General features: G+C 38.7%; 4 protein-coding genes across 5 annotated transcripts; 1 reads left to right on the top strand and 3 right to left on the bottom strand.

Moving 5' to 3' along the window:
- Positions 1 to 24,093: 24,093 nt before the first annotated feature.
- Positions 24,094 to 26,582, bottom strand: LOC124280082 (D-aminoacyl-tRNA deacylase 2-like). 2 transcript variants are annotated; one of them, XM_046715960.1, is made up of 3 exons: positions 26,347 to 26,582; positions 25,184 to 25,253; positions 24,094 to 24,689 (listed from the first exon to the last, which is right to left on the bottom strand). In XM_046715960.1, exons 1-3 carry the CDS (start codon positions 26,452 to 26,454, stop codon positions 24,364 to 24,366), a joined length of 504 nt encoding a protein of 167 aa, XP_046571916.1. In that variant the 5' UTR covers positions 26,455 to 26,582; the 3' UTR covers positions 24,094 to 24,363. The 2 variants fall into 2 exon arrangements, with proteins under 2 accessions (XP_046571916.1, XP_046571917.1); XM_046715961.1 differs by having other exon boundaries at positions 24,094 to 24,626.
- A 98-nt stretch (positions 26,583 to 26,680) lies between these two features.
- LOC124280085 (cytochrome c oxidase assembly factor 4 homolog, mitochondrial-like) lies at positions 26,681 to 28,006 on the top strand. Its single transcript, XM_046715963.1, has 2 exons — positions 26,681 to 26,838; positions 27,558 to 28,006. Exons 1-2 carry the CDS (start codon positions 26,719 to 26,721, stop codon positions 27,660 to 27,662), a joined length of 225 nt encoding a protein of 74 aa, XP_046571919.1. The 5' UTR covers positions 26,681 to 26,718; the 3' UTR covers positions 27,663 to 28,006.
- Positions 28,007 to 36,736: 8,730 nt separating this feature from the next.
- LOC124280084 lies at positions 36,737 to 41,215 on the bottom strand. The gene is made up of 3 exons (XM_046715962.1): positions 41,010 to 41,215; positions 39,664 to 39,789; positions 36,737 to 37,751 (listed from the first exon to the last, which is right to left on the bottom strand). Exons 1-3 carry the CDS (start codon positions 41,182 to 41,184, stop codon positions 37,570 to 37,572), a joined length of 483 nt encoding a protein of 160 aa, XP_046571918.1. The 5' UTR covers positions 41,185 to 41,215; the 3' UTR covers positions 36,737 to 37,569.
- Positions 41,208 to 56,348, bottom strand: LOC124280006. The gene is made up of 3 exons (XM_046715886.1): positions 55,763 to 56,348; positions 41,688 to 42,237; positions 41,208 to 41,291 (listed from the first exon to the last, which is right to left on the bottom strand). The coding sequence occupies exons 1-3, from the start codon at positions 56,233 to 56,235 to the stop codon at positions 41,208 to 41,210; spliced, it is 1,107 nt and encodes a 368-aa protein (XP_046571842.1). The 5' UTR covers positions 56,236 to 56,348.
- Between the last annotated feature and the right edge of the window lie 5,696 nt (positions 56,349 to 62,044).

Genomic DNA, 62,044 nt, shown 5'->3' with positions numbered 1-62,044 from the left:
AACATTGGTATGTTGCATATTTCTCAAGTAGGACAGTACAGGTGTTTTATCTTATTAGATCTTTACGCTACACATTAATTGCCTAAACCTCCTATCAACTGAATGTAAAGTCCCCATGTTATTGGAACAATAAACATATCTGGGGTATGCCGGAAATTACTTTTCCTGTGATCCGCAGAGTCGATGAAGTGTTTTGTCATGTGTGTGTAACGGGTTGAAACTGGGGGTGTTATAGGATACACTGATCTGCAGATTGGCGAGTTGCAGCCAGAAAATCGATGTGGCTGACGGACGTGAAGTTACGTAAATCGTTGATATGATGGCTCTAAGTACAGACTTCAGCACACGCTCGCCGTTGGTAATTAGTTGCTATTGTGTAAACCCAGGATTCACAAAGATTTGAATTATCGACGTCACAGCTATGTTCATGCATTCTTGGGATAATCAACGCGAACAATCTTTAGTTCTGTTTCCTTATCCTGTTTGACCACATATACACTCGCTTTCATATCCGTGTGTAAGGAAGTGTCATGCCACCAGATTTTCGTAATCCTGAGGTCTAATTTACTTTGAAAGCAGATGTTTTTTGTGTTATTAAGAAATGTTTTTGTTATAAAGATCATGTTTGAAAACTTTTCGGCTATTTAACAGTCACGATGTGGATGAAGGCTTAGCTACACACACTTCACCTTTATATCATACAAGTCTGCTCCCAAACTTTCTCTGTCTTCGTTTAGGTCTTTCATCCGTTTTATCGTTTTGTTTGTTTCTTTGTTTAACGCCAGGGAGCTTTCTGTTTGCTTTTGTTGGTTTGTTTGTTTAATATAAAAAAACTCAGTATTCCAGCTATATCACAACGTTCTGTAAATAATCGAGTCTGGACCAAACGGACCAGTGACTGACATTTTGAGCATAGATCGGCGCTATTGGGATACGATCCGATCCCGTGAGTCGCCTTTTTACAAGAATCATTGGCTGGGAAGACTGCCCCTATCGATTCCAATCCACGCTCATAGAGTGTGGCACCAAATCGCCAGCACGTAGTCAGCAGATATAGGTAACAAATGATGGCTATTAAATGTGAGCGTTTACAGCTGGAAGGCATATACTTTGTCTGCGTCTCCCTAACGCCCACTATGCGTGGTGGAGTATTGTTATAGACAAATGTCAATGTCATGGCGGTGCTTCAGTTAAAACCTGTGTTCATGATTGCGTGGTATTTATCTACATGCTGCCGTATGCAACACGAGGCTCCGTGTCCGTTACGATACTGATTATCCTCAAAGCGCCTCAGAGCGCCTGGCGTCCCATTAACAATGACGGGTGACTGGACAAACATGGTCTGTCAGTATCCTTCGTTACAGACTAAACACATGAACCTGTATTGGTATTTAACATGGCGTTACATATTTACAGTCAGTCAATACCATAAGCTATCATTACAGTGTAGAGTTACGTAACCTACACGTGTACAGGATACAGTGATGGAACAACCCGCTCAGATAACACTATGGCGAGGTATAGATAAATTATTGCATTGCATTAACCAATATCTCTATGGCGATTCCACGTAACAGTATGTCCTCAGTAACCCATGCTTATCTTGAGAGTCGCTTGAAAGGGTATCGGGTGGACAGGGTATATGGTTTAGCTGATAGTGATTAATCTGATTACTTAAAAATAATCCCGATAAAGCAGGAATATTGCTGATTGTAGTCGATAAAAGTACAACAAACAACAAAGTACACATACATTAGATAGAGTCTCAATATCGTCCAATCTGTCAGGACACTCTCTACACTGACGTACAAAACAAAGTATACACACTTTTTGTGGCAGCTAAAAATGAAACAAAGAAGCGGTTATTTGATGTGGATTTATACTGGTGTCACAGCTGTATTTGGACCAAGAGTGTGCAGTGTTTCGGCGACTGTTTTCAACCTAGTAACGTTCTGTAAACATTAATGTATTTTAGATCAAATCATGTTTTTTTAGTGTAAATAGCACACACTGTTCACACACACACGGATTACGGTGACTGATCACTGGGTCATCATACGTGTTACTGTTTGTCTGTTTGAAATTAACAAGATGTTTCACTGTTCAGTGCAGTTCAATGATTATATTGGCACAATTAAATGCTTACATGGTGTTGGCGTTGACTCTTGTAAACAGATTATAGAGGTACAAATAGAGCCTGGACATAAAAATACTGTGACTGCCATCATGAGCATCGATCTTGTCAGCTGAGACAAGACCCATGCAGTCAACCAAGTTAACATTTACAAAGATGGTTTGCTGAAGACCAGTTGTAAGCCAGATCTCAACCTGGGGTGAACTGTTAATGTGTCTGCTCAAAGATGGCATAGGAGGGTCTCACCTACAGCAAAAAGACACACCTGAAATCTATTGATGGTTGGTCAATTGCAGTAGGCTTTGTGTGTTTAGAATGACCGACAAAATTTCAACCAGAAATTGCGCAGCATGAACGTCAGTGATATGTGACATTCAGAGGGTCCAAACTCCTCTCCCCAACGTCCTCAACGTCACACCTGGGGACATCTTTTGGCAACCCTGACATCTGTTTACATACGCTATCAACATTATGTTTCATTCACTTCACAACATCCTTATCTAATATACCTAGTGACCAAATAAAGGTTCCTGAAACGGTCATTTACATGAAAGAATCGACCTAGGGTAGTTTCACTGCTACTAAAGATGACGTGGGTGCCACCCATTGAGTTGGAGGTGGTAAGACACTCGTTATAACAAACAGAGAGTTTAACGTAAGTCAACAGAAAGGTTGTGTTGTCCATATAATGTAAACAAATATGAAAATGATGTCTGTCTCAGTGGCTGTTTTGTTTCAGTGAAAAACCAAGTTGTGTATATTAAACTAGCCGATGCGAAACAAGAAATAATTATAGTTGGTAGCCTGAATTTGATTCCTGAATCTTGCTCTCACTACTCTAAGCAGTCTTTATAACAATTGGACCGACAATAGTTCATTAATGTCTCACCTCTGTACATACATGAAAGTTCCTTGTACAAATAAACACTCATAAAATGTACAGATCCATTCAATAGAAAGACGAAGAACAAATTATCGCTACACTCTTTAAAATGTGTTTCCTCGATATCGTCACATAATACTAGTGATAAAAACATAAGCCTCATCCTTTAACGCTGTCATTACAGTGGTTATACTTTCTACTGTGGACAGATATACCGACCAGTTTCAACTCGAATAGGAGCCATACAACACGGCTACTCTAACCTCTAACCCCTTTTTAGGGATGTGACGTGACTCTACTCTAACCTCTACTGGAACTGTAACAGGAGTTTACCCTAACCTCTAACCCAGTCAGAACAGTAACACGATTACTCTAACCTCTAACCCGTTTTAGAACTGTAACGTGACTATACCCTAACCTCTAACCCATTTAGAACAGTCACCAGACATTCATGACGTCATTAAGTCCACATACCATCTGCAAGTATTATTCAATTAAGTATTTAGCGAGGCCACAATTGGCAGCCTTATTAAGTCGAGGAAGGGGAAGCAATTTGGGCGTGCTGCAATTAAGCGTGAATTGGGCTATAAACATCGCCTTCAGGCTGATTACTACCCTGTGTCCTCCATTCCGTCTTGGAAGTGGCATCTCGTCTGAACAGTCTCTCGTGGTGAAACAGACCACGATCACCAAACAACAACTTTTGATCACGTTTGGTTATTAGTGTTCACAGCGGAATTCACTCAACAAACGCTTCCCATTAGATTCAAAATAGACTAACGAACAAGCTTTACGTCATTCTTCTATTGTGAATTGTAGTGAGTAAATAGTGAAACATGTTTTACGCTGACGTCAGCAATGTTACAGGTTTATCGACGCGGCAAAGGATAACAGCCACAGAAAAAATAGAAACTCATCAAGTCAAAAGGAAAAATCAAACATGCTACAAATAGTCAAGTATGCTTTCTGAATTCTGTAGTTTACTGATGTGTAAAGTACAAACCGCCGTGACATCACAGCACACTAAAGAAGCTCCTGGAAAGCCTTGCTTTGATCAGAGGAAACACTGGCATACACCAAAGGAGTTCCAACATGCACAGGGGAAAAACGAGACGATCGATCTTCCTTGAAAAATAGCACGTCTATCTCAAAAGTGATATAGCATATATTATATATACAGCCCTCTCTGATTACAAAAAACACCTTTCGTCCAGTGGAAAATATGGCATTATAACCAGGGTGGGGCTGGGAGTGGAGGTGAGTAGGTTATAACTAGGGAGGCTAGTTCAGGACTTACTGGTTTATTCTCAGAGGTGCACGTGAGTCCATGAAGTTGTGAAAAGGGAATTTATTTAAACTTACAAAACGAATATTGTCATCAACAGCAAATTAATGTGAAAGTTTCAAGTTTCAAGAATTCGACACAGAATGATGTTCTCGTTAAATTAATAAATGACATGCATTGTGCTATGAAACAAATTGGCGTTAACATAAGAAGTATGCAAGGACATGTTAGTGATTCACGCAAGATGATTTAAACGTTAATATGATCAGGAAACCACATTGCCTGTCAAACCGACTGAAAGTCATTTCACTGGTAAGTTTGAAAGGGATTTGATGTTTGTATATAAATACAGTACTTCATCTCTAAACCCATCAAATCCACACGTATCACGATTGTCATTTAGCAGATGTCATCTTTGATGGTTTAATGTTATACGACGTTACAACGTTATTACGCTACAGTCATGTCTCACATTGATTACCATCACAATGTCACCTTCCTGGCAGTCTTCAATATGTTAACATGAGATCTTCATGAAGAATGGCATGTTTCATCACAACTTCAGAAAAAGACAATGTTTAAGTAAAGAAACGCATATGCTATCTTCTAGAAACATTCGATTGTGACATGTAGTAATAAGCGAAACACGCATTGTTCTGACACGACACACATAACGTACGCCCACGGGAAGGGCCCACAGGTCAGTCTGAAGTGACCACTGTGTGATTCTATTACTGCTCTTCACGTCGTCGGTGTAGACAGAATAAGTCTACGGATTCTGTCCAATGGAATTCTAATCCTTTCTTCCAGCAACAAGTTGGCCAGTTGTGAAAGTGCCTGTGGCGTGTGTTGACGTTGACCTAGACGTCTATCCGGGGAACTAGAAGGTCACTACATGCTCGGAGGCGTCCAGATCCAGAGACTTGGAAGGTCACGGCTTGTCCTAGAAGTAGACACACGTATCACAAAATGGTGACTTGTGTTTGACCTTTCATAGCCATTGTCACTATACATGATTTCCACAACTTGCATGTGCTTTCTTCTTTAATTTCCTTTCCTTGACGTTTTCGTGCAGTCTTGTACAAAATGATGAATAAAGCTACAAAACCTTGTAACGGATGCGTTTCTGGATTACAGTACTTAACGAATATCTGGCTAACAACGTCCAGTCATTAATACTACCTTTGTATCTTATGTTTCAGGAATAAACAAAATCAACATTCTCATTATCTGTCTTTCTGAAGAGTGCACCTGATGGTAACCATTTATACCACCTGATGCCAAGCCTTGCAAAGTGGTACTCCAGATGCCACAGTTCAGTATGTTGGATGCCACAGTTCAGTATGTTGGATGCCACAAAATGTTTATTTAATTTTATCTAATACGCGGGTGCCAGTAGTTTGGTACTTCATTCATTTCATAATGCTTGTTTAATTCGTGCAAAAGCCGACTAATCTATAAAATATATTGCCCTACGCCTATGATCACCAACTGTCAAACATTCTGTGTGAAAGTCCCAGAGTGATTTACTGATACCAGCTGGGTACACTGATACGACTCACGACGTAAATTGGATGCCAAGACAAGTTAAGTGGTATTCGCGATTCCTCGATTACTGTCTGTATATCCGCCAGTTACAAAATAGTGAATGTGTTTATGTAATTGGCAGTATTCTGGCAATCAAGAAAATCGTTTTAAAATATATTGGTATATTATATTCTTTGTATGCAGTTAGTAATGAAAACAGCTCGCCTAATAATTATTATGTGAAAGATCACTTCTCCGTTCTTCGAGAATGACGCCATACTCTTAAACATTACGTTTTTGTCATTAATTCACACATTCGTGTTCGTGTACATGAGATATTATAACACTGTGCTTATAACAGTTTACTGTACTGGGGGTTCATCAGCTTTGTTCGGAGAATTGAATCAACATATTCAATCAGCAAATCAGTAATGGGTGACACACCATGTGGATATCACCGACTTTAACAACGGCGTGTCTGTTCAGTGCAGGAGGGAAAACCGAAATAATGGAAGTTTCATTCGTGAAAACCATAGAAACATGAGCGGGGTGATCCGAGATTCGAACTCACGATCACAGATTTCTTTCATGTCTAAAGGACGCAACCGTGCACAAGGAAGTGTAGCGTTTTCGACCACGGCGCCAACCGTGCCAAGTGAGAATATTACAAGCTGTCATTTCGGCTCCAATGCCTGGGAAATCCACTTCCAAGATAAATGGACGTGATGCCTAAAGAGAAACTACACTTCCACGAAGACTCGACTGAATAGATACACAAGTACAATTCAAGTGCCCTTAGCTCACAATTAATTTGGAAATAGTTTCGTGGTTTATCAGACGAAACGCTAACCCTCACATACATCCACAATCAGATTGTGTGAACCTTGCACTTGGTATACAGTATAGAATTCCCCAGTTTCCTCAATTGGACTCTTGTTATATCCCCTGCAAGCGCTTGATTACAGAGGACTGGTTTCATGTAATCCTTTGGAACATTTAAAGTCCGAGTAAGATTGGTTGTGTTTTCCTAACTGTAATAGCGCCTAGACTCCATTATAGTCTTCCAGGGGATGCCGGCCTGCTGGGGATTACGGCCCCGCACGTTCTACCTACAAAATACACTTCGCCTGCAATTCTACAAATTGATGAATTCTTTGCACGGAGCAAGTTCTGATAGAATTACGTACACACCTTACTTCCCTCGAGCAACGCCAACATGCAGTTTTCTGAAGGAAATACATTTCAAATGATGTCTACTCTTGGTGGCATAGAGCTGTGAGGCAGAAGCCAGACATGACAGTTAATAACTTTTACACATCTCTGATCAGCTCGTCACGAAGATGCTGGTAAATGTATCACTTACTTCGGGCAGTCGCTGACGCACTCAGTACATTAACCTCTGACAATACAACTTTAGAAACTGAGCACCGATACTGTTGAACAACCTTTATCAGACCCAACAGGAGACTGTCGATGATTTGCGCATGATCAGGATTCAACTTGAGTGTTCACTCTTGGTGGGGAGTGATTGAGTCAAGATTATTCGACGATTCGACATTATTTAAGTCAAATAGCGACAGGCATCAGGTGGTGAAGTTGGCCGCCTCATATAACCAGCCTCCATCATCCATTGGACGTAAAGGGGAAATTAGCGGTAACGAATATTTGAATGGATCACTGAAAACAAGACTTAGTGATGACTCCAGGTGGTCACAATAGTTGCAGTATGCCCTAACCTACCGGTAGCACTCGTCACTCACAATTTACATAAAAAGTCAGTATTTGTTTCTTGCATGACGCCACACAGCAGTACTCCTGTCACGGTTGAAGTGTTCCAAGGGGTTGGTTTTCTCTGGCCGTAAATAGGCAGATGCTATAAACCCGGCTGAATGATGACAGTTCCCAGCCTGCTGTACCTGGCCTTGAATGTCTCACCATGATGACTGCTGGGCCGGAAATGACCTGTCAGCTGCTTGATGGTACTTCCGGTACTTTGCGCCACCGGCTGAGGGTCTAATAAAGAAAAGAGGTACGATAAGTCATCAGTTTAAGGTTAAAGATGCACTTAAAGAAAACGCGAGAATCTTCTTACACATAATCGTCGTTAACATAATGCCCAAAACCAGGAGTATGCAATGAGTGGAATGGCTGCGTATTATGCTAAATATTGGATATCTGTACAGTCAACAATATGTATCCCAAACAGACGTTTCAAGCATGCATGCCCTCCACTGCAACGGACATTGTTATTTATGTGTAAGTACTTTACGTCCCTGCATACGTCTTTATGTACACGGGTGTGAGTGAGTGAGTAAGGTTTTACGCCACTTTTAGCAATATTCCAGTAATGTCACTACGGGGTACACCAGAAATGGACTTCACACATGGGACTCGAACCCTGATCTTTATCGTGACGAGCGAATGCTTTAAACACAAGGCTATCCCTCCGCCACTTTGTATCACATATAATCTCAATAACTCAGCACTCATACTGTTGAACTAAGTATTGGATAGCTTGGAACGGCGTGTGTGGGTCTATTGGTAAATGTCAACTCATGGTTTGTGATACTTTTATGGTGCATATTTCTCTAAGTAGTAAGGTACAGGTGTTTCAATTTATTAGATCTTTACGCTACACAACACTTGACTAATCATCCTATGAACTTAATGTAAAGTCAAATTGGAACTGCATGCAGGTTTGGCTATTATAAAACGTTCATCAGCAACTGGAAAAAGGTAGTGGATATCAGGTTTATCTAAAGCATTCTTAACAATACATTCTTTGAAATATGTTGCCTTAATATCTTCACATAATATCAGAGATACAAAACTTGCGCCTCATCTTCTAACACTGCCATTACAGTGGTAATACTTTCTACTGTGGACAGATATACTCTCATAGTGACCGGTTTCAACTCGAATAGGAGCCTCTGACCCGTTTTAGAACTGTAACATGACTGTACCCTAACCTCTAACCCAACTGGATCTGTAACAGGCGTTTACCCTAATCTCTAACCTTTTCAGAACTGTAACACGACTGGACTCTAGCCTCTAACCCATTTAGAGCTGTGACAACACATTCATGACGTCATTAGGTCCACATGCTATCTGCAAGTATTATTCAATTAAGTATTTAGCGAGGCTATAATTGGCAGTCTTATTAAGTCGAGGAAGGGGAAGCAATTTGGGCGTGCTGCAATTAAGCGTGAATTGGGCTATAAACATCGCCTTCAGGCTGATTACTATCCTGTGTCCTCCATTCCGTCTTGGGAGTAGCATCTCGTCTGAACAGTCTCTCGTGGTGACATACACAACAATCACCAAAAAACAGCTTTGATCACGTTTGGTTATTTGTGTTCACAGCGGAATTCACTCAACAAACGCTTCCCATTAGATTCAAAATAGACTAACGAACAAGCTTAACGACATTCTTCTATTGTGAATTGTAGTGAGTAAATAGTGAAACATGTTTTACGCTGACGTCAGCAATGTTACAGGTTTATCGACGCGGCAAAGGATAACAGCCACAGAAAAAATAGAAACTCATCAAGTCAAAAGGAAAACTCAAACATGCTACAAATAGTCAAGTATGCTTTCTGAATTCTGTAGTTTACTGATGTGTAAAGTACAAACCGCGGTGACATCACAGCACACTAAAGAAGCTCCTGGAAAGCCTTGCTGTAATCAGAGGAAACACTGGCATACAACAAAGGAGTTCCAACATGCACAGGGGAAAAAACTAGATGATCGATATTCCTTGAAAAATAGCACGTCTATCTCAAAGAGTGATATAGCATATATTATATATACAGCCCTCTCTGATTACAAAAAACACCTTTCGTCCAGTGGAAATTATGGCATCATAACCAGGGTTGGGCTGGGAGTGGAGGTGAGTAGGTTATAACTAGGGAGGCTAGTTTCAGGACTTACTGGTTTATTCTCAGAGGTGAGTCAGTGAAGTTGTGAAAAGGGAATCTATTTAAACTTACAAAACAAATATTATCATCAACAGCAAATTAATGTGAAAGTTTCAAGTTTCAAGTTTCGACACAGAATGATGATCTCATTAAATTAACAAATGACATGTATTGTGCTATGAAACAAATTGGCGTTAACATAAGAAGTATGCAAGGACATATTGGTGATTCACGCAAGATGATTCAAACGTTAATATGATCAGGAAACCACATTGCCTGTCAAACAGACTGAAAGTCATTTCAGTGGTAAGTTAGAAATCGATTTGATATTTGTATATAAATATAGCTACTTCATCTCTACACCCATCAAATCCACACTTATCACGATTGTAATTTGATAGATGTCATCTTAGGCGTCATCTTTGATGGCTTAATGTTATACGACGTTACAACGTTATTACTACAGTCATGTCTCACATTTATTACCATCACAATGTCACCTTCCTGGCAGTCTTCAATTTGTTAACATGAGATCGTCATGAACAATGGCATGTTTCACCACAACTTCAGAAAAAGACAATGTTTAAGTAAAGAAACGCATATGCTATCTTCAAGAAACATTCGATTGTGACATGTAGTAATAAGGGAAATACGCATTGTTCTGACACGACACACAAACGTACGTCCACGGGAAGGGCCCACAGGTCAGTCTGAAGTGACCACTGTGTGATTCTATTACTGCTCTTCACGTCGTCGGTGTAGACAGAATAAGTCTACGGATTCTGTCCAATGGAATTCTCCTCCTTTCTCCCAGCAACAAGTTGGCCAGTTGTGAAAGTGCCTGTGGCGTGTGTTGACGTTGACCTAGACGTCTTTCCGGGGAACTAGAAGGTCACTACATGCTCGGAGGCGTCCAGATCCAGAGACCTGGAAGGTCACGGATGATCCTAGAAGTCGACACGCGTATGACAAAATGGTGACTTGTGTTTGACCTTTCATAGCCATTATCACTATACATGATTTCCACAACTTGCTTCTGCTTTCTTCTTTTATTTCCTTTCCTTGACGTTTTCGTGCAGTCTTGTACAAAATGATGAATAAAGCTACAAAACCTTGTAACGGATGCGTTTCTGGACAACAGTACTTAACGAATATCTGGCTAACAACGTTCAGGAATAAACAAAAACAACATTCTCTTTATCTGTCTTTGTGAAGAGTGCACCTGATCGTAACCCTTTATACCACCGGATGCCAAGCCTTGCAAAGTCGTATTCTAGATACCATAGAAAGCCGACAAATCGATCAAATATATTGCTCTACGCCTATGATCACCCACTGTTAAACATTCTGTGTGAAAGTCCCAGTGTGATTTACGTATACCAGCTGGGTGCACTGATAAAACTCACGAGGTACACTGGATGCAAAGACAAGTTAAGTGGTATCCGGGATTACTGGGGAGTTGTGGATGGCACTCTCAACATTCTCACTGTCTGTATGTACGCCAGTTATATCTTGGCGAATGTGTTCATGTAACTGACAGTATTCTGGAAATACAAGAAATCTTTATTCGGGATTCCTCGATTACTGTCTGTATATCCGCCAGTTACAAAATAGTTTAATGTGTTTATGTAATTGACAGTATTCTGGAAATCAAGGAAATGTTTTAAAATATATTGGTATATTATATTCTTTGTGTGCAGTTAGTAATGAAAGTAGCTCGCCTAATAATTATTATGTGAAAGATCACTTCCCCGTTCTTCGAGAATGACGCCATACTCTTAAACATTACGTTTTTTTTCCAATAATTCACACATTCATGTTCGTGTACATGAGATATTGTTAACACTGTGCTTATAGTTTTGTTCGAGTAAACATATGTAAAGAATATGTTGATTCAATCAGCAAATCAGTAATGGGTGACAAAGCATGAGGATATCACCGACTTTAACATCGCTTTGGAAAGAATTCTAGTGGTACCACGGCGTGTCTGTTCAATGTGGGAGGGAAAACCGAAGTAATGGAAGTTTCTTTCGTGAAAACCATAGAAAAATGAGCGGGCTCAACCGGGATTCGAACTCACGATCACAGGTTGCTTTCATGTCTAAAGGACGCAACCCTGCACAAGGAAGTGTAGCGTTTTCGACCACGGCGCCAACCGTGCCAAGTGAGAATATTACAAGCCGTAATTTCTGCTCATGTGCCGGGAAATCCACTTCCAAGATAAATGGACGTGATGCCTAAAGAGGAACTACACTTCCACGAAGACGCGACTGAATAGATACATAAGTACAATTCGAGTGCCATTAGCTTACAATTAATTTTGAAATAGGATCGTGGTTTATCAGACCCAACGCTAACCCTCACTTACATCCACAATCAGATTGTGTGAAACTTGCATTTGGTATACAGTTTAGAATTCCCCAGTTTCCTCAATTGGACTCTTGTTATATCCCCTGTGCAAGCGTTTGATTACAGAGGACTGGTTTAATGTAATCCTTGGAAAGATTTAAATTCCCAGTAAGATTGGATGTGTTTTCCCAACTGTAACAGCGCCTAGACTCCATTATAGTCTCCCACGGGATGCCGGTCTGCAGGAGATTACGGCCCCGCACGTTCAACTGGTAAATGTATCACTTACTTCGGGCACTGGCTGACGCACTCAGTATGTTAACTTCTGAGAATATAACTTTTAAAAATGAGCACCGATACTGTTGAACAACCTTTATCAGACCCAACAGGAGACTGTCGATGATTTGCGCATGATCAGGATTCAACTTGTGTGTTCGAGTTCACTCTTGGTGGGGAGTGATTGAGTCAAGCTTATACGACGTTTCGACATTATTTAAGTCAAATAGCGACAGGTATTAGGTGGTGAAGTTGGCTGCCTCATATAACCAGCCGCCATTATCCATTGGACGTAGAGGGGAAATTAGCGGTAACGAATATATGAATGGATCACTGAAAACAAGTGATGACTCCAGGTGGTCACAAGAGTTGCAGTATGCCCCACCCTACCGGTAGCACCCGTCACTCACAATTTACATAAAAAGTCAGTATTTGTTTCTTGCATGACGCCACACAGCAGTACTCCTGTCACGGTTGTAGTGTTCCAAGGGGTTGTTTTTCTCTGGTTGTAAATTGGCAAATGCTTAAACCCGGCTAAATGATGACAGTTCCCAGCCTCCAGTAGCTGGCCTTGAATGTCTCACCATGATGACTGCGGAGCCGGAAATAACCTGTTGTCTGCTTGATGGTACTTCCGGTACTTTGCGCCAGCTATTGAGGGTCTAATGAAGAAAAGAGGTCAGATAAGTCATCAGTTTACGGTTAAAGATGCACTTAAAAGAAGACTCGACCACCTTCCCACACCTTCGTTGACAAAATGTCCAAAACCAGGAGTATAAAATAAGCTGAATGGCTGCGTACTATGCCTAAATATTGGATATCTGTTCGACAATATGTATCACAGACAGTCGTTTCAAGCAAGCATGCCCCACCACCTCAGCGAACACGCTAGAAAAGACAAACCCAGGGCCACTTATGTGCAAGAACTTCACGTCCAAACACGTCTCTTTATGTACAAGGGTGTGGGTGAGTGAGTAAGTGAGCTTTGTTTTACGCCGCTTTTAGCAATATTCGAGGAATTACCACGGCGGGGGACAATAGAAATGGACTTCACACATTGTACCCATTTGTATACCTCCAAGCTTCCGGGGTGGTTTTTAATTTGGGAACCTTTTATTTGAATAGCTCTCTAATATACTCCCACTACGACAAGTAGTGTTGGGAATTGGTTAAAATCTCATTATTGATGATTGGTCCATTACAGCCGATCAATCATCGAAAATAATTGGTAAGCGTCATTTATCAAATGTTCCTGTTATCTTTGTTAATGCACACACACAAAATAAATAAAAATCATGTAATGACTTGCATTTCAAATTTCGCATATTTAAAGTATGATTAGTATGTTTGGAACATAGATTTCCTGGAGTCTTTAAGATGACTTGGAACGAGCTTGTAGTGCTTATGAAATGTAAATTTATGCCACAGACAAAACAAACCTTGTGAAAAATATTATTGATGCAAACAAGTGTTCTAAGATTGTTTGTGTTCGATTATGAGAAAACATGTTCGATTGCTTGGTCGTTTAGTTACTTCGAGCATTCTTCGATTATTTCAATTAATCGGACCACCACTAACGACCAGTGAATCGTTCACATTGAAGACAAGGAGCTAGAGAACATTTAACAACTAAACGATCATGACAACGTTCAGACATTTCGCGATCAACTATTGAATTTGAACACACAGCATTCTTACCTGTGTTTGAGTGCGTTCGCAAATAAAGCCTACGCTAGGATTCATCTTGCTGAAAATTACCAAATTCTATGGTACAAATAGGAATTGTCAGACATGCAAATATTCATCGAAACACAATATCATCTCTTTGGTGCATCTACGGAACTGTCACATTGAGACCAATTAGTGCTGGAACCGTCCGACACCGGTTGTTGGAGGAGCGCAACATCCGGCCCCGGCGTCAAGCGATACGCCCAGTTTGCTTCCACGTCACCCAGTCATGGGAGAACACAACTCATCGTTGTTAATGGCCATTCGAGAAGCGGACGCCTGGGGGACGACATCGTTTGAGATCATGTTCTGCACATGCAGGACGTAACACCCCATCATAGCAGAATAATGCCCGCCCACGTGTTGTACCAGATTGTTTTAGGCATCATAGCATTGCTTACTTACAAGACCTCGCCACCATGAAATATATCAAGGAATAAATGGTGCGAGACGCCTACGACAGGACCAGAACTATTCGATAGAGCAAACTGATGTCAACATTGTAATTTGAGTTGTTGCCCTCATAACAAATGCATTGACAAAACCAACCAGGCATTGGTTTACCAGTATCAGATAAGACTAAACAACAGTCTATAATGTCTAACCTCAACTCTTCTGTAATGAAGAAGGCAAAGTCTGGTCCATCATTTGGCAAGGCTATTTCAAATGAAACTCACAGGTGGGCCACCTCCCGACAGTTCACCGATGGCCAGTCTATGCTAATCAACCTACCTTACTGCGTGAACATCAAGGCTGAACGTGGAAAACTCCTTAAAGTTGTCGAGCTGCAATGTGTGAGTGCAGCTTTAAACTCATTGAACATCACCTTTTCACAAATCCAAAAGAGGTTCATTATAGACTGGGAGCAACTCACAAGAACCAGCAGTTCGGACTGATCCTTGTTCCAGTTCCTCGTTTTCTTCTCTGTCAGATTATAGTGTGTGTGTGTGTGTGTGTGTGTGTGTGTGCGTGTGCGTGCGTGCGTGTGTGTGTGTGTGTGTGTCTGTCTGTCTGTCCGTCTGTCTGCCTGTGTGTCTGTCTGTGTCTGTGTCTCTGCGTATGTACTGGCGTACTGACGTACGGACGTTTGTATCCAGGATGGAGTGAGGGAATTTCACACAGGACAAGAGTGAACTCGTACTTGTAATAAACTAGAATACAAAACGGAACCTGTTCATGCGTAAATCATCGACAGTTTCTTGATAACACTTTGCTTGACATTATCGGTGCTCGGTTTCTAAATAATGTTTTCAGAAGCTAATGCACTGAGTGCCTTGGGAATTAATTCCGAAAGCTCCCTGCAAAAACTAGAGAGTTGCAAAATTAAAACGTATTTCACTTGGGACGCATCAGTGTAGTCATTCTATAAGAGCGCAAATTCTCCTACAGCTATAAAACTTGAAAATCGTCACACATATGTGTTTTACGTTCTCTCGTTCTTTGGTCGTGTTTGACATTCAGAAATGATTTGGCCAACGAAAACAAAGAAGAGGAAATTCGTTTGTAAACATGCAATTCCGTCCTGTTTATTTTGGATAAAATAACTGAGCTCCTCGAAGACATATTGACGTATAGTATGTAGTCGCCCAGTGTGCGATTATGTGTTTGTTGGACAACAGAGATGCAGTTATTCAGTGTGACCTAATCCTCTTGAGTAGGCTACATGACATCTTTATCCTTTTTCTGGTTTCCCTCAACTATTGTTGGCCGTTTGTTTCGTTTATAATTAAAATGTCATTGAAAAACAGCCGTACAAATGAACGTCATTTAATGTTCACGCTCACTTTATAACTGTGGTCTGTAAATAATCGAGTCTGGACTAGACAATCTTTGACTGACTACCATCAACCAATTGGCCAAGCCTGGCAACCCTGTCCATTTGGCTGCCTCATTGGTTGCTGGGCGCCATTCCTAATCAGTACTCCCCTCTCTGGGACGCCTATTGAAGGCAACATACAGGGATATTGGCATACTATGGAATCGGTGAACCTTCAGACTGTTTTTGTAGTGAGGAGACCTGAAGGAAACAATCGTTACTCCCGGTTACCATGGAATTTCGCAGTTTTAACATTGGGGCAAAAGAAATCTCTCAGTTGATTTAACATATTCGATTTCCAAATAAAATATCTGAGCAATATTACATCCGATAATGTATTGGCGCTCAGCCAACACTCACAGAATACATCGACAATGTTTTGTATTGTAAGATACACTGTTATTTAGAACTATAAAAACTCATAATATACAACTGCTGATGGGTGTCTGAGACATCCTATATTTGAGAATCAATAGATTTGCTTTTTTCCGGAAAATTAAAATTAAAACTAGGTGGAAGTGGATGCAAATTCATTTCTTACTCTAACCTTCGTGGAACCAACATTTTTAAACGAAATTAACCAGCCACGGCCTACCTTTTAGAAACTCTCGCAAGAATGAGTGACAGTTAAATAAACGTAATCAAATTACACAACAGTTCTTTCAGTTTTCAATTGCATACAGAACAAACTGGTGTGCTTTCTTTGGCCTCTCAGTTGAGTGGCAGCAATTTCAAAACAGACGTCAGCGGTAAAATGTAGGGCTGAACAGAAAATGTCACATCGTTTCCAGTTTGCTTGTTTAGTTTTTATGGTGTTGGAGGTATACTTGGAGCTGCTAATGTCAAGAACTGGAGCTGTGACTGGTGGTGTTTTTTGGCCCAAGAAGAGTGCAAATTAAATACATGCTCTAAGGCATCAGCGCACTCATATTATTACCATAGAGATAGATAGTTTTTAGATATTCACTTCTCACTTCCTCACGCCATGATTTGGTAAGATTGGGTGGTCAGACTATTGTAATGTGACAGTGTTATTCATCGTGAAGCAATGTTCAATGTGTAATAGATTCGTCAGTAGATTGTACATGTTGATATTCTCTCTCTCTCTCTCTCTCTCTCTCTCTCTCTCTCTCTCTCTCTCTCTCTCTCTCTCTCTCTCTCTCTCTCTCTCTCTCTCTCTCTCTCTCTCTCTCTCTCTCTCTCTCTCTCTCTCTCTCCCTCCCTCTGGAAAGGGTATTAAAGAGAACTTTGTTGAAATTTCTAGCCTCATTCTCGGGTGTATGATGGGACGCAGCTCATGCCTCTTACCTCACATGCTATGGTCTATATATGTGTCCTGAATCGACAACAGCTGCCAAGTCTACATGTCTGCTTCTGAACGTCACCTCACCAAGCTTGATGGCATTTAATCCAGAGCTCTTAGAATTTGCACTGAAGCTTTTGTCACAACTCCAGTCTCGGCTCTTCAGGTTGAGTGTTCTGACATGCCCATGTTCCTCATGCGTCAACAGATAGCCCTTGAATACTTTATGACAATGAAGGCTATGGACAGTTACCATTCAGTCACTGATGTGTGGAGTATGTCATGTGTGACTGGTCTCATGGCAAGATCCCGTTTGGTTTAAATATTCAGAAATTGGCAACACAATGAGTTGTTCCCTTGAATCCAGTGGATCCATCTACACCTTCTGAAACTGGCCACTTGGCTTCTCCTTAAGCCATGATTGTGCTATGAACTGAGTTCCATTATTAAGAAGATTATGAATCCTAATGTGGTGAGAGCAATTTCTGAGGATTACATACAGAAACGTTATGCAGATTTTACACAAATTCATACTGAATCCTCCATGGATTCTTTCATGATCCGTACTGCTGGAGCTTTCAGGCTTCATAATTATATGTCAGTGTTGGCAGCACAACTTATAGCAATTCTGCAAGCACTGAGCTGGGTGGATAAACCATGAAGCAGTCATTTTTACCGATTCATTGGCAGCCATTAAGGCTTTTGAGTCTGGAGTTAATGGGTCCAGAAAGGATATTGTTTACGAGATTTGGAAACTAGACACAATTTTGAATACTAAATATATCTCATGTGCTGTTGAATGGGATCCATCTCAAGCCGGATTGCAGGGTAATGAAGCACCAGATAACCTTGCTAGGTAGGGTAGGCTAAAGAGTGAGTGATAATTTCGAATTTAGGCCAAGACAAAGATATTTTGAATGTGCCATTGTAAAGTTGGTCTCCATGAAATGACAAAACTTGTGGGATGTTGGATCTACTTGTTGGAAAGACATATATACAGACTATGTCTTTCAGTAACACAAATTCGTAAAATACGTCGTTGTAAGAGACGTGACGAAGTTGTTTTGATCAGACTTTGTCTTGGCCACTGTGCACTAAATGCCTTCATTAATGTTGTCGATAAGGACGTATCGCCCCTTTGTGACCAGTATAGTGACAAGATGCCTGAAACGGTTCAATATTATCTACTGGAATGTCCCCGTTGTGTTAACATCAGACAAAATCTCAGAAGTACCGCTGCTGTTGTACTAGAATACCTTTGAATTTGTACTGTCACTCTGTTTTGTGCTGACCCGTGAAGATCCGGGGTAGAATAGGTCTTCAGCAACCCATGCTTGCCACAAAAGGCGACTATGCTTGTCGTAAGAGGCGACTAACGGGATCGGGTGGTCAGGCTCGCTGACTTGGTTGACGCATGTCATCTGTTCCCAATTGCGCAGATCGAAGCTCATGACGTTGATCACTGTATTGTCTGTTCCAGACTCGATTATTTACAGACCGCCGCCATATAGCTGGAATATTGCTGAGTGCGGCGTAAAACTAAACTAAACTCACTCACTGTTTTGTGCTCGCACAGTGATACTTACGTATTGATTTGTGAGTTTATTTAAGTTAAACTTAGAATACACTTGTCAATTACAACATAATGATTTGTCGTTCGTTGGTTTCACATTTGGTTCTTTCACGGACGGATTCCCGGTCAACATTTAACTTGTTTATAGGAATCAACACTTAACAGCTGATTGCATATCATCCTATACATTTGGTCGCCTCTTACGGTCACTCACCGAAGATGCCTAATGGATTCTCCATTACACACAGAATATTCTATTAAATATTTTTGTATGGTTTTTTTGTGTGTGGTTTTGTTGGTTTCTTTTGGTTTTGTCTCTTCGGTGTGTGTGTGTTGGGCGGGGGGGGAGAGAGTGGTGGTGGTGGTGGTGTTTGGGGTGTGAATTTTATGTGAATAAACTTGAATTCATGCCACTTACACTTTTGCAAAATAAATTATAAAGTTGTTTTGAACAAATATCCCATTACCGATACCAGATTAGATCTTTTACATGAGTAAGTATCACATCCAATACAGGGCACCAGGGAGGTCATGATTTATGGAAATTAATTTCAAGATAACATGTCTATTCACACTTCACAGTCAACTGGCACAGCGAGGCTGTCCATAAAGAGACATATTGTTTCCCGACGCGACCATGTAATATGCACACTTAGTCTAGGTGTAGATAGAAACTGCTGTCAGATGTAAATATGGCAATGAGATAATCCATCAGATTGTTAGACCTCACGCCTGTGCCTTTTGGAAGCTAACTCCATCAGACCCTTCCGTCAAAAAGTGTGTAAGTTTGGTCTTATGACGCTTTAAGCAATATTCCAGCAATATCACGGCGGGGGGACACCAGAAATGGGCTTCACACATTGTACCCATGTGGGGAATCAAACCCGGGTATTCGGCGTGACGAGCGAATGCATGACCACAGGGCTTATCCAACGCCTTGCCTTAACAGGAAGAGTGAGTGAGTGAGTGAGTTTGGTTTTGCGCAGCTTTTAGCAATATTCCAGCAATATCAAGGCAGGGGACACCAGAAATGGGCTTCACACATTGTAATCATGTGGGGAATCGGACCCAGATTCGGCGTGACGAACGAACTCTTTAACCACTAGACTACCCCACCTTCTGCTTCCATCAAAGAGTGAGTGAGGGAGTATTTTTTGCGCTGCTTTTAGCAATATCACAGCGTGGGGACGCAAGAAATAGGCTTCATACATTTTCCTCATCGGAATCAAACCGCTTTACAGAGTAAACTACCCCACCATCCCCTAACATACAAGGACACTTCACTACATACCATCTTCCGGGGAAAACAAAGCAGTAAGGGGAACTGACAGCGTATTCCGGAATTGTACGTGATGTAACATAATCTGCAAGGCATCCCTCCAGACAACTTGCGCCAGCCATGGTGCAATGCTATACCTCTAGGGAAGGAATGGTTGTGTTTAATGTGTCTTCAGCGTTGGCAGCTGTCATTAAAGTCATTATATCACGTGATATTGTGTTTCAATGGCTTCAAAGTCGTTTCCAGACATTATTGTGTAAATAAAACAGTTGATCATCCATAAAGTTTTGTCATCTCTGTACCACCAACTTCTAGAATGCCACTCAAACAAATCATTGTAACTTCTCTCACTCAAAACATTTACTAATCTATAACACATTGACTGATATACTGGCAATGTCGAAGATCCCCAAGGCACGAGTTTGTCCACAGTATAGAGTATACATTCGGTTTATGGTCATGGAACCCAAACTGCACCAACATCGAACTTTTATGTGTATCTGCCAGGGACCAGTGAGTGCAGTCGACTATATTGTATAATATTTCATCACAGGGGCGGTGGGGTGGCCTCGTTGTTAAGGCGTTCGGTCGTAAGGCCCGGGTTCGATTACCAACATGGGTACAATGTGTGAAGCCCATTTCTGGTGCCTTCCGCCGTGACATTGCTTGAATATTGCTAAAAGCGGGGTAAAACTAAACGCACTCACTCACAATTCATCACAGCCTGTAGGTGAGAGAGTGAGTGAGTGACGCGACGAGCGAACGCCTTAACCACTAGGCTACCCCACCGTCCCCTGTAGGTAAGAGAGTTTGGACTGAAGGAACCAGTAGTCGATAGCATGAGAAACGATCATGATGGTCTGTATAGTGTACCAACTGGATCCTCACTTTTTCGGTTCTTACAATACATACGATGACCATTAATGCCAAGGGGTCATAATGTAGACCCCTTATTTTATTTTTTCTGTGAGTGAGGATGGTTTTATGCTGCTTTTAGAAATATTCCAGCAATATCACGGCGGGGTTCACACATTGTAGCCATGTGGGGAATCGAACCCGGTCTTCAGCATGACGCTTTAACCATTAGGCTGTCCCTTTTCTTCTGTGAAAATGACGCAATATTTCAGGAAAAATCATGAAAGGTTTGACACTAGAAAATAAACTCTGACCCTTGTTTAAACTTTTTGATTTGGACAAGAAAGATATAATATTTGATAAAATCAAAAACATTAAAGGCACCAGTTCAACAGTTGCCTGATGTACATACAAAGTTTTATCATTTTATCAGGGCCAAAATATTTGTTACAGAGTGAAACGCCCTGGGGTTGAGCAGGAACTCCGCTTACCTCATTTATGTCTGAGCCGGCAACCCAGCTCATTTCTGTGCTGTATACTTGTTTGCCATATCTTGTGTAACCAACTAAAGAAGTTTGAACTCACTCCATCACTTCGTCTTCGTCAATTCGTCTGAATTATGAGCTAGTTCCACTGTCGACGACATATCTACGCGTTGACATATTTTTCTCCGGGTGTTTTGAAACTATTGTACAAGTTAAGTACTAGTTCAGTATAATTATCCTAAATTCAACACAATGGCATCAATGTTGCACGGTGATCGACTCCACAACTAGAAAGTACTACAATATCCATAACGGGAGCCAGACAGATGGGACGTCCTTGATGGTCTGTTTAATGTTTGCTTGTTCTTTAATGCCCCACTCAGCAATATTCCAACTATACCATAGCAATCTCTGTCAATAAACAACTATACACCAGACATGACCATTGATCCAGGCTATTAGGACACAATGACATGCAACTACCAACTGATGAGCCTGACCACCCAATCCCGTTAGTTGACTTTTACGACAAGACTAAAGTCTAAGTCTGTTTTATGGGTATAGCAGGTTCATTTAAACCTAACTAATCAATGGCCTGTCTTGTTACTTGTAAGGGACGGTAGGAATAGCAGTATTCAACATGAAAGGAAACCCATAAATCCTTATAGTTAAAGGCACTAACTTTTTATGTCACACCACACTTCTCTAAAACTAGTGTGTGAGTGAGTTTAGTTTTACGCCGCACTCAGCAATATTCCAGCTATATGGCGGCGGTCTGTAAATAATCGAGTCTGGACCAGACAATCCAGTGATCAACAGCATGAGCATCAATCTGCGCAATCCTCTAAAACTAAATAATGCATTTCTCTCAATAATACTATCAACCCTCAGGGAAGCTACCATGCAATCTATTAAAAATGAATTACGTATTTATGACCCTCTCGATCCCCTCTGTCCCTTTGACACCTTATAGAGAGTGAGTGAGTTTAGTTTTACGCCGCACTCAGCAATATTCCAGCTATATGACGGCGGTCTGTAAATAATCGAGTCTGGATCAGACAAACCAGTGATGAACAGCATGAGCATCTATCTACGCAATTGGGAGACGAGGACATGTGTCAACCAAGTCAGCGAACCTGACCACCCAATCCTCTTAGCCGCCTCTTACAACATCAATATTCTTTCTAGCCCGGATCTTCACGGGTTTGACACCTAATAAGAAATTATCAGAACCTTACGCCTGCCTGCATGTGCATGCCTGTCTTCTTGTGCTGGTTCAATTTACCGCTGGCTAGCCCACTGAGATGCCATGCCACAGTTTAAAATGGATATTCCACACAGACACAGAATACCGATCCCATCAGTCCTTGGTTTACCCCTTTCATGCTGAACAGCCAGGGTAACAACAAGTACCATCTTTTAACATATTTAGTATCATGTGGACACTGGTCAATCCGACCTGCCCTTGTTTCATCCTTTTCATGCTGAACAACAGCCAGGGTAACAGTAAGTACCATCTTTTAACATATTTTTAGTATCATGTGGACACTGGTCAATCCGACCTGCCCTTGTTTCATACCTTCCATGCTGAACAACAGCCAGGGTAACATCTTTTAACGTTTTGGGTATGAAGTGATGATATAATCCCAGATTAACAAATTAAGAAGGATGAGTTGATATATGATACTTATCTAGAAACCTTCAAGCTTCTACTGGGGCGGTGGGGTAGCCTAGTGACTGAGATGTCGCTAGTCACCCGAAGACCCCGGTTCGATTCCCCACATGGGTACAATGTGTGAATCCCATTTCTGGCGTCCCCACCCTGATATTGCTGGAATATTGCTAAAAGCTGCTGAAAACCAAACTCACTCACTCACTCAAGATTCTACTGAGGTCACTTAATCCACCAATTAGCCACAATTGGTTTACGCATGACTATCTGCTCAAAACGGATGGAGATCGACCTCCTAAGTGTCTCTTGCGATGAGGTGTTCACCATCAATCATATTCTGCTTGACTGTGAACTTTTCAAATGCAAGGGATTCACATTTAATTATGAAGCAATAAATATGAAAGATCTGTTTTCCTGCTTTTCCTGTATCTCACTGTTAACTACTTGAGGGAAGTTGACCTGTATCATATTCTCAACAACAAAAAGTTAAAGACCACCCCAATATTCAATATTTAAGTATTATATGGATCATAATATAAACTATTAAATACTTTAATATTAAAAATTAGGGTGGTCCTTAACTTTTCTGTTGAGTATGTATTGTAATTTGTAATGTGAATGACGGATTGTTTGTTCATGAATTTGGTGACTTTTTCTGTTTGTAAATAATAGTGTAATGATTAAATATGTTTTTAAGAAACTCTTTTCAACTTTGTAACTTAAAATGTGTATGTGAGGTGAGGTGAAATTGGGTTTAACGTCGTGCTTGAGAATATTTCGCTCATATGACGAAAAATGTGTACGTACACAGATTTCGTCTCATCACTATATGGCTGAAATAATGCTCTTCAGGCAAAATTAACTCAACTCAACTAACCCACCAAAGGATCAGGAAAGTGATCATGCGACTGCATGAAACTTATATCTCAACATGAAGATATCGTACTGTTATATCTCCTCTTGAAACTACTGTTGAAACTAGAAATGGAACAGAGAATGACACAACAAAAACATGTTTCAATGGTGCCATTTATCTTAGGTGTCAAGAGTTATCTCCCATATACTAAAGCTCAACCTGACTTGATTGATCATTACTGATTAGATATTTAAAGCTTACATCTGCATACTTGACGTGATCATCAAGAATAGAAGTAATAATGTTGGTATTTGTTTGAAAATAGGAACAGTAATGAATAATATCTTATTCAACAGTTTATTTACTTTCCATAAAAAAAGACCAACAAGGTTTCTGTAAATCTTAAACCTGTCAGGCAATGATTGTCAAAACTCCAGTAAATGTGTATATGGCCCATTGGTATCACATGAAAAGACCTGTCTGTTCCCATAAGTACCGGCTTGGACAACACATCCAGCTTCTCTGGAACCTTCAGCCTCCTGTAAGGTAGTTCGACACAGAGATACGAAGTCTGCGTACAAGGATGCGCCTTCCTCTTTATCAATGTTTTTGTGATACTGCATTCTCTTGCCCTTCAGTGCTCCACCAAGTGTTGCCTGTGGAATGATGAGGATGTTCCCAGGGAGGTCTAATATAGAAACACGTTTCCCTGCAGCAGACTCACTTAACTTGGCCGACAGCGCACACTTCACTACAACCGACAACATTTACTGTTACTTCTCTTTTATAGAAAATTTTATTACAGGGATATCAGTATTATCTTTTCACCTTGTGTATATTGTGGACTAAAAATCAACACCAGCATCTAATGGAATGAACGAAATATGATGTCACCATAAGCAGAAATATGCCAAAATTCAGCCTCACTACAACAAACAGCATTTACAATTACATGTACTTCACTTTGAATTAAATATTATAACAGTGATATCACTTTTTTAATTTGATGATGTGTACATTTCACTGAAATTAATATGCTCACATTTAACACAATGGTTAAATACCAACAGTTCAGTTGATTCCCTGTCATAATACACTTTATCTAAGATTCATTATGAAAGCTTACGTCTGAATAATGGCAATAAATATGTTTTTAACATGACTTCAAATATTTGAACCTTTTGAAAAGATAAAACCATTATAGGTGAAAACAATGACGTTGTCTTCCAAGTTGAAAAATATTACCCATTTTATCAAGGATATCAGCTGTGGCTCCTTTCAGAAAACACACATACATGACAAGTCCTTTTCCAGTCTGAAATGTAACATATCCATGAATACCTGTTATGAATAGTAATGAATAGACAGACGATGCTGTATTACAAAAAGTAATGTATTTATTTTAATATTTGTTTGAGTGAGTGAGTAGTTTTTTCACCACTTTTAGCAATATTCCAGCAATATCATGGCAGGGGACAACCGAAAAGGGCTTCACACACTGTACCCAAGTGGGTTATCAAACAAGCCATTAGCCTACCCCAGTATTTATTTAATGTTTAATCAGTCAGCACAATTCTGTAGTTTGGACGTCAGACAACGCTGATAAGATTGGATGAAGAGTGGCAGGAAGCAGAATAGAACCATAAGCATGTTGCTTCCATACTAATGGATATATCGAAGGCTTTTGATAGTCTACCTCATTTCTTGTTAGTGGTGAACAAGCAGCCCTAGGTTTCCTGTGTGGCTATCTCAGGAAACAGCAACAGATTGCAACAGCTGGCTTTTTAGCATTAAGGACTGCATTTTAGGCATTGTTCTATTTAACATATATCCATATATATATGATGTATACATTCTCTGGTTGACACTTCAAATAATTATGCAGATTCAATGTCCTATTTTTCAAATTGAGCCTAAGAGACTAATTCCTTTTATCCAAGACTCCAAAGCAATGTTCTGTGGACAACATGGTCCTAAACAAGGCTAACTCACAGTAGCAAGCAACTGACTGAGCCATTAAATGTGTTGGCCTATATAGGCATATGATAATTGATCCTCTATTTCAGGCATTCTTGGACAATAATCAAGTCCCTAGTTGTTTTACTGAGACAAAATTTATAAACATGTGCCTCACAAAATATGAAAGAAAACTAATGCTGTTCTACCCTCTGAGTTCTGTTGACAATCATACAAAAAAAACTGACAATCAACATGTCCAAAGAATACACTGATATTTATTATCGTATTATGGGTTTTCAGACGTTTAAGAACATCAGATGTTGTCTCGATTATCACATGAACAATCGTAAAACATGTCACTATATTATTAACGACAACTTTATCTTAAACACAAGTCATCAGAAAATACAAGGACTGGCTTGATCTCTGCAATCACGTTTGTCATATACCTCAACATATTTTGCTTCAGTGTCCTCAGTGGCAGGCTGTACTTGTAAACGAGCGGATAAACATTGCTGTAAAACAATTCGAGCATTACTTCCCTGCCCACTCGCCATTACAGGTTATACCCAGCACACATAGATCTAATAAACCTTGGCAGATGTCCAGAAAGAGCGTCTGCATCCAAGGGAGATAACTTTATTATGCGTACATATACTATACATAGATAAACGTATTAGATTAAAACTACAGTTGAAATCCATTACCAATACATGCTAAAATTATTTAAACGATACTGTAATGCGAAGCATCCAAAAAGAGAGAAGTTTGTTGTTGAAGAAAAGCTCAGTCTCATTCGTCCACATCATAGGCGACTCAAGATGGCAGCTCCCACCGGGCATGACCGATCACGCCGTCCTAGCGAAGAAGAGGAAGAAGATGACCCAGTTGAGACAATGTTGAAGAAAACAGGCTGCGCGGAGTTGCATTATGCTGTTCAGGTGTGTGATGTGGAGTATTGCATTTCCAGGGCGCACATTTTCATTGTTCAGTCAGTCTCGTCAGGAGGATCCAACTTACTTTGCAAACTTGATTGCAAAGCTTTGCTGTTGAATGAGCAAATCTGATTAGCCATTTAACTTTTACCACTTCCTCTATCCCAACTTGGGTTTAGGAGAGCTGTGTGAGAATGATCAACTGTCCTTGAGTGCAGAGCATATCAGAAACCGTACAGTATTTCAACCCTATTTTGGTGTAGGACGAGTGGAAAGGTCATTCACACCAGTACGCAGGAGATCACGTAGCACTATAGCTGTTACCAGATGTTTTCAAACTTTATGTTTTGTCAACCATAAATTGGTTATTCACTCGGTGTAGTAATGTAAAACTGTTATCACGGTTGTCCTCTTTGGACATGTCAATTGAGAACATTATCACCGTCTCTATATATAAATTTAAAGTAAACCCATCATCTGTGTACATGTGCAGTATGGACCTCTAGACATCTCATGATGGTGCTGGCCTCTCGTGTTTTCTAAAAAACTGACAACAACCTGAAGGTACTGGTACAACATTGTATCATTTCACCACTCTAATGTTTAGCAGTATATCCACAAGTGAATGTCAGCCACATGTTTAAGTTAAAATGTGAAAATGTAATTTTGTTTTGTTTCATTATCATGGTCATATTGCACAAAAAAAACACTCTTGATTTTTTCAGGAATGTATGGCGGAAACAAAGGATTGGCGCCTGTGTCAGGATAAAGTGAAAGCTTTCCGCAAGTGCATCGAGAATAGCATGCTGAATCAGGTTCCTAAGAGCTGACCGCGACTGGGCATGCCCTGCTCAGAGATGTTGAACTATTCATCCATCTATTGCAGTTCAACGAAAGGACCTAGCATTCTACATTGTTCGAAGGACACACTTGTATCTGGAATATTGTTCTATTTAATATATCATGCATATTGTGTATGTTCAAAATAATGTTAGATGTTGATGGAGGTAGTTCTTTAACAGTTGAAGAGTCTCTCATCACCTAACAACAAATAGTGTTCTACATTGCCAAGTGATACTGTGAACTACTATCTTCAGAAACATGGTAACAGCACACACAATGAGGTTAATTGTATGAGGAATCAACAGATTTATTAAAGGTTTTCTATTTTTTTGTCCTGTCTTGATCAAGACTTTATTAATCGGTTTATTTACAAGACCTGTAAGGTTGGTAAACATGTCTTATACATCATACAGTTACTACCAAATCAAATCATTACAAAAATCAAATGGCAATCCCAGCGACCTTGGACTATTGTGTGATGCAGTATTGATTCATTAGGAAAACTGCTTCAATTTCCAGTTCATCATCTATTAAAAATGTCACAGGGTTGTACAGGATGTACAATGTTATGTCCAATAAGCATTAAAATCAGAAAGAACACCCATGATTTCTCCTACACATGCCAAGAAGTGAGTAGACTTTAAACATCACATTCAGCAATATCACAGTGGGAGAAATAGACCTCACAAGATGTGGACAATATATCAGTGTCTTTGGCATAGTTGCAGCAATGGTAGCATATCAGACAATCCAGTGATCAGTGTCATGAGCATTAATCTACCCAAATGGGATACGATGACCTGTGTCAACCAAGTCAGCAAGCCTGACCACCCGATCCCGTTAGTCGCCTCTTATGACAAACATGGGTTGCTGAGGGTTGTATGTTTTTGTATAGAACATTGACTTTTCCGTCAATATATTCTATTTGGAAACATCAGCGACCAGGTGTGTGTGTATAACAGCTACAACTTAAGCAACCAGATGAAAATCAAGCAAGCCTGGCAAATTATGACATCCTGCTGTTTGTTTTGACAGTCGGAGATAGTGAAGTACTCAAAGTTGATTTTTATTGTTATCAGTAAAAACAGTGCAGTGCCTAAGACATCATAACTTCTGCAACTCTACACTACATTTAAAAAACAAATTACCAGTAATGATTGATTTACATAAATATTATCTACTGTGATGACATGGTCATCAATTCAGTCAGATTATCTGATTTGTTTTAGCAATTTGAAACCCAAGATCAAGTATTATTCCCAGTTTTGGCAGAATACACAATAGCCATGCCCAGACATAGTTTACTGCGATTCTATTTTCTGTTTATATACAAAACAATGAAAGAAATGTACTATTTCTTCTTCTTTTCAAAGCTTAAAAACAACTCGCACAAAACCTCCCCATAATTTTATTCAGTCAATATGACATATTCATCCAAAAACAATGTTGTACAAATTAATCCAAAAGAGTGAGCAAGCATATATTTATTTTCAAAACAACCTGTTGCATACTTTCTACATGCGTCATCGCACATGCATGGACATGTTATCATCCATCCAGGGAATAATGCCAAAACAATCCATCCGAATTGCTTGTGGTTTAACATCAGTCTCGGCATCATTCCAACCACATGATGGTGCCCTGTGAAAAAAGCTTGGCTAGACCAGACAATCTAGTGACTAATGTGAGCATCGATCCATGATATCTGGGTACGATGACACAATTAACCAAGTCACTGGGCCTGCTAACCAATCCATTTGGTCTCCACTTCTGACAAGCATCCGAATTGTTTGTCATTTAACACAGGTCTCGGCAATATTCCAACCACATGACGGCAAGCTGGAAATAAGCTAAGACCAGGCAATCCAGTGATTGATACAGTGAGCAACGATCCACACCATCATGGTACGCTCACACAATTGACCAAGTCACAGAGCTGGACCACCAATCCATTTGGTCGCTACTTCTGACAAGCATAGGTTACTGGAAACAAGGTACAGCCTGGAATCTCCAAGAGGGGCTTTCAATGGTACTTAGGGACCGTTCATAATTTATGGCTAGGAGGGTGATGATGATGATTATTATTATTTATTATTATTTATTTTTTTATCGGGGTCCCAGCAATTTTGTACATAAAAATATGTTTAAATTTATGCTTAGAAATTATGGGAAGGGGAGGGGTCATTGATTTTGTACATGACATGGGGGGGTCACTTATTTTGTACATCAATGGGTGTGTGTGTGTGTGTGTTCCATTCACATTGTACATGCTTCTCCATAAAAATCATGAACCCCCCTAGCCATAAATTATGAACGGTCCCTTAATAAACATGCATGTTTCCTCAATGAAAGGATAAGGAGTGAAATTACACCTTTTTCTTTGCTGCACATGCAACACTGGTCAACCTGCCGGTCGTTTATTGTTCTTATTTTGTATGTGTGTCCGAGTGTGACTGGGTGAGGGAGAGAAAGACAATTTGTCTAAGGACTATCAATGAATATTCAAATGAAAACTGCATCACACACCATTGACTACTGAATACATGGCTTGTGTCTATTTGTATTGCTTGCCTAATGTACTTAATGCTGTGATAAAAATCTCATAAATGTGCAACATACACACTGACCCCACATCACTCAAACGGCAGAGAATGACTGCACTTTGAGCCCATCAGAAAGAAGTGCAACTTTCATTCTTCAGACCTCATACTTTGTTCAATATGATATTTGGCCGACTTGCATTAAGAGAAAAGAAACACAAATACTTCACTGCTGCTCATAAGAAATGCAGAATGTTTAAAGAATATATTCTGACAAATCACAATTCCCTTTCAGTATCATGTTAAAATATTTGTTTCTCACTCATTATTAGCAGTACTAACCTGAAATTTAGGAAATAATTTAATCCTTTTGCAGAGATGACAACCCTAATTTAGCCCAATTAGTCCAAAAACTGATGCAAAATTATTAATTTTTGGCCAAAATTATTATAATTTTTCCAAAGAATTTTCATATTAAATAAAAAATATATAGATATTCTAAGAACTTGTTATTAACATTGTACTCACCTGAATCAGTAGTAAGTATCGCCATATATATCTTGATACTGAATAAATGTGGTTGAAATTTATTGTGTATGTTACGTAGGATATTTGATAATTTAATTTATGTATTTTTTTTAAATTCCTACATATTTTTACTGCTATGGTAGTAACGTATTTTGTGTTGTTTTTTCGTAACGAAATACGATAAAATCGTATGGGTTGTAGTGCTGGTATTGGCATACAACCTGCAATACGATACATCGTGACACTGAAGCTGCGATACGATATGAATCCCAATATAAGGGTGGCGATACGATGCGTATCACGATACTAAAATCTTGAATTCTAACACCAACTACAAAACACCTTAAGATCAAAACAAAACCATTTTAAAGTATTTTTTTTCAAATTCCACCAGCGTTTTTCAATGTACATTCGGAAACGAGATAATTATGTTTGTGAATGTTAATAACATGCGAACGCTATGTCTGACACAGTTCTTGACGCAAGAATTTCGTCACACCACTAATGGATTGCCATCTCTGCTTTTGACCTCTTAAACTGATTTTAGGCCAAGTTTCTGTAAACCAACTAATACCAGACCTGAGGGGGTTCCATTGTGGCCACAACATCCTGCAAGCAATTATGATACCTGACAAAGCAAAAGGTACTCAAGCCAAGTGGGAAGTTAAAATATCTATGTACACATGTAAACCTAAGGCAGAATACAAGCCCAAGAGGGGCGGTTGGGTAGCCTAGTGGTTAAGGTTCACTTCCCATGCCAAAGACCTGTGTTTAATTCCCACATGGACACAATGTGTGAAGCCCATTTGTGGTGTCCCCTGTCGTGATATTGCTGAATTATTGCTAAAAGCGGCATAAAACTAAAACTCACTCACTCACATGCTCAAGATGACAGGAGGGAGATCTGTTCCTTGAGATCATGTTGATCACCATGACAAGAGTCTCAATATGAGAACAAATAGTGCTAAAATCAAATAAGCATGATATGAGAAAACCATCAATAACTCAACTATCTACAGCAAATAGTGCTTATTTGATTCCCTGGAATGATCTGAAGCATAACATAATCATATATATTTAATATCTAGGAGTTGAATAAAATTCTATCAAATGAAAACAAATAAAGAGGAACATTGCATTGTTTTCTTTCTCACAGACAAACAAAATGTTTTTGGCAAATTATGTCAAGATATGTACTGATACAACAGTTTAATTTAATTAAAGGATAAATAAAGTTTTAATGATTTTTGGTCAGCCAGCATGCAGAAAGTGTTACCATGGTTACAGGCATAGTTTTGTATGCTGTCTGGGAACAAAATTGGAAAATATAATGAAGGTGCCAAAACCCTCTATGCACAAGCATGTCCTTAATTTGTCCTGGAATCCAATTCAGTAACTCCTCACAGCTGGTACATGTAAATTACATTGGGATTTTAACACAGAATGCATGACTATGCATGCTTACAAGCTATATCACGCTTGGCAAAAAGGAAAGACAAAAGATAAATTGAAATATTGGTATCTACATACCAGAATAAAGGATACTGCACAGCAGCATCTGGAATGCCACTTTACAGGGCTCGGCATCCAGCATACCAAATAACCTATACTACCTATCAAAAGTTCAGACTCACTTAAAGCACTCACTATATGTTATGTATGTATGGTTTCTGCACCAACTGAGGGGAACCAACTGCAAACCTGATGCAGATGAATTGCATGAGGATCATGCATCAAATTGCTGAAAAGCATCTGCAAATATCGTGCATGTGAACAGCTGCGTTTTGGTGTAAAGTTTTGTTAAGAATTCGCCAATTTTCATTTATTTTCATCATTTACTGAACTCATGACATGTGTTACAAATTTTTTCTACAATACATCAGTTCATGTGTAAACAGTACCTTTAAACAGTATGGAATATTTTGCAAAATCTAGTTAGAACAGCTGCCTGAAGTAAGTGGCTACATTTACACTAGTGAGTCTAATCTTTTGATGAGAAGTATACAGTCAAATCCTGATGAGTCGAATCGCTGGGGACCAAGTAATAAATTCGACTTATCGATGTATTCGAGACATAAGTATGCCTATGAGGGTAGAAAAAAGATGATCCAGTCCTAATTTCTCCACCTAAGCATTTGTTTATCTAATGATTTCCATATAACTAATAGGGGCACCTTATCAGTTCCAGTCTGATTAGCACTAATCTGCCTTTTGAACTCACCCGTCAATGACGGAAAGGTGTGAGCCGCGCTGGTTTGTTAATTGGATCAGTTTGCTACACCAATTAACTTCTCATTGACTGACTTCGGCTTATGTATACAAGATTGCTGTTGTTTGAATCTCATGGGACCAAATTTCCTTTTCGAGTCATCGGTTGTATTTATGAGACGAATTCGTGTAACCGGTATTCAAATGATGACAACTATAACAGGGAATGGTCGGGACCGACAGGTACTTCGCGTTATGCATAATATTCGAGACACCAGCATTCGACTCATCGGGATTTGACTGTATATAAATACGGTAAACTATGGTTCTAACAAGTCCATTATAACTTTAGTTTGTTGCACAGATTATAACATAATATATTGTAATATCCATCACTTTGTTCCATATGCATTTTTATAGTTTAACATAATGAACTGGCAGTTTGAAGATAAAATGTAACTGGGCTGAAACTTGTTCGTTGACTTCAAGATAGATCAAGATAAGGTGGACATATTTGGCGCTGTTGTTCACTGGCTGACATCGTTGTATAAGTTGTATAAAGAGGAAGTTGATTACTATCACAATGTCGGAATGCAAAAACCTGTTGACTTCTCACATTGAAATAACCTAATGTCACCTAATGACTTCAACAAGCAATGACTTCTTATCAATGGACACAGGAATGTGAATTATTCCATGAATCTACAAGAAAAACACAATTGCTTGATTAAACGAGGCCTTAAAAATTACTTGTTTGAAAAGTTCCGGCTTTATACATTATTCCTCCAATTATATATTTGCAATTAAATGGTGTGGGAAACTGAGTCTGAAAGAAATGTATGGCCAGTCTAAGTAAACTTAGGCTCAGTATTATTCGTTACACTGCTATACTGAGTCTAACAAAACCTTGTGGAAGGTCGCGTCAGGTAAACTTTTCAATTGACCAATCCGAACACAGCTTACCAAATCGCGAAAGTTGACATTCGCACATACCTTTTGAAGTTTTACCTCGAAAAAGGTTTGTACCCGAACGATTCCGAATGCTATTTTCCGTACGATCGCTTCCGAGTGATGCACATGGAGCACGCCACAACAGTGAGTAAACAATCGCTGAAAATAGCGTGTTGTCAGTATTCAAGGATGTCAGCTTGTGGAAATGTTAGTTAATGATATAACCATGTCAACAGAAACCCCAAAGCGTATATTCTGCAGGTCATATGTCTGTGCTTTATGTGGGTTTTCATTTGTTGTGAGATCAGTGTTGGCGACCAGGAAAGAGAAAATCCATTTTGTAAGTCCCGCCGAACCCTAAATAGTAGCCGTTGTCTGATTGGTTAAATCCGTTCGGTCGTCTCGCTTTTGATTGGACGGTCATAGGTCGCTCAAAGGTTACCTGACGCGACCTTCCACAAGGTTTTGTTAGACTCAGTATAGCAGTGTAACAAATAATACTGAGCCTAAGTTTACTTAGACTGATGTATGGCGGGCATTGAACCAGGGTCATATAGTACAGTGTATTCCTGGGAGGAGGTAATCATTGTCCCAGACCAAACACATCAACTAGGCTCTTTGGCTAATACTTCGATATCTTCAAATGGACAGCTGACTGTGACAAGTTAATACAAACTTGCGATATGATTCCATTTTCAAATGTATAATCATTTTTGTTATAATCTGTGGAATAATCAGATAGAAGGTAAAATTGATGAAAGTTTACAGATTAAACAACAAATTTCCACTCATTAATGCTAGTGAGAAGGATTCAGAAGCATTTACGAAACATGAAATATTATGCCATGGCAGTATAGCTCACCTGGATAGCTATTCTCAAAATGTTCGTAACCCTACGAACTTCGTAAGACCATTCTTAACACATTGGCTATGATCAAAGTTAAGAATTCTTAAGGCTAAGAACGTTTTGAGAATAAGGGCCCTGCTTATCAAGTCAATCAGGAGTAAACAGACAATTAACAGAAGTTGCTGTCAATATTGATATTCAAATATTTTCTGTATAAATATTGGGGCCAAAATAAATACTTACAAATAGGATACAAATAACTAACTTTCTAACATGTTTCCAGGTATGGACAAAATTAATGTACAATTTTCAAAGACCATTGCAATGCACAATAGGGCAACATACAGATTAAGGGTCGCAGCTTATACAATACCAGTTAGCACTGTCAACTAGGACTCTGGCTTCACAGATCTTACTTGTTTCTTCGATCATAGTTGTGTTAGTGTAAGGGTTGGTCACTCCCAACTTTGACTTTGAATGCCATTTCCTATCATAAGGGTTAGACCCCCCTGTTCAATGACACAACTCTACCCAACTCTACGGTTGTCAATCAAACACTTCAAGGGCTATGATTTGTAACAAATTTACCCTATGTAACGTGCAGACAATCCATACAAATTTTGTCAAGATTGATTTTCATGGAGAAAATAGCTATTGAATATAAAAAGTAAACAATCATGTTTTCATGACTCGGTAAATCTGTACTAAATATTTGTGATAGCACCCTTAGTAAAAAGTTGGCTAATTAGATTACCTTATAAGCTTAATAGGAAATGTAAGCTCGATCCTACCCATAGTAAAATTGAAGGTGAAAATCTGCCCAATAAAGTAGCATACTCCCAATAACTGTGACCATATTTCCTCTGATAAGCTCATGGGCTCTTAGTTTTTCAAAGGAGTTCCATGACTGGCGCTTATAAGAGACCCGGCACTTTTACGCTTACTGGGCCTAATTACCGTAATTGTTAGTGAACTGCTTTATCCCCAGCGCTTATTAGAGGCCCGGCACTTATTAGAGGCCTGGTGCTTATTAGAGGAAATACGGTATGTTTACTTTCCACAAAGTTTCAACTCTAGGCCCTCTATATCTTCAAAGGAAAATATGGCACTTTCTAATGCCATACAATTTTTCTGTCTGTTTTTATAACAAGCACAAAATGCATTTTTACACAATAGCACTGCAGTATCTTTTGAGCAGAAATGGCTGAGCAGTAGCCATAGATAAGCTTTTCAACATTGCCAGTGATCATATTGACAATGAGGTGTATGCCATGTGTGCTGAGCCCCACCACTAGCTATACTTTATTTACATATACTAGCATTCATTACATCATGGTATGAACTGCCAGAGTAATGGCCATAAGAACTTTCAGCAATGTCAAAGTGCAAAGGTCAAATCTAAGTCCAAACATAAAACATTGCAAGAAATGGAAAATGAAAGTTTAACTCAACTATTTACTACACATTTACCAAATTTCATTACATCTTAAACCAAAAATTATTAGCAATAGCCATAAACATGCTTGTCCTAAACAGTTGAAGTGCCAGCAACATTGAAAATAGTCACATCTCTTGAACAAGTTTAGAAGTTGTCATTAGGGACCTTTCATAATTTATGGCTAGGGGGTGATGATGATTTTTAGGGGGATCACCAATTTTGTTCTGGAGAGGTGAGGGGGGTCACAAATTTTGTACACATGCACTAGGGGTCACCAATTTTATACACAAAAATAACAAAAAAATATTACTATAAATTATGGGAGGGGGAAGTCATTGATTTTATACATGACATGCAAGCGGGGGTCACATATTTTGTACCATAAACCTTAGGGGGGGTCATTCACATTGTACATGCCTTTCCATGAAAATCATCATTCATTCCCCCCAGCCATCAATTATGAACGGTCCCTTAGTGGGAACAAGCAGTGTGCGAAATTTACACAGGTCCTGTGGTCCCTGGCAAGTAAAAATTCATCAGGACCACTAAATGATAAGTTTGCATTGGTCCTGGTGGCCAGTGAATTTATTGATAGTTAAGTATATCTTCAAATGTTATTTTGGACAAGTGAAGTAGACAGGATCATTAATTATTGTCCACTCACTGGTCCTGTGATCTAGTGGGAAATTTTTAAAGGTTTCTTTCCCTGAACAAGTTTGTGAAGTTTCGGTTTCACAAGTCCGATGCTCACTTTGGGGGGAAGACATTTATGACAATCAACAGAAAACTGACTAGATGCCAGACGAACCGGCCATGACTGAAGCTCAGTTGACTTTCAGTCAGGTGAGCGAATAACATCAGTAACACAACCTTACTGAGCGTGACAAGACTACACACACACCACACTGTTGGACAGCATACTGGAAACAGCAAAATGCACAGCAATCATATCGAAAATATCACAAACATGACACATGATTTTACATACATCACAGTTTAAAACTTTCTGAATATATAATGCTTTCAATATATATGTTGTATATATTACATAGAATTATGCATGGACTGTCATTCTTAACAATAATACATGACAGATATAAAATATGTTACACTTGTTTGTTATGGCATTATCACACAGTCTCAACGTTCTCTCATCTATTTTTCCTTACCAATCAACCGATTCTTGTACCACGGTAAATATATTATGCTTTGAAAAATGATAATGTTCAAGTAACATGAGCCTTCTTTTAGAAAATACTGATGCAGATATCTGCTGTTTTGAAAATTCAAAATGAATAAAACATTTGTTTTGTTCATAATGTTCGTAAAAAGAGACTCATACATGAGTTATGGCATGACTGTATCAGTGATCGGCTGAAGAACTATAGTGACGTTTCTTCAGGTTCACCCAGTAGGGTCGCGTGGTTCACTTTTCCATTTGCGATGTTGCCGTTGCTCTTCTTGTCTTCAACATGTCCAAGGAGTTCATCCTCTTCCTCTTCTCCATCACTCTTGTCTGTTGACCTTGCAAACAGCGTTGTCTCCTGTATGTCATCCAACAACCCTGCAACATCAGCCCAACACCATTACGCTCCGAAAATAACAAAATATCACAGAAATATTCCTGAATGTACCCTGTATACAGTGAGCCCATCATCAATACTTAAAGCACAAAGTGAGTGAGTGAGTTTAGTTTTACGCCGCACTCAGCAATATTCCAGCTATATGGCGGCGGTAAAGCACAAAGTAAAACTCTTTACATAAAGAATCCTTTCACCATGACAACCACTTGGGAGCAAACGGAGCTGATCTAAAAAAAATTTCGTATCTCAAAGGAGTGAGTGAGTTGGGTTTTACACCACTTTTAGCAATATTCCAGCAATATCACAGCGGGGGAGACCAGAAATGGGCTTCACACACTGTACCCATGTGAGGATTCGACGTCTGGCCTTTGGCGTGACGAGCAAACATGTTATCCACTGGGCTACCGCACCACCCCATATCCCAAGGGAAAGATCAGAAGTATATATATATGTACTCAAATTTTAGCATGATATTACTATCCAGCCATGAACAGGATGCAGTCGAATTTTTCACAAAACACTCCTCGGACCATCTTGAACCATGATCACCATTTGGGAGTAAGATAAAGCTGATCCACCTCTTGTTTCAGATCCCAAAGGAAAGATCAGGAGAAGGATATGTTCAAATTTCAGGATGATATTACTACCAAGCCATGACAGGATGCAGTTGATGCCTAGCATGGCAGATACATGGACTAACTTCACCCAGGAGGTGCGTCCATTGCTCCTGTATAGTGGGAATCTAAAATAACAATTGCTCGATACCATACATGCTGTAGTTAGATATTAAAAACAGCTCCCCCTCGGCACTGATATAACATACATGAGTGAGTGAGTGAGTTTAGTTTTAAGCCACTTTTAGCAATATTCCAGCAATATCACGGCTCAACACATTGTACCCATGTTGGGAATCGAACCCAGGTGTTCAGCGTGATGAGTGAAGGCTTTAACCACTAGGCTACCCCACATAAGGAGCTAGACATATTAGTTTATGTAATTATGAAAACAGACATCTACATGTGATCTTTGTGAATTATCAATCCCAGAAAATGCATTGTACTTTACTGCCAGTCCTTTAGTCATTAGCGATGAATTTCACTTTAAACAAAACAGAAAATGCATTAGAGTCAAATTAAGACCGCAAATCTTCATAATTTTACCTTGCCAATGGAATATTTAAATCTCAGAATTTTACTCATCTTAGGAGTAAGCACAGTAGTTGGAACAGTGAAACAAATGCACGTGTGGTTCGTGATGAGCGTTAACTTAGACCAACTCTACTTGTTCTCGGTGTTTCATTTAATGTGCATACCCCCTTGTAATACAAACCAATAATAGCGATTTGAAACTATGATCGTTTGTTAAACAACTTCTATCCTAAATTGAATAAAATTCTGAGATTTAAATGTTCATTTGGCAAGGTAAAATTATGAGGATTCGCAATCTTAATTTCACTTTATTCGATTTGCTTTTTTGTTTAAATTGAAATTCATCGGTACGTTTTCACTGCAAACGGACTATACAAATGTAATATTCAGCTTATCATGCTTAAACCAGCAACATATTTTTACATTATTGAAATTAGACAATGTAAAAAGTTAAAAAGAGTAATAAATTAATCACTACATCTGTCCTTTAGATAGCATTTTCATAGAGTTTTTGTGTTAAGATAAAAATCAGTTTCGCTGATTTTATAAATTTTTAAACACATAGAAATGGTTTCTAAATAGGACCCATTCAGCTATCTATAAATTGACAACACACGCGTTTTAACCTACAACACATCAGCTGAATTACACATACTTTCTCTACAAGTCACTACGGTCAGCTCTAGTACATACATCTGGGACCACCATGTATTGTCTAATATCTTCAGGTCCAGTAAACAAGTACCTGTTATTTCCAGATCATAAGTTTGCAAAGGGACTTCCCCTTTAATCATGTACAGCACGGACTTGCTGGGCCAGAACAGGTGAATCAGTACAGCATATGCCAAGACATCTGCCGCATACGATATACCTGAAGATAGACAATTATCATGGTTAATGGGATCAGGACCGAATCATGTGAACACCTCCACAACAGTGAAAAATGCTGTCGCTTCTTGTTCAAGTTTTGATTTTAGAGTGAGTTAAGTTTTATGCCGTTTTTAGCAATATTCCACCTGGGAACACCAGAAATGGGCATCACACATTGTACCCATGTGGGGAATCAAACCCAGGTCTTTGGCGTGACTAGCGAATACTATAACCACCAGGCTACCCAACCGCCCCTTGACTTTAGAACATGAACATAGCTCAACTGGCTCAATCAGACTCAAATAGGCCAGAACGTCTCCTTCCATAGTTTAAGAGTTCTTATAAATGACATTGATTTTTTTGTTTTTAGACAAAAGAACTATTTTTCAATTCATCAGAAAAAAAGAAGACAAGATAATTCCTGTTTCCAAAAATGCATGTTCTGTTTCCCTACAATTGTTAAGCAGGTAAGACAAAAGAACAGATGAGAGTTCTTAAGACCTTTTCATAAGGTTGTAATTAGAGTATTTCAAATACTTTATTCATATTGATAGAGACAGCAAATGACACTGATGTGATGATACGACAATTTTGTGTAATATGTTCATCTATACAAGGTGCAAAACTCAAAAGCTTAAACATTCATGAATATCTGGTACTTGAAAAGAACTATGTCTCATTACAATCAATCTTATATAAATTCCCTTTAACCATGAGTGTTAATGCCAGTTAGCATGGTTACAAGAAGACTAGAACAGTGAGTGAGTGAATGAGTGAGTTTTACACCGCACTCAGCAATATTTCAACTATATGGCAGCAGTCTGTAAATAATCGATTCTGGACCAGACAATCCAGTGATCAACAGCATAAGCATCGATCTGCGCAACTGGGCTGTTGCCAAGAAGTAACCTCATTGATAACAGAATAACCTTTAGAAACCACACAGTTTGCTGAAGAACAAAGAAAGTAATTCAGACTCGTGGAGTGCAGCGTTAACAACAATCGAGTGAGTTAGTTAGTTTTATGCCGTTTTTAGCAATATTCTAGCAATACCATGGCGGGGGACACCAGAAATTTGCTCCTCGCATTGTAACCATTTGGGGAATCAAACCCGGCGCTTCGGCATGATGAGCAAACGCCTTAACCACTGGGCTAACCCCCTGCCCCTTAACAACAAGCAAACAAAATGAAACATATGAAGATTTAACTGCATATACATACTGAGAACAGTTTTGAAGCGCCACAGAGCTGACACCTGCGTAGCAATGAGAGCAAGGACAGGCAGGTAGACGAACCAGACCAGACAGAAAGCACCAAAATGTTGGAAGAAGTTCAGGCGGTCAGGGTGGACAGCAGAGCGGAATGTTTGGCGAAGCTCCCACAGAAACCACATCATTATAACCAGTCGAAATGCTAGAGTCAGATACCCAGAGTAAATGCTAGAGTCAGATACCCAGAGTACGTCTGCCATTCATCCAGGTTGGATATGATGTCTACCTCTGTCTGAAAGAACACATCAGATACAGTGAACTACAGCAATAACAAACACATATGGACCACTAATTATAGTTCATTATAAAAGTAGTGTGTCATACACATTTCAACTTAAGTATACAGCACGACACGTGGACAGGACCCATAAATCCAGTCATCAACAGCATGAGCATTAATCTACACAATTGGGATAAGATGACACGTGTCAACCAAGTCAGCGAGTCTGACCACCCGATCCAGTTAGTCACCTTTTATGACAAGCATGGGTTACTGAACATCAATTCTAACCCGGATCTTCACAGGTTATGGTGTTATGGGACTCCAGTTCCAGTTGATTTCAGTCAACTCTTAAGTTTATGAAGGGTATTATATACTGATGACGTTTCTGACCTATCTAATACTTACTTTGTTCCAGACAAAGAGCACAATATTCAAGACAGTGTAGATTCCCCACAAAGTGAAAAGGACAGTGTTCCTGCTGAGTTTATCAGTGGTAATCTCCCATCCTTTGGCAATGAGCAGGAGAAACAGCATGAACAGACACTGACTGAGGACCCGGACAAGCGTGCCCATGATGCCTAGCCACTCGGCACCCCACCCGTTGAAGGCAAAGATGGTGGTGTCGAGGAGACTGCAACTGATGCCGACCATCTCTAACAGGAAGCTGGCTGTGAAGATCTTCGTCAGTGTGTGCTGCTGTCTGAGGAATGCGTACAGCCACAAGAGAAACAGTAAAGTACACAACACTATGGCCATCAGGTGGATTTCAAACACGTCGTGCAGCTCGAAGGAGAACTGGTGTTCAAATGGGTTCAGATGTTTTGCACTGGGGTCGCCATTGACCATCCATATGTCATAGGCAACTGTTCCATGTTGGGTCTTGTTGTAGCCCCACTGACACTTGGGTTCCTGAACACCGTTACGATGGCAGGCAACTATACTGACGTACCAAAACCTGAAACAGACAAAATATTAGGACTGGTTAGCCGGAACAATTGTGTCCAGTATTGAAGTATTGAATGATACAATCTGTGCTTTTTAAAAACATTTTTAGGTTTGTAATGGTGTGGTTGCTATTGTGTGACTCGCCAACATTGTCCGCATTTCCGAATCTCCTCTCTAACTAATGTTAAATCTGGGACAATAATTTCTTAGTAAGGCCAGACCAATAATATTTCTTGTTTTATCGATATGTATTTATTGGCCAAAAATGTTAACTTACAAGAATTTTTTTACAGATTTTTTTGCCCCATATACACTGCATTACTTGCCAAAAGTAAAATAATTTTAGTATTTAAAAGGGATATTACTTTGACTGGCAATTTTCTTCTTTATTATTTCCTCCTGCCTTTAGGTTTTCTGAGGACAAAAATCCGTAAAACAAGATATAACATTGGTCTGGCCTAAGGTACAAATTTTACTAATTTTTAAGTTTAGTCCCATTCAGGATTGAAACCACTCTCTCAGTGATTGCCAGTACACAAAGTGTGCAATCTAACCCACTCAGCCACTGCAGCTGACACAAAATCTGTAGTCCAAAAATTGATCATTTCTATAATGCACTTTGTGTACCCCTGTGATAAGTTTAACTTGGCACGGTTCCTTGGCTGACAGCTATGAATACTCAATACTGAAGGCTATGAATATGCATTAAGCAAAAACAAAACCTGATCATGATGAACGATACCAGCTCTGATGTTGCTGAAAGGAATTTTCATCCATTTTCAAAGAAACAAGGGCATTCATTATGTAAAACCTATTTTAAGTGTCATCCTAGAATAGAACAGAATATGAAATGCAGTGAAAAGAAACCTAAAATACTGCATGTACAAAGTACATTTCCAAACAAAATAAGAAAAAAATGTTCAGTCACTTACTTTTACCAAATAAATATTAACATGAATATTGACAATACAGAATAAGTGTTGGGTCCCTTCCATAATCGCTGATCAGTAAAATGCCAGCTTTGCTGACTTTGATTTGGTTTTGAATAAAACAGCCAATCACTATGTGTCGAAACACTGAATACTTATAAGGAGCTCAAATATAAATCAATTTGCATATTCATTTAATGCAATATTAACATGTTCAAGAAAATATCAGTCTGTTCTTCCAAACATAGGTGTTCACGCTAACAGATTATGAAGGAAAGGACACATCGGGCAGTGGTCCCAGTCCCAATTACCAGTAACTCAATAATTTTTCCAGTCCTGAGAACATTGCTTCAAGTTCTCATTCAGTTTGTTCTTTGTGTCGTTAACTAGGGCTGCAATGATTCACCCTGACCTCGATTCGATTTTCGATAATCGATCATTTTTGTTTCGATTCTTCATACAAGTAAAACATCTGATTTCATTTAACTCTCAGCGTTTACTTAACAAAACATATCACACTATAACCTTTTTCCAAGATTTGACTAGGAAATCAGGAATGTAAATGATGTAGCGTGAAATCCATCATCAACTTGGCGATGTCTACTAACAACAATTCTCACTGGATAATCAGCCCGGCATCAACCAATCACATTTTCCCTTATTTAAGCGCTCAAAACTGCTCGAGCTGGAGTCAAAATTACGTTCTCGCTGTGTGGAAATAATTTAAGTAGATATTCAAATATCAAATCAGAACAATGATAATGGTTATCGAAAATCAAAACTCAGGTGTCATTTTCGATTTTTGATGAATCGAACCAAATCGTTGCAGCCCAAGTAACCATCAAAATCCACTCAACCAAACATCTTCAAAGTTTCTCTTTTTTGTGTTTTTAACATTTAGACATTTTCGCGTACATACTATCCGTGTCACACACAATCTCTGACTTTTCTGATTCATCCTTATTGTGTTTATTTCGCTTCAGTTGTACTGTTTGAAGACTGACAAATTTGAAAGATAATTTTCAAGCCAGTCACATATTTACCAGGCCATGGTTAATTTTACCAGTTAGAAACTGTAAATATGGTTAATTACCGGTAAACGTGAACACTAGCAGGTATAGCTACACCTGTCAACCACATCTGTGCCACGTATGTTAAAATCAAGGGCTCAATCCCCCAACAATATGTCATATATTTTACAAAGTTCACATTGATTCATACAAATGAAACATTTATGACAACTGTTCCACTGTTGTCATTCTGTGTACTGTTTTACTGGTGATGATGTCATCCCATGTTAATCACACAATTATGTCACATCATTCCAACAACAGGGTAACTGGGTGTCCTACAAGTTTTGTTTGTTTGTCTACTGTTTTAACGCTGCATGCAGCAATATTCCAGCAATATTCCAGTCTGGACCAGACAATCCAGTGATCCACAGCATAAGCATTGATCTACGTAATTGGGATACGATGACGTGTCAACCAAGTGAGTGAGTCTGACCACCCGATCCTGTTCTTTACCTCTTACGACAAGCATGGTTGCTAAGACCAATTCTAACCAAGATCTTCACATACGGTCCTACAAGTGAGTGAGTTTAGATTTACACTGCTTTTAGCAATATTCCAGCAATATCACGGCGGAGGACACCAGAAAATGGGCTTCACACCATTGTACCCATGTGGGGAATCGAACTCGGGTCTTCGGCGTGATGAGCTGACGTTTTAACCACTGGGCTACCCCACCGCCACGGGTCCTACAAGTAACCATAGTGCTAGGACTGGCGTAAGAATACATCAAGATATGGGAGTAATGATACCCTTAGCACCAAGAAAGCTTTGAACAATGGCACCTTGAGCTGATATCTCTGTCTGAGGCCAAGAAATACACATTTTCAACATTTTCACCCAAGAAATGTTATGTATACTACAGAGAATAACCTACAAAGCTGCCAAGATTCAGAACTCACAAACTGAATCACAAGTGACAGATATTCTATTATTCCATGGTGCTCAAAGATAAATGTCTAAATAACCCAAAGATAATAATGTGACTGCATCTGTGTTCTTGACAAAAAGGGGTGGTGGGTTGCCTAGTGGTTCAAGCGCTTCCTCATCACTTCGAAGACTCAGGTTCAATTCCCCACATGGGTACACTGTGTGAAGCCCATTTCTGGTGTCCCCTGCCATGATATTACTGGAATATTACTAAATGCAGCGTAAAATCATACACACTCACTCACTATTGACAAAACCAAGTTACCGGTAATATACAGTTAAAAGACTCCCAAAATTGATCATCAGTACATCCCCTTGACCATGTACCACAAAGCAATTGTAATGTTAAGCTGATTAACTCCCATAGTGTCAAAGTGCTACAATCACTTTGTGGAATGAGTGAGTGAGTTTAGTTTTACGCCTCTTTTCTATCAATATTCCAGCAATATCTACCCTTGAAAGCTGACAGTTGACTGAACATTGATTGGTCAATAATGATTCCAGCTATTATCATTATCATGCATTATTCACACTGATCACAATAATCATATGCAGATGTGTTGACCTATTAAACATCAGGCTTTGAAGCTTGTTAAATGTAAATTACTATTATACATGCACACAGTTCTACATTTTGACCTCTTCTAATGACCTGAATATATTTCCAAAAGCAAGTAAATTAAACTGAAGATCAATATAGAAATGCAAATGTATTCTAGATTCTAAATGAACTACACTGATCAACAGCTGATAAAATCCTTCTAAAGTCAGTGAATTTATAAAGAGCTTGTTAATTGTAAATTACTATTATACATGCACACAGTTCTACATTTTGACCTCCTCTCATGACCTGAATATATTTCCAAAAGCAAGTACATTAAACCAAAGATCAATATACAAATTCAAATGTATTCTAGATTCAAAATGAACTCCCCCTATTAACAGCCGATAAATTCTTTCTAAAGTCTGAATTTATAGATTTTGTCATATTGATTGGCTGAAGGCAGTATTGGGTCTGCTACACTTGATGCGCTTGACGTTATACACTGCAACTATAGTCTCTTTGCAGTGATAATGTACTGATGAATTTCAAATCGCTATTATTGGTTTGTATTACAAGGGGGTAAGCGCAGTAGTTGAACAATGAACAATGAAACAAATGCATGTGCGGTACGTGATGAGCGTTAACTTAGACCAACCCTGCTTGTTCTCGGTGTTTCATTTAATGTGCATACCCCCTTGTAATACAAACCAAAAATAGCGATTTTGAAACTAATATGATCATTTGTTAAACAACTTTTATCCTAAGTTGAATAAAATTCTCAAATTTAAATGTTTAATTGACAAGGTAAAATTTTGTGGATTCGCAATCTTAAATTTCACTTTATTTGATTTACTTTTTTGTTTAAAGTGAAATTCATCGGTACGTTTTCACTGCAAACAGACTATAACACTGACATTAACTGTCTCATATGATCAAACAGAGAGATTTAACAAGGACATTCTCCATCTGTCTGCCTGCAGCATATATCACCTGTTTCATCGATCAAACATACACACAATGTAAAAACTATGAAACCTCGGCCTTGAACACAAATGGATCAATAGGGTTTTGTGCATCCATTTGTGCTTAATGAGCTTCAATGTCTGCCGTGTAAATACCACACCTAATGCTTTAAAGATTGGAATGATACTGTGTGGATCTGGTGAAATTAAAGAACCAGAATTACCGTTGATAGAAAGAAATACATATGATTATTGAAGTGTAATTGTGGCATCGATATCATATATAACATATTGTTATGATATAAATTTGGGGCATTGATATCATACATAAGTTATTATTATGACGTAAAGATTCAACATACCTAATGACTTGCTGAGAGGTGAGGTGAAATGGGGTTTAACGTCGTGCTTGAGAATATTTCGCTCATATGACGACGTACATGCGTGTGTATGTGTATGTGCGGCTGCTTGTACTAACCCAGACTAAAGCTGGTTTTATAGTGCTAGCCCACTGAGATACCATGCCGCAGTGAAGCATGAATACCCCACTCAGACACATTATACTGACTCCGAGCCGACCAGTCCTTGTTGTACCCATTAATGCCGAACGCCAGGCAGGGACCAACACGTACCATATTTTAACGTATTTTGGTATGACACGGTCGGGGATCGAACCTGCGACCTTCCGCTCTCTGCGCGGACGCTCTTACCACTACACCACGGAGGCGGTCGACTTGCTGAGAAAGAAAGTAACTGTTTTTGATAAATTTCAATGTCCACAAAGCAATCCATGCACACACTTGACAAACATGTCCCTAATAATGTGAAATATGCTGTTGTGTTTTTGGAGTGTCTGTATATTTTTTCAAAGTTTATTTTCTGATATTTATTGATAACTGACCAATACTTAGTCAACAATTATCAATAGCCAGCCCTATTCATGTGCTATCACAGTGACATTAATGGACAGTCATTATTCAAATATCCACTACACCATGTATACTGAACTAATGAACATACTAACACAACCATAGTCTGTCGTACAGACCCTGAAGCAAATATATCCAAGAAAGCCCACGCAAGTCTACAAAATGTGGCAAGTCTAGATTTCCTCAGCTTCAGGAAAATGAAAATGAAGAAAGTCTCAGGGCTCCTTTTCATTATATTATATTTTATTTTACTATGAACTTTTTTCAGTAAAATATGTTCATTTCAGAGACTAGTTGTTAGTCTAACACAACCACAATGAGGCAAGTTTGGAGGCTACCGTTCAAGTTGCAGGCTACGACACCATGGCTACTGTGACACAGAAGTAACGCCTCTAATAAGCCTACTACTAATCGCCTCATCTCCTTGTATATTCATGGTAGTATTTCACAATTTTATATTTTCAGCAACCCCATCTTTATGCATGAATATCATGGATACAGCAAGCTGCATATTGCAATGAAAATGACATACCGGGTAGACATCAGACGATACATCAATATGATCAACCTCCAGTTTCAAAGAAATATGTTGCTTGCTTTTTTCATGAAAGAATAGACATTAATATTTTTACCCTGAAGCTACATTGAGGTCTAACCTTGAGGGATTCTGGGTAAGAAAAGGTCCCTGCATCCTGTTGTTGACATAAAAGGCGACTAAATGGATTGGAAGGTAACCCTCAGAGGCTGGTTGATTGTCACTGCATCCATATTGCTTGGATGAGTGTTCATGATATCCATGCTGGGATTGTCTGGTCCAGATTCGACTATTTACGGACAGTTATTATATAGCTGGAATACTGGCCAGCAGGGCGTCAAATAACTAAAAACATCAAGATGAACAACACAAACAATCTCTGAATTTACACCTTTATCGACATGATTTATTCCAACCCAGCTGAAATGAGCATGTAATTTATTATTTGTAAATACAATGGTTGACCATGGTGTACCATGGCTTACTACATCCGGCAAATGGCACCTCAGTTTACCATGGTAAAAAGAGACCATGGTGTACTATGGATTACCATTGAAAAATGAGACCATAATTAAGTCCAACAAGACATTTCTAGCTTGTCCAGAAGTTAGTGGAAAATAAAATGTGTTTTCAGCCAGATCAGTAAATGATGCATTATGCTTTCAATCGGTAACTGAAGCCTTATTATGGCAGACTGTAAATTATACATCAATGGCCTGAGGTTGAGCATTAGACTCTAACCATCGCAGCCAACAGGGAAGCAATGGTACAGTCAACAATGGTACACGCCATAATGACTTGATTCCCCATTAGCAATGATTAGTCAGTCTCACTGCCAGCATTGGACCCTAGAGCAATTTCCAGACCAGATCCACATATTCTGTAAATAATGCTGTAGAAGGCATGGTAAGCTTGCTGTATGTGAAAGACACTTAATGTCCTGGGAGCACTAGTTTCAGTTAGTCAACTCAAATAACACATCCGTGATGGTGACGGGGTGAAAGTGAGTTTCAGTGATGTTTATGTTGTGTTTGTGTGGGTGGCTGCTTGTAACTGTTCATAGAAAGGACAGTTTTACATCATGTACATTGATACTCCATTGAGTAAGGGTTTGTGCACTGGCAAATAAATTGCACTCATTGGCGGATCCAGAGGGGGGGGTTCAGGGGGTTCGAACACACACACACACACACACACACACACATTTACTTAAGGCCACATTGAACCTGTTGAAGTTCATGTGTTTGCATTTGTGGGGTTCAAACCCCCCTCATGCAATAAAATGTAAATGTTGAACTTAAATTGTACATGATATTTATTTCAAACGCTTTTTGAACAAGCGATTCTGTATTTGTTACATGGAAATGGGAAATATCCCTCTGCTGAGTGTCAGAGAGGGTAACAAGAATTACCATCATCAGGTATGACGTAGCTGGGGATCAAAACTGTAAACATTGTAAAAAAGTTCCTCACTCATCAAAAAACATCACACATACCAGGAGATTTTTAGTTTTACCCCGCTTTTAGCAATATTCCAACAATATCACAGTGGGGGACACCAGAAATCCAGCTTCACACATTGTAACCTTGTGGGAAATTGAACCTGTGTCTTATGCGTGATGAGAGGACGCTTTAAGTTTTAACCACTAGGCTACCCCATCGCCCCTACATACCAGGAGACTTAGAAACAATAAACGTACCTCACATTGAGTCACAACAAACCATTAGACAATCCAGGGGGTAGATATTCTTCAAACAAAATAGGGCTTAAACAACTGACATTTACCATGTTTATTACATCTTGAGTAATCATATGACATATCTAAATAGAATTACAAATTGTAGACCATATACATTACATGTATTACATTGTATAAATAATTTCAACAATGTGTTTATATCAGGGATATAACTTGAGTCCTGTATTTGAGGGTCCCTTGGTCTCAAACTCTTATTTGCAGGGGTCCTGGACAACAAAATGGGGGTCCCAGACACTTAAATATTATTATTAATACTGTTTTTGTAATGTGTATCATGATCATCAGATAAATTGTCACAGTAATCAAATTGCAAATGATAGCATTAACTCAGCTAGTAACAAACTCAGTGATAACTTATAGTTTACTTGATTGGAATTTTTACAAAAAGTATTTGGACTTTTTCTGCGTCCCTGTGCAAGTGCTAATAATAGTAATATATTTCGTTGCATCCATCGTGAAGTTTCATGAAATTCGCGTCCCATAAATCCTTGTTATATATAACACAAACTTGTATGACAATTTCACATTAATTTCACTAGTCTTCCAAGTATCTAAACCACATACTTGCACCATGTCAAACCCCCTCTCAGTGAACACAGTGAACATATCTGAAATGCAATTTTTCATTTACTTTTTAACAGATTTCTCATTTCACATAAGCTTCCACATAACCTTCCATCCCTGAAGCCATTTTCTCCCAAAGACTACACAAGGCAAGAGATACAACTATATTATTGTTGAACTAAACGAAACATGCCTCAATCTAGTAAAAATGGATACACATAAAAAAATTTTTAAATAATTTAATTTTCACTTATGGTCGTTTTGGGATAGCAGGTCAGCACCTAATGAAAAAACAAGCACAATTTTCATCATGAATTTGCCCAAAAAGTTGCAACAAAATTTGCATCTCCGTCCCTTGACACTTGATACTCAAACAAAAATTAAATAAATGTTTCCATAATTATATGATTATGGAGGTAGTCTACAGGACAATGTCAGAAATTCAATCAGTAGAGGCTGTACCGTGTGCGCGAGTCGGTCCCCCATTACACGTGCAAGTGACTACCTGAGAGGGGGGTCACTCATTCCCGAGACTGCCTTATCAGTGAAGAATATCACAGACAGGGAAATTCTGCATGTCACACAAAAACGTGTCTAAAACTGTTATTTATGAAAATAATTAAATTAACTTTGCTACAGTCCTTGACAGATGTTCAAGTTATTGAATGACATGAATGAAAATGTAAAAAGAGAAAATTAAATAGTCAAAGTTTGACAAAAATGTACATATTTAAGCAAAATCGTGATGAAAAGAATGATTACCTAGACCATACCATTTATATCCTATGACAATGTGTATGACACACCTTCATCCTACTCATAATTATTTTTGTCAATGGCATCTAGATTCCACCAGAGCACAGTTGTTGATCGCCTACATTCCAAAAGCTTTCTCTGTGAAATACATAATGTAACTAGATTTGCATGCAACTGTCAACTCTCCTTCACATTAGGGGATGTGCAACAGATGCAGTTGTCAAACTTCCATTCACAGTCATGGTTATTCAGAGTTTGCACTTTAATTACTTCTCTGTTTGACAATGTGTTCCACCAGTTCCAGTTCCCAGAATAATGATTGCGATTATATATTCCTGCCAACTAGTGCAATTTCTGAAGCGATATTTGCTTCTGGATAAGAAAAACAATAAATGTCAGGGTATTTCAGATTTCCTGTGTTAAAGGATGTGTGGTTTTAGATCACTAGCAATATTCTATTGATATCAAAGCAGGGGACATAAGAAATGGGCTTCACATTTTCATGTTAACCCATGTGGGAATTGAACCCAGGTTTTTGCCTGAAAAGTGAAAGTTTTAACACTGAGCTAACCTACCAACCCAGTTACCTTAGCTATTTGAATCTTGGGACCCCTGAATTTGATTTTACTTGAAGCCTCTGATCTCTACAAGTTTAATAACAAAGAGGTTTCATGAACAATTGAAAATATAGCCAAAGAGTAAGTACAGTTAAATATTCCGGCACAATCACAGCGGGGACACAAGAGTGGGTGAGTGAGAGAGTATGGTTTTACCCCGCTTTTAGCAATATTTCAGCAATATCATGTCGGGGGTCACCAGAAATGGGCTTCAAACATTGTATCCATGTAGGGAATCGAACCCGGGACTTTGGCGTGAAGAGCCCCTGCTTTAACCACTAGGCTACCCCTTCACCCTTCGGGGGACACATGTAATTGGCTTCGAACATTGTACACAACTGGGAATCACACCCTGGTCTTTCTTGTACAAAGTTAAAGGTTTAACCATTAAGCTGACCCACCATCTGGCAATAACACAGTGAAGGAGTGGGAGTCAAAATCAGAACTGGGCTTCACACATTGTAGTTAGTGAGTATGATTTTACACCACTTTTAGCAATATTCCAGCAATATCATGGGACACCAGACACTAGAATGGACTTCACACATTGTACAATCTTGGGGAATCGAACCCGTGTAAACACTCTAGGTTATCACACCTCACCCACTGCCACCAGAGACATACTAAACATGCTACGTCTCCCAAACCCCTACATCCCATAACTCCTACAGCCCAGTACCCCCCTACAATCAGTTAAAACAACACGCAGCATTTACCTGTCTGGCATAATGACCTGACCCAAAGGATAGATTACAGGGTGGAGTATACAGTGTGAGGTTAAGCTGCATAGAGTATACAGATGAGAAGGGAATAAGATTGTGCCATTGTTATTCAGGTTTTTGATAAATCGTTTTAAATAACTGAGATGAATTAAATGTTGAACTAGTTTTTTCTAGCCTCCTGATGTACATAGTGAGTAGACAGATTTTTCAAATCGTAATAATATCAGTTGTAATTGTGTTGGAGATAGTAAACTGGGATAAATAATTTGAGATGACTAAACCTCAAGTTTAATATTATTGAACTTTTTTAAAAATGTTTTTGTTATCATCCATTAAAACCATTCTCTCAAACTCTTAGTTTGGTTATTGCTCATTAAAATCATTCTCTCAATTGCTAACTGTTTGGGCAGTCCATTGTATGAAATAGGTAACAGGCAGGAGATTAGCAGTGCACTGGACCATGAACTTTGTTGTTTTAAGCTGTAGGGGTTATGGGATGAAGGGGTTTGGGGAGGTTACCTAGCTATAATCATGACATGCAGTAGTAAACTTTGACTTATAAACAAATAAAATGAATGTCACGGTTACTTGAAGGATTGAAGGACAATTGACACCAGTGAAGATTCCTGTCCACACATTTTTGGGACTTGTACTCGTACACCAAAAGTTGGGCAACCTGGACCTACGCATACCTAAACAAGTGAATGTCTGGTACCTGAAATAGCAAAACTGTACCCAAAGACTTGAAGTGATTGTTCATCTTCAAAACTGTATCTATGACCACTGACATTTTATTCAATGACCAGGAAATGTTTGAGACTGGGGGACATTGAGGTGACACAGATGTTATTACAATAATAGAATAAAATCTGTTTAGCAAGTTTAGTAACCTCTAAACACCACATTAACATGTTCTCAACTAAGACTTTGTTTATTTGTGACACATTACCGACTGTGTCGCACCAACCAGGAATTAATTTCATTCATAGAAACTTACTTTTAAATCAACAGCACTAAATTGAAGGAGGAATCATATGTTTATGGTGTGGTTTAATTTCAAACAGTGTGCAAAATAGTTTCCAAATTTTGCTAGCCAGTCAGGCTAGCTGTGCCTGAAAGTTACTAGCCCACAAAATAATTCACTAGCCCGAAAATTGAATGTAGACAAGAGTTTCTTCATTAAGCTGCTAATATGATGAACATTTTATCAGGCCATAATCTTGCATGATTCAAAAGTGTATCATAAGTTAACAAGTCGGAGAGAGTGATATATTTACGAAATGACCAAGTGATAATTCACTAACCAGTCGGGCCAGTGCATGTGGAGATTTACAGGCCCGACTGGCTAGCGGGCCAGAGGCTATTTCTAACACTGGTTTCAAATATGAAATTCAGCATAGAATTATGGAATGACCGACACCAGCATTTAAACAGAATCATTGGTGCTTGACATGAAAGGTAGGCATGGTAATAATCAGCACGTCAGTGGTATGCACAATAAGGCAGATAATACTGTAGGCAATGTTAACAGTTTGCATTGTGTTCAACATGTGCAACGACATAAAAGTTAAAAAACTCAAAGCAGCAAAACGAGAAATCAGGGTGTGGCAATTCAACAGATACAAATACAAGTCAAAGGAAATTTCAAAAAGATTGGTTGAAGAAATATTACCAGCTAGGATATGTTTCAGATGAGGTACTATAACTTGCTAACACTGCTAATCCTATCAACTTTAAAGTTTGCCTCATACATTTTCTCCTGGCTCATTGGATTTCATACTGGCTCCTTTGAAAACATGTTAAGAGCTCCATGAAATAAAATTTCAACTTTTAAACTAAAGCCTGACATAAATGTGCATTTTGAGTTGCTATTGGCATTCAAGAACAGTGAACATGGTTAAGTCATAGACATACTGAAAGTAAACTCATGCACATGTTTTAATATTCATTTATCAGTGTTTTACCTCGACTCACAAACATGGGAGTCCCAGGCCACTAATTACTAGTTTTGCAGGAAATATGAGGGTCTTGTGAAGTAACGGTTTAGAGAACTGTATGTTTTGATAATTTCTTCAGAGCCTGGAATGAATCATTGATCATGCAGGCTGATGGGTGAAATGATGCACACAACTGCTCTGAAAGAAACAACCGAACACTTAGCAAAGTCATACATGTGTTGTGGGTACAATGAATAATATTGAGGGTCCCTCTGGATGCTGTGAATTATTATTCTGTGTCCATTCACTACATTTGTGCGTACTGAATTATTATTTATTGATCATATATCGGAATGATTGACAGTACTGATATCAGTATGATAATATTATTAAAACTCAGGGAATACAAGTATATAGCATGGTTCAGCAGCTTCCTTTGTGAACATAATGCAAAATGAAAAGTTGAAAACTGATAAGTATCAGTATTTGTTTTGCAAGATACTTTGTATATAGGACTACAAATTAAAAATCTGGTTATCATACTCTGAGATGGACAAGAACATCACTGGGAAAGTTTTGTTTTGATAGAATTTGCAGTATACATTGTCATGTCTGTAAACAAAATTATGAATAATCTGGTAAATGCATCTTAGCTGTAATAAACAAGACGATAACAACAATGTTGATAATAATTTCAAATTTGGGTTAAAAAATACCTTGACAACATAAAAATTCAATATGCATTGTTCCTGCTGAAATAAAGCAATATTTAACATATAATTTTATTTCCAAATTTTAGTTTTCAAATCTAAGGGTTCCCCATAAATTCTGTCTAAGAGTTTGGAAAATTTATGAATTCTCTCAATCCACAAATGTTGACCCACAGGTCCAAATGTATCACATAACAATGCAAACGTGTAAGCAGGTATATCCTTGTATCACAGGCTTTGGGGGACTAAAGAAACATTGGTTTTTTTCTGATCACATAAATGACAATACAAAATCTTACCAACATAATCAATATTATCATTACTCAGGGACATTCAATTATATACAGCATGGTCTAGCATCTTCTTTCATGAATTAAGTGATTTTTTTTTTTAAAAATGAGTGTGCAGTTCCATATTTTAACATGTTTAATGTAAATGATATACACTATTTAATATATAATCAATGACCACAATGGCTGAAGCCATCAGTAAGCCACAAAGTAAGTTAGATATTAACGTATACAGCTCCAGCTGTTGGTATCATCCTAGCAGAATATCATATGTACATACCTTGGTCGTTCTGTGTCCCTTACTTTGTAGGTAAACTGGTACCCAGGTACTACATTGTGTGGGTCGTCTTCATCCAAACATAACATATTATGTGGACAAGGTACCCTCCTGAGAAAATCTTGTTCTCCATTTGGGTTACAATCAACATCAAATGCGATTGTGTCTATCTTGTTGAACATTCTTGGACAAGCAGTTTCCCGTGGCAACGTCCGATTTGTGTAAAATTCAATAAAATATTCACTATCAACCACAACAAGCTTAAGATCCAGGCTTACACTTGAGTCTGTGGTGATGTTTCCAAAAATATAACCTTGTGTTCGGTCTAAATCTGGAGATGTGGTTTTCTGAAAACCAAACTTTGCTAGAAACAAGAAAAATCCTTCCGAGTTCCATGTTCCTTTTAAGTGAAGACATGAGGTATACGGTAATAAAATGGCGATGATAAGAAGCAGCTTCACGTATGAAGGTTCCATTTCTGATATAAATCCCTACGCATAAGTTGTTTGTTCATATCTGATGCAGGCGCATACTTCTACACTTGGAATATATTTCACGCCGGGTTGTCACTGTCAGCTGCGTCCGCCATCTTTACAACAGATGTCATGTGACATCAACTTCCGGATATACACGCGTTTTCTCAGCAGACTTGCTGTGAGTCCCTTGTGAATATCAGATTAATGGCTATTTTTAATGCGCAAAAATTCCTTTCCTGGAATTTTATATTTTTCCGTATAGGAAATTGGTATATTTTAACTGATAGAACAGAACAGAACAGAATTTTATTTCAGTAACAGGCCTCCGGCCCAAATACATGTACATAAATTGATGATAAGTAGAGCACATATATATTTCATTTAGATTTGTGTTTCTTGTCAACAAAGTATAAAAATAGACATACATCCTTGATAATATTAACATTTTTACTCTGTAATATTGATATAAAATTAATAATTGATGGACATTTACTAAAATATTTTTATATGTACTTATTTCTGATATGAGAATATGCATCACAGATATAAAACACATGCCATTCATCTTCAACAACGAAGATACGATTTAATTCACAAAACAGGCAATGCCTTTCATTATATGCAACATCAGTGTATCTGCCCGTTTCAACTGCTAGTTTAAAATTACAGCACCGAAATCGTGCATATATAGTTTTTAAATATTGAGGGATATCATTATTTATCAAGTAGCTCTCAACATTTAACAAAGATTTGAATTGCTTATAGTAAAGACATTTACAGTTACTGTCCAAAGATGAATGCCAAGATTGAAATAAATTATCATGTAGTCTCTGTTTAAATGATTCCATAAATATTTTGTGATCACCAATTTCCTGACTTATCCAAACAAATCCAAAACCAAATTGAAAAAGAATATTTTTAATTCTAGTTGCCCATGAATTTCGTCCTACCCTGTCTAAAGATAATAGCATAAAATAACATTGTTTTGGTAATCTATAGTCAGGCATGTTTAGAAGTCTGCACCAGTATTTCACTGCATTGGTTGTATAAGTAAACTGTAAAGGCACTCTTCCACATTCACCCAAGACCATATTGTTACAGGTGGATTTTCCAAGTTTCAAGACATATTTACAGAATTTAATATGGACAGATTCAATAGTATTACAGTAGGATGTGCCCCAGATTTCAGACCCATAACAGAGAATGGGTGATATCATACAATCAAAGATTTTAAATAAATCTGTACAATTAATGCTGCCAAGTTTCCTTTGGAGAGAATATTGCCTTACTAGCTTGTGATGCAAGGCAAGATGTAGCTTTACTCCAGGATAATTTAGGAGTGAACATAATTCCTAGGTACTTGTAAAAGGATACAGTTTCAATAACATTGCCATTATAAAGCCAATTTTCATATGAGCGCAGGGGACCACTATTTCTAAAAACAGTAATCTTAGTTTTCTTTAGATTCACGCTCATACCAGTTTGCTCACAAAATTTACCAAGTACATTGATCTTTTTTTGCAGCTGTGCACAGGTGTCAGCTATTGCTGACACATCATCAGCAAACATGAGAGAGCAGAGATTGCTAATAGAAGAAGAAACTGTAATACCTTGACCTCCTTCCAACTCCATAAGACTGCATAGCTTATTTATGAAGATAATAAAAATCTGAGGGCTCAAAACACAGCCTTGGTGAGTACCGATTTTACAATAAAAACTATTTGATACACCCTTAGATGTCCTGACTGAAGCTGATAAAGAACTATACATAGAAGTTAACAGCATAAGAAATTTACCTCGTATACCAACTTCATAAAGTGACTTTAGAAGAACATCATGCCTTAGAGTATCAAAAGCCTTGGCAAAATCTACAAAGAGACAATAAAAGCTACCCCTTTTTTTGCTAATATATTTTTGAATTAACGACTGCAATGAAAAAATAGAGCTGTAAGGGACAGTTATATAGCCGGTGAAACTAAAACATTTTTGGTTAAAAATTACTTGGCAGTTATATGCCCACTCAACACTAAGACCGATGTCAAATATAATGCCAACTGTCACACAGAAATTATCTTATTTTAGTGTGTGTGAGTGGGTGTGGGTTGGGTGTGTGTGAGTGTCAGCTATTTTGTACTTTTGTAGTGATATTTAAATTATATGCTTAAAATAGGGGGGGCTGTACATGGGTGTGTGTGTGTGTGTGTTGTCACTTACTTTGTCGATATAATAGAGGTGTGTTTTCTGTCATCTACCGCTTTGGTTGTTATCAAGAAATATTTAAATATGTTTATCAACAAGGCATAAGCATGGGAAATGGCGATTCAACAAATAATTCGGACCAGTGAGTGAGTATGGTTTTACGCCGCTTTTAGCAATATTCCAGCAATGTCACGGCGGGGGGCACCAGAAATGGGTTTCACACATTGCGCCTATGTGGGGAATCGAACCCGCGTCTTCGGTGTGACAAGTGAACGCCTCAACCAAAAGGCTACCCCTTCGGACCACTCGAGGCTCGTCTACATTTTACCAGAAGGATGACTGTCCAGTGTGCTTCATGACTGTAGTAACGTTACAAAGTCTGTTTGAGTCAAAATGATACCGATGAATTGCAAGCTAACACAAAAACAAATAGACATAAAAGAACCAAACCAACGCCGACTGCAATAAACAGAACAGACCAACTCTAGAAAAAAAATTGCAGAATTTGTGTCACAAAAATAAAAGAGTTGTTTAAAGAACCACTAAACTTTGTTTTTTGTTACTCTTTTAACCATTACATATGAAAGATTTGTGGTTAGTCTTATGCGGAACACCAAATTTATTCTTTAAAAACTTGTGGTTAATTAATACCGAGCGATTAAAAGTGGCCAAAAAGTCGCCTGCTTCCCTCTCGCCCGCCAACGAAACCACAGACAGGTTACGTAACTCTGTCGCCAGAGCGCTGCAGTGACGTCATATGAGGAACGATTTTCAGTTAGTTGTATCAGGGGAGACTCTATAGTTGTAGAGTATCCCTGGTTGTATAGAAAATGTGTAGCACGCTCATCATTTTGATGATTTCTCGACATCAACGACGACATGCCGAATCGTTGCTTTGTCGTCAATTGCTCCTAGGGGTCGGGCGATGGTGTCCCCATGCACAGATTTCCACAGGACCCCGCAGTTCGTGCTAAATGGGTTATGTTTGTGAGTGCGAAGCGAGCGTTGTGGAAGCCTGAAACGATATCTTACTTGTGTTCAGATCGCTTCACGGAAGTTAAAGAATCAAAACTACTTACTAGTTGTAGTAAAATATGCATATGATTGATGACCATAAAGATTTTCTATGACACAACTTGTAACATAACGATTTCTTCCTCGGAAGTGAGGTTGTGGTCGAAGTAATAATAATAATATTGTAAGTAGTATTATATTGACACCAACCTCGCTGCCACCAGAGAAATTGTTATGATATACGCTATGTCATGCAAAATCCTATTGGCCATCAATAAAATACATATTTTACTACCAGTAGAAAGTAGTTTTGATTTTGTAACTCGGTGAAAACAAACCTAAATACCATTTATCCTCAGACTGGCGGATGTTCCCGACAGGGCGCCGCCATTTTTAAAAATAAAAAAATCTGTTAGAATTAATGAGATTATAGTTTGTTTTCATCAAGTTAGAAAATCAAGACTACTTTCTACTCGTTGTTAAATATGTATTGGAATCATAACCAAACGGATTTTGCATGACACAACTTATAACATAACGATTTCTTCCACGGAAGCGAGGTGGGGGTCGAAGTCACAATACTGCGCGATAAATTTCTTGCTACATTCCCATGGTTAATGTCCACTCACCAGTATGTAGATACTAGTCAATGTGCGTCTTTATATTTGGTCTTATAATCCTAATTAGTTTATTATCACACTTGTATGAATTTTGAAACTAAATAAAAAGCAGACGATCTGCTGATACTTATAGTGAATTTATAACAGAACTGTAATATCTAGACATTTTATAGTTTGCCAATGTGAATCATAATTCGCACACACACCCTAGTGCATGTTGTCTGTCTCATTACACTTCACGGCGAAAACAATGATTCTGTTGAATGCTACGACAAATGAATAAAAACAAAATGCAAATATTAAAATTAGAACAGATTAAAGTTATAGGAACAATATCAGGCCATTACCTTGTTCGAGGAATGTATCCATCAATATCCACAAAACTGTTCCAAATGATGTGTCTTTTAACAGTTTAATATACGAAAAAGTGATCAATCTTTTCAGGTATTGGTGTATAGTCTCATTGGTCACCCAAGATAGCACACCTGGCAACTAATTGCATAATGTCCGCCTTTCTTTAAAAACAGTAATTTAGTTAGCCAATAATGGGCAATCAATCAATGTATTGCCGGTTAATCCTTTGAAAGAAGGACGTTGTTTTTACGCAGACACCGACACGGCAGAGTGTATTCAGTATAGATTAGTAAATCTACATACATAAACACTACCTTTGACAATTCCGCTGTGTAAGATAAAAGTAATTAATCAATCAGCGTGTTATCGGTTAATCCTTTGATCGATGTTTATAATGTTGAATATTTACTCCAGACACAAGAAATGCCAAATGGGAACCTTTGTCGGGTAATCTAAGTGTGTTACCACTAATTATACCTGTTGTAAATTCATTAACTGACCATCAAGTGAATGATGACAAATAACATGTGTAGGTTTATACCACCTAACACGGGTTACAACGAGGGAGTATTAATTGCTGTATTGCATGTGAAAACTTATGGGCCGACACTGTTTTGAGAATACAAACAGATTTTTTACATGACATGATTAAATATCGAGGTAAAACAACACAGAAATGGGATCAATTTGGATCAGTCATTATACAAATAGGGCCTAACGACACCAATCGAATTTGACAGAATCGTCTATGAAAACAAGTTGTAACTCGGAAACTAGGCAAAGCAGGAGACAAAATTAAATGACAGTAGATTGTGAGAACATATAGCTTTCATTTTCCAAAACAATTGTCACGATTTCAGGTTATTCAAGCCTGTAAACACGATAATTTACCCCCCTAAAATGTAGATGAATTCTGCATCGGCTCTCAAAGCTATTCCTCATATGACGTCACAGAGGCGCGCCGCTCTGATTGGTTGAAATTTCGTTCGCGGGTGAGAATTGTGCACTGTTGTCAAAAAGGTCGATTTAAGTCAATTAAAGGTCGAAATGAGTAGTTTTAATGACGGGGTTTCATTTATAACGATGCCAGTTAGTGATTTATGTATTTGTACCCCCTAGGGTTTATGTGACCTTTAAGACACTGTCATCATTTATTTGTGCGCTTTCCCAGTTTGTTACAACCCAGATAGCATTCAGACATTGGCCCAACGTTGGCAATGTAAAACCATTGCCAACGTTGGGCCAACGTCTGAATGCTATCTGGGAAGGGCGCAACTAACGGAACAGCGAGGAAAGCGAGATGTACGTGCGTTAACGGGCTTTCAACAAAGACTTTGTAAAATATAGACTTTCATTTTCTCTCACTTTGTCAATCAGTAGTAATCACATGTCCCTGACGTCACTAATGCACGTTGCATCTCGCTTTTCGTGCTGTTCCGTTATTTGCCAATGCGCCCTTGCAACAAACTGGGAAAACGCACAACTACATGATGACACTTTCTTAAAACACTTTTTTATTTGTGACACAAATTCTGCAATTTTTTCTAGGGCCTGCCTTTAGAATACAGCACCACAAACTTTAAAAATACGTCATAATACCCTTTTACGTGATGTAATGTGAT

Source organism: Haliotis rubra, unplaced genomic scaffold (assembly GCF_003918875.1).
Source record: "Haliotis rubra isolate DU_JTF1 unplaced genomic scaffold, ASM391887v1 Scf26, whole genome shotgun sequence".
In the NCBI taxonomy this organism is placed as follows: Eukaryota; Metazoa; Mollusca; class Gastropoda; order Lepetellida; family Haliotidae; genus Haliotis; species Haliotis rubra.
This window is presented reverse-complemented; position numbering and strand designations above follow the sequence as displayed.

Excerpts from the sequence above, each read along its gene's own strand:
- LOC124280084 (XM_046715962.1), bottom strand. The coding sequence starts at position 41,184 with ATGATGTGGTTTCTGTGGGAGCTTCGCCAAACATTCCGCTCTGCTGTC. Across the intron at positions 39,790-41,009 it reads GCGCTTCAAAACTGTTCTCA|GTATATCGTATGCGGCAGAT; the intron begins GTATGTATATGC and ends GTCTATCTTCAG. Across the intron at positions 37,752-39,663 it reads TTATGATCTGGAAATAACAG|GGTTGTTGGATGACATACAG; the intron begins GTACTTGTTTAC and ends CTGATGTTGCAG.
- LOC124280085 (XM_046715963.1), top strand. The coding sequence starts at position 26,719 with ATGGCAGCTCCCACCGGGCATGACCGATCACGCCGTCCTAGCGAAGAA. Across the intron at positions 26,839-27,557 it reads AGTTGCATTATGCTGTTCAG|GAATGTATGGCGGAAACAAA; the intron begins GTGTGTGATGTG and ends TGATTTTTTCAG.
- LOC124280082 (XM_046715960.1), bottom strand. The coding sequence starts at position 26,454 with ATGGCGAGTGGGCAGGGAAGTAATGCTCGAATTGTTTTACAGCAATGT. Across the intron at positions 25,254-26,346 it reads CTGAAGCAAAATATGTTGAG|ACTGGAAAAGGACTTGTCAT; the intron begins GTATATGACAAA and ends GTTACATTTCAG. Across the intron at positions 24,690-25,183 it reads TGATATCCTTGATAAAATGG|TGAAGTGTGCGCTGTCGGCC; the intron begins GTAATATTTTTC and ends TGTCGGTTGTAG.
- LOC124280006 (XM_046715886.1), bottom strand. The coding sequence starts at position 56,235 with ATGGAACCTTCATACGTGAAGCTGCTTCTTATCATCGCCATTTTATTA. Across the intron at positions 42,238-55,762 it reads AGGGACACAGAACGACCAAG|GTTTTGGTACGTCAGTATAG; the intron begins GTATGTACATAT and ends TGTCTGTTTCAG. Across the intron at positions 41,292-41,687 it reads TGCTCTTTGTCTGGAACAAA|ACAGAGGTAGACATCATATC; the intron begins GTAAGTATTAGA and ends GTGTTCTTTCAG.